The 72,089-nt window shown below is 33.1% G+C and overlaps 5 protein-coding genes across 8 annotated transcripts in view; all 5 read right to left on the bottom strand.

Moving 5' to 3' along the window:
* Positions 1-17,114: 17,114 nt before the first annotated feature.
* LOC132051961 (abscisic acid receptor PYR1-like) lies at positions 17,115-18,133 on the bottom strand. The gene has a single exon (XM_059443256.1). It carries the CDS (start codon positions 18,043-18,045, stop codon positions 17,401-17,403), a length of 645 nt encoding a protein of 214 aa, XP_059299239.1. The 5' UTR covers positions 18,046-18,133; the 3' UTR covers positions 17,115-17,400.
* Positions 18,134-22,414: 4,281 nt separating this feature from the next.
* On the bottom strand, positions 22,415-28,691 carry LOC132051959 (mitochondrial carnitine/acylcarnitine carrier-like protein). Of its 2 annotated transcripts, XM_059443254.1 has the most exons (4): positions 28,414-28,691; positions 28,162-28,253; positions 23,734-24,122; positions 22,415-23,159 (listed from the first exon to the last, which is right to left on the bottom strand). In XM_059443254.1, exons 3-4 carry the CDS (start codon positions 24,120-24,122, stop codon positions 22,658-22,660), a joined length of 891 nt encoding a protein of 296 aa, XP_059299237.1. In that variant the 5' UTR covers positions 28,162-28,253; positions 28,414-28,691; the 3' UTR covers positions 22,415-22,657. The 2 variants fall into 2 exon arrangements, with proteins under 2 accessions (XP_059299237.1, XP_059299236.1); XM_059443253.1 differs by lacking the exons at positions 28,162-28,253; positions 28,414-28,691 and having other exon boundaries at positions 23,734-24,145.
* A 10,920-nt stretch (positions 28,692-39,611) lies between these two features.
* On the bottom strand, positions 39,612-41,043 carry LOC132054500 (transcriptional regulator SUPERMAN-like). Its single transcript, XM_059446497.1, has one exon. It carries the CDS (start codon positions 40,429-40,431, stop codon positions 39,802-39,804), a length of 630 nt encoding a protein of 209 aa, XP_059302480.1. The 5' UTR covers positions 40,432-41,043; the 3' UTR covers positions 39,612-39,801.
* Positions 41,044-49,785: 8,742 nt separating this feature from the next.
* Positions 49,786-60,237, bottom strand: LOC132051958 (AT-hook motif nuclear-localized protein 8-like). Its single transcript, XM_059443252.1, has 5 exons — positions 59,421-60,237; positions 58,308-58,360; positions 52,356-52,487; positions 50,493-50,636; positions 49,786-50,405 (listed from the first exon to the last, which is right to left on the bottom strand). Exons 1-5 carry the CDS (start codon positions 59,902-59,904, stop codon positions 50,127-50,129), a joined length of 1,092 nt encoding a protein of 363 aa, XP_059299235.1. The 5' UTR covers positions 59,905-60,237; the 3' UTR covers positions 49,786-50,126.
* An 8,319-nt stretch (positions 60,238-68,556) lies between these two features.
* The window catches only part of LOC132051956 (AP-2 complex subunit mu), a 9,747-nt gene continuing 6,214 nt past the window's right edge, over positions 68,557-72,089 (bottom strand). For 2 of the 3 annotated variants that reach the window (XM_059443249.1, XM_059443251.1), the window contains exons 9-13: positions 70,711-70,801; positions 70,467-70,609; positions 69,978-70,092; positions 69,066-69,110; positions 68,701-68,987 (exon numbers count right to left, since the gene is read on the bottom strand). In XM_059443249.1, coding sequence (XP_059299232.1) covers positions 68,907-68,987; positions 69,066-69,110; positions 69,978-70,092; positions 70,467-70,609; positions 70,711-70,801 — 475 coding nt within the window. In that variant the 3' untranslated portion in view covers positions 68,701-68,906. Of the gene's footprint in view, positions 68,988-69,065; positions 69,111-69,977; positions 70,093-70,466; positions 70,610-70,710; positions 70,802-72,089 lie in introns of all 3 variants that reach the window. The other variant, XM_059443250.1, reaches the window with a different exon arrangement.

The following is a 72,089-nucleotide window of genomic DNA, read 5'->3' as shown; positions in this document are numbered from 1 at the left end:
AACTTAAACAATAGCAGTGAACTGCCTATTTGCATAAATCTCCCTAAATCCTGCTCTACCCAAGCCCAAAAATTTGTTATTTGGCGCATTCGTGAAATAGCGAATTCTTTGACCAGGCAACTTGTTCTGGCAGTTTTGAGAAACTAACTTAAATTGCGGTCCTTACAAAAGAATAGCTAGCAAATACTTTATATAATTACTAGTATATAATATATATAAATATTTCTGCGACCAAATGCATAACTTCCATGTTTAAAAGTTATCATGATGCCTAATAATTATGATTAACGTCTTGCAACTTTTTTTTTCTTTTGGGTCTGCGGTAGAAGAATTTGATTTCAGATAAGAAAGTGCACATAATTTAAACTTTTATCATGATACCGTTAGTGATTATTGGATTTGCCAGTCATCTGTATTTGCTTTTTTATAATTCCACCACCTAATTATCTGGGATTTGCATTTATTTTCTGGTTTAATGTACTTTTGGTATAATTCAAAGTATTTTTAGGACAAATGAATTTCGTGGAAAATATTTTATTTTGAAAAAACATTTTCATATAATGCTTTTAGAAATAATTTAGAGCCTTCCTTTCAAATTTTGCTTTGTAACATTAACCTCCTTATGATTTACGATATTATAAATATCTTTCTTATTTGTATCCCTGGTAACAATCTTGTAGCCTATTTATCATTAGTGTAAAAGAACTATAAATTGACTAATTTACCCTTTTCAATATTAAACTCTATTAACTTTACCAAATTATCTTATTTTTAGCTAGTTTTTCAAAGATTTTAATACATGAGGTTGCTTGGGATCAGCAACTTCCCACATACAGTCAAACTTCTCTATAACAGCATGGTTGGGTCCGAAATTTTTCAGCTGTTATAGAGAATGGCTGTTATATACCTATAACATCATTGACATTTAAATAATATTTCGTTGTTATAGGCAAAAAAGATGCATAAAATCTAATTTTATTTTTAATTGTCAAATTCTAAGCTTAATCATACTTTGTATGACGAAGGAAAATCGTTTAATGATGAAAATATATATATTCATATGATATTTTTTGTCATAAATAGTGTATTAAATGATCAAATATTTGGTCAAAATTTCTACTCTTATTATTGGTAATAATAGATATTCTATTTTTATAAAGATGGTTAATTATTATATTACCAAAAAAAGAAGAAAACTGTTATATGGGGGGTAATTTTACAAAGAGCGTACTGCTATAAAGTTGGTTGTTCTTTGTTATAGGTGAAATGTTGTTACAGAAAAGTAAAAAATATAACATAAAAAATCGGTTCCAAAAAATCTTAGCCGTTATAGAGAGGTACTGTTATATGCGGGTGCCGTTATATTGTGATCTGACTGTATATGAAATTGGCAACTCTTTTAGTACTTTGTAATTGCATGAATGAGACACTTATCGTTTTGCTGAAAAAAGAAATAATTAAACTAGGAATTTGAAACTAGACAGTGGGAGGGAGTATCATTGAACCATTGATATAGCGTCTATGTCAACTTTGTAAAGAAAGTTCTTTATGCGTTATTCTTTGCGAAAAGAGAATAGGAAAAGGAAACATTCCTAAAAAGCATACTATTGGATATGGATTATACTTTTTAAATTTTTATGGGTCAAATAAGAATTTCTAATTGATAAATAGATAACGATATTAGCTTTTACCCTCTTCAGACATATTTAGTAGCAGGCAAGGGTTCCAAACCTAGGCTTAATGCCCGAACGAGCATGATCAGAAAAGAAGCCTTTGGGCAACTCGATAGAAATCAGAGAAGAACGATAGAGTCATTGTTGTTCTAACTGCTGTCAGAAGACGTGAAGTGAGGGCGTGGTTCAAGTCACATCGTATGCTTTTATGTAAAAATTTACAACATCTTGTGTTTTTATGTATAAAATTATACACATATTTTATCACTTGACTATAATTAAGTGATAACTTTGATCATTAATTCTTAAAGTTAAATTATTTGATTTAGTATAAATATCTTGGGCGAGAAAATATATTTACTATGCAATATTGCAAGGCAACATAAAACTTGGAGAGAGAGAGGGCACCAAACTTTTTCCGTTTTTTCTTTTCTTATGATCACAAGAGATCCAACAATATTTTTAGTTATCCTTTAGCTGACTTGAATCTCCAATCTACTAATGAATTGATGGTAAAAGCACCTTACCACAAGCAGTGGCGGAGCTATGGCTATAAGGGTTCGGCCGAACTCAGTAATTTTTTCTTAAAAAATACATTTGTATAATTTTTTTTATAAAATATAGATAAATATCTTTTAAATTTAGAATCCAGTTATTAATACTTGAACTTGCTGCTCTAAAATTCAAAACTCATAAAGTTGAAATCCCGATTCCGTCCTCTAACCACAAGAGGAAGCCTCATCACCGATACACCCAATTCCATGAAAGGACAACAAATTATAAGCAATAAAACTAAGTGCACCAAAAGGGGCAAAGACTTTCTTTCTTCTAGTAATTTCCGATTCAAAGCGCAAAGTGGTGAATCATCGAAGAACAAATTCATTGTTTAGAATCACTCATTTTATGTTTTATTTTTTCTCCAACCACCAAAATTGAGAAGAAAGAAAAACCACAAGTATATATAGGATCCACTTGTATGTGGAACTCTTTTTCATATGATTCCAAAATGCTGTCAATTTGGCAAGTTGCATAATCAACACTAAGAGGTCGTTTGGTTTGAAGACAAGTTATACTGGAATTAGTTATACTGAGATTAGTTATCCTGAGATTATTTCTTATCCACTGTTTGGTATGTTGTCTTAAAAATAATATGCATTGCTTAGTTTCTAAGAAGAAGTTGTTTGTTTACAAGAATATCCTCCACCCTATTTAGCCTAAAATTGCTCCTTTATCTATTTGAAACACGTCAATTCTCAAATCTTACATCAACAGGTAATAAAATAATTTTCTGAGGCTCTAGTTTACAACTCTTCTAAATATATCTGCCGACTTCTTTCTTCTTCTTTTTTTTCCTTTCCATGAGATATTTTCCCTTAACTTTCTGTCAATTTAATGTCCTTTCTGGTTCTTTTATGATCTTGAAGTTAGCATTCGTTGTTTTGCATTAGAACAAAAACTTGTGTGGCCTCTAAAGCTGAATGTAAGTTAATATCCTTCGAACACAGTTAATATCCTTTGGATATCCTTCGAACACAGTTAATATCCTTTGAACCAATTGGATTTCAGCCACCCATCCACCCCTCCACACCCCCACCCCACCCCAGCCCCCATTTTTTTTTTTTTTTAAGTTTTAAAATTTATTTTTTGGATTATCTACACAACCCATCAGCCCCCCCCCCCACCCCCTCCCAAAAAAGTAATTTTTTTTAAAATGTTTTGAAAAAATTTCTTTTTGATTTTTTACACCCACCCACCCTGCACCCCTTACCCCCTTTCCGAATTTTCTATTTCATATTTAATTTTATCTTTATAAAAAAAATTATAAAAATGAAAAGTTTGCGTAGTTAAATTTGGTATGGGGTGGGTGGGTGGTGGTGAGGGATAGTGGGTGGTGGTGGTGGATAAGAAAAAATTTCACATTTTTTATAGAGGTTAATAAGATATATGAAATAGAAAATTTGAGAGGGGTGGATGGGTTGGATAGAGCGGTGGTGTGGGGTGGGGTTGGAGTGGGTGGTGGTGTGGGGTAGGGGTGGGTGAAGATGAAGTGGTTGGAGGGTGGTGATTGGGTGTGGGGTGGGTGTGGGGGTTGGTGTAGTATGGGGTGGTGGGGCATGGGTGGTATTTTTACGAAAAATGTTTTCTACCAACCAATCGAATACTTAAAAAAATAAGTAAGTAAATTCACTTATTTTCCACTACCCACGTGAATGAGAAAATAAGTATAAATTCACTTATTTTGCAAGAACACATTTTCCTCCATACCGAACACACCCCAAAACGACTTTTTACCACACGTGAAAGAGGGTGTCACTTTCTTCGACTTCTTAGGTCCCGTTTAGAAAAAAAAAATATATCAAAACAACATTTGGCTATATCAATGAACAAGTTTTATTTAAAGATGAGTTTCAAGTTTGAAAAAGTGATTTTGACCTATTTTTTAAGTGGAATCTTTTTCGTCCACAAAATTTCTACATTTTTTCAAGTTCAATACATGCTGAAACACAACCTTCACTTTTAAATGTCCTTTAAAAAAAAAAAGAAGTCACATTTCTATGTTCAAACGCCTACTTAATTCTTTGTCAGGGCTGGTGATTCTCACATGGTCTAGAGACACCATCAATTAAGTTAATTCCCTCATTCCCCATTTTGGGGCCAACATTTGAAGAAAAATTCCCTTATTCCCCATTTTGTGGCCAACATTTGAAGTTTCTTCAATAAATAAACCAATCCATTTCTTTCTTGTAGCTGTAGGCGCTCTCCTACGTAATTAAGATTGTGATTCGAGTAAAGGATTTGACTGCAAAGCCGAATTATCAGAGGCACAGAAAAACTTATACTACTGTTCTATCCCATAACATTACCAAATACCTCACGTAAACGTTACTTTGAAAAGTTGTTGCTTCCTTCATTCAGTTTACGTGATATTCATTCAGTTTACGTGATATTATTTTATATTAGTTCATTTCGAGAAAATAGCATTTTAGAAATAAATTAAAATTAAGATTCTCATTTTCTCATTAGTAAGAATATTAATAAAAAGATTTTATAATCACATAAATGTTTTGACATGTTTGAAATTGGTAAGATAAGGCCTAGCTCTCTTTCCTTGTACTTATTCATGTCGGGGATTTTTTTATTATTAATAAAAGGCCGCTAGACACTCTGTCCAGTGCTATAAATTCACCACAAAAAAAAAAAAAAAAAAAAGAACATGTTTGAGATTGTTATAGAAGTGAAACTTAGACCTAACTCAAAATCGTAAATCAATGTAACTGCAATCCAATACCACTCTTCCCCCTCCACCCACCCCTTACTTGCCTAGTATCAGACATCTGGAGCGTAGATAATGTAAGATGGGACCCAACATCGTGTAAATAATAAATTAGTATGTGTCTAACTCTGATACCATGTAAAAATATGATATTTGAGCCTACCTTAATCGGCAGACCACAAGTCCAATTCCCAACTAATGTGGGACTTTAATCCACTCTAACACCCTCTTCACACGTATGTTCAATTCGAGTGTGGACAAAATATAACATGAGGGTCCAAAAATATTTTAAATTATTTCAAATTAAACTTTTCAACTTCAAATTCTCTTATTTATAATTAAAGTTAGAAAGAATGTATCAAACCAGCGGCACAAATCCGGATTAGTCGGATCCTAATGCGGATACCGGATGACAAAAAAAAAAAAAAAACGTCACATCGATTTATGGTGTTGAACCCCACTAACCAAAAAAGACCCCACGCCATAACATGAACATTTTGAACCGTCCCTGATTGGTGGAGAAGCCAATAATCTGAGTCATTTCTTGATTGGTACATTGAATGAATCTCGAAATACTTGGGTAAAAGTGTCTTATAGCTATGATTTAATTAGCTGTACAGTACCCTTCATAGACAGTCTCATGTGGAATAGTACTTTATTTATTTCAAAATAAATAAAAAAGGGACCCTTCTTTCCATTAAAGCAGAAGAGATAACAGAGAATCATTCCTGAAAATTACTTAGAATGTAGTGTGAAGACAAAAGAACAACACGTCCAGAAATAGGAATCTAAAGAAGAGAATTATAGAAAAGGAAAGGCGACTTTCCAGAAATAGGAACATAACTGCTTCTTTCCTGGATGAAAATTTTATTTGTAAAACAGAACACAATAATCCTATATATTAATGATGTCAAGTCAACACAAGGTCCTTAAAATGACAGTAAAAAAAGGAGCAACGAAAAACTTAGGAACCGTTTGGACACAAGTTTTATTTTTACTTTTTTCGATTTTTTTTTTTTTAAATAGTGTTTGATTAACAGATTGTTACAATTTTTCAATCCAACTTCAAGTTTGAGAAAGTGTTGCAAACCAATTTTCACCAAAAAAAATTACTGCTGGGGAATTTTCAGATTTTCAAATATTGTTCTCAAGTTTTGAATTTTACAAAACAGAACCCATCTTCATATCATCTGCCCATTAGAATAAATATCCAACTAACCATCACCTGTCACTTTCCCCTTTGATAAAAATTCCAAAACGATTTAATTTTATAAGCAGGTTTGATTGTATATATCAGGTAGGATATCAACTTAGGGTAGTTTGATAGATTTAAGAAATTTTGGGGTAACCATGTTTCATGATTTTGGAAAAAAAAGTCCATTCAAATATATGAACTTTATTCCAAATTACTTTGCAAAATATGATATTCAAACTTTAGAAAATTACGTCGAATTTATGTCCAAACGCTCAGAGCCAAAAATCGTTTGGATGAATCCACTACCAAGCAAACTTCTCAACTTGGCCAACCGACACTAGTTCACCGATGGAAATTTTATTTTACGCTTCACACAACTGATATTAATTGTATGAGGCTTTTTTTGGTGGACCTAAATCTAATACTGTTGAATCCACTAATTTGTAAGATAAAAAGAAACCTCACATTATTGTTATCAATTATGTAAGGCACAAAATACAATTTTTCTTACATCAATAGTTTGTGACTTGAAAGATTACCAATTATGGAATAGGATAGGTAAGGGACCATTTTATAATTAGAAACCTCATGTCATAAACTAAAAGTAAAATTCTTTCAAGCTTTAACTCGACCAGGATGTTGACAATGCAAGTGGAATTCGGATTAATTGACCCAATAAAGGGTAATAGGAAAAAAGGCTCCTCCCTGTGTCTATGATCTATCTAATAGTCGTTTGATTTATGAGATAAGGTGGAATATTTCTGAATTAAGTTTGAGATTAAATTTATACTTTAGTTGATTGAAAGTATACTTAACTCCGTAAAAGAAATTTATCTCTCATTCTTGGTGTTACCCAAATAGAATAATTAGTTCAAAAATTATAATCTCAGAACTATAATTCCGAAATAACTTTGTATACGAACCAAACGACCTTGTCTTTTCACATACACGAATAGGCAAAGGACAAAGGAAGGGCTAGGGGTGTACATGGACCGGGTTGGTTCAGATTTTTCAAATAACAAACCAAACCAATTGCATCGGGTTTTTAAATCTATAAACCAAACCAAATCAATAAAAGTCGGGTTTTTCAACCTTGGATTTTTTCGGGTTTCTCGGATTTTTCGTTTTTTTTTTCCCGGTAAAGTCTTCATACAAAATGTATAACTTGTACTTCAAATTTTTCTTTAGTTCTAGTAAGATACGACTATCTAATTAAGATATTTTAAAGAGAATAACACAAAATGTCAAATGAGAGATGACATTGTGCTAAAATATTCAAAAAAAAAAGTAATGAAATCGCATAAAATAAAATGATCATAATCTAAAAGTACTAAGTCATGCTATAATAAATATGGTTAATTTATGAGGCATATAGAAATGATCATAATCTAACAGTACTAAGTCATGCTAAAATAAGTACGGCTAATAAGTATTAATTATGTGACTAAATATTAAAGAAAAAATAAAATTATGTTACTTATTTTAACTGTCTAAACCAATATAAAACTAAAGAATAGATATCCAACATTATTGTCATTCCTAGTGTTAGAATTGATTTTTTTTTTTTTAGCATTAGTATTGATTTGATATTTGCTGGGTTTTATTTGAGTTACTAATATCTATGGACTATAAAACTTATTGAACCATTCAAAATTCTAATTTCACGCTCGAAATAATATGTAAAGATAAAAAACTATGAAAAAGTTTAAAAAATATTTATAAATTACATTATAAATAAATATTTTTATGTAAAAAATATCTTTGAAATTTTATACTTGTACTGTCAAGTTGGTTTGATTCGATTTAACTTTTTTTAGCTAAAACCAAACCAGACCAAGCGTGATCGGGTTTTTCTTTTTAAAAACTAACCAAACCACTAATCGAGTTTTTTTCTCGATTTGATTTGAATTATCAATTTGATGCGATTTGTCGGTTTCCTTTGTACCACCCTAGGAAGGGCATGGGAATTCCCCAATTCTTATTCCCAACACAGACAAACTTCCAAAGGAAACCCCACTCTTCACCCACTTCCTGCCCTTAATTAACTTTTCCCCACATCCGCTTTTGGCATATTATTTAGATATCAAAATTGAAAACTAGCTTGAACTTACTTAATTTGAAACTAGAGGAAGAGGATTAATGTTAATTGAGCTACCATCAAAGGATGTGGTGCAGCGAATTGGGCTGCTTCTTCCTTAATTAGAGGTCTCGGATTCGAATTCTGGATATGAAAAAATCCTTGGTAGGGAGCAATTCCTCTCGAATGGGGCCCTATTCGGCCCGAATCCAAATATAGCCTGGCTCCAATGCGGATACTGGACACCAGGGTAAACCCAAAAACAAAAAGTTAATTGAGCTATTACTCTCACGGTTTCGAGTACAAAAACAGAAAATGAAATAAGGTTCAGTTTAGATAACAAGCCATTGATTGATGAAATAGCTAAGAGATTTACTTCAAACATACGCTAAGGGAGATAATTGATGGAAATGCAAATTGACAAATAACAATATTTGAAAAATAAGTGGACAATTTTCCATATATGCCAGACGAATTGTACTAGTAGGAATATAATTGACAATTAGCTAAAACCATTCTTACGCAATTAAATGTAAATGGTCCCAAATTTCATTTACTGGTAACCCAAGTATTCATTGTCCTCCGTTCTTCGATCAGCCTCATCACTTCTATATTGACAAGGTTCATGAAAGAACACGGAGACAAGTCCATTTATTGAAAATGATTTAAATTATATATATAAATCACAGTACAAAAAAGTTTTTGTTATAAATATTATTATAATATTGTGATGTCTATCTTTAGGAGGAATTTTAGAGTTTGTTAGGGTTTGTGACTTTGACACCAAGTCAATTCTCTCCTATAAATAGAGAGGTTCTTTTCATTGTATTTCATCCCTTCAAGAGTAAATAAGAACTCTCCCTCTTATCTCTTTCTCTACAATTATTCTTGTTCTTTGCTTTATTATTTTATAACACGTTATCAAAGACGAAACTCTAATCAACCGAGATGTTACGATATTGCGAAGCATCCTTAGGTGTTGATAATATGATCGTTTGAATGGGTACTCACAAACTAGAGTCATGGTCTTGAAAGATGAAGCACTGTTTAGATTTGAAATATTGGATATTAATGAACATCACGTGCCCATGCCTAAAACTGAAACGACTTTAACATATACCTAAAGTATCAGAGTTTGAAAGAAAATATGATCCCAGAAGTGATTATATTTTACAAATCTCGTGTTAATTAAATTTGTTAATCACCAAAAGTGATAATATTTGCACAGGCTTATTGTGATTATAATTGAAGACATGTTAGAGAAAAATACTCTACGTTATGTGGATACCTTAATTTGCTCGAAGTAGCAACATCTTAAAAGAGGTATTAAGCTATCATAATTTGATATGCTCGAACACGTAGAGATGATTTTGTTCCATTCTTGAAGAATGAGAACTTTTGATAAATGTTACAAATACATATCCATTCCTTAAAGTGAATGTGACAAAAGTATGTAATAAAGATTATAAATACGGACATGCTCTTGGTTGTGAATATATCAAGCCACACCTCCGGAAGAGGTAGAATAATTGAGAAAAAAATTCTATGATTTACTCGAAGTAGTAAACTCGTAAATCTACTCTTGAAGTAGCAAACTCAAAAATCTGCTCCCGAAGTAGTAGTAAATCTGAAATTTGCTCCTAAAACATTAAATCGAAACTTACTCCCGAAGAAGTAAGACTCAGAAAATAAAGCGGATAAATATTATCCTATTTTTGTACATGTTTTTACTTTGGAAATGAATTGTCAAGTACTAATCTTGGTTGAGTTTAGACATACTTGGACCTAATATCAAACTATGGAAGTCGTAGGACAAAGTACATGCCGTTGAAATATATCGCGGTTGAAAGTGTCCAACCGTTTCAATTCAATATCTTGATATCAATTGCAATTCTCAAAATCCTTTGGTTTCAAACGTCAAATTTATATGTAATTTTGGAAATTGATATAATATCTATATTTGTTAAAAGGAAAAGGCATCCGATTAGCCTTATTTTTATTTGCGATGTGGAACTCATAAATTGCCTTCTTTCACTATATTAAACAGAATATATTTTTGTCCCTTCCCTTTGCTAGTTTGGTCATATTATGAGAACTTATTCCCGTTGATTATTAATTTGGTATTATATGCATGTTTATGGAAAGTAAGTTGTTAGCAATTTGTGGCGGATATAATTAGTTAACTAGAGATTTTAAAGTTGTCAGCATTCGGAAATTACTAACATGTCTTGGTATTACGTAACTTACTACTAAGGTATTGTTCTATATGTATTTTGGTGGTCTAGAAGTATCGGTATAACTTTTGACAAGTAGAAAAAGTTTGGGAAATATATTAAAGCGGACTCAGAGAAATAATGAGCTATTGAAAATTATGTATAAAGCTCATCTAAATGACCAAGTTTTATTCCACGAAGTGAATGAAGAAATACCACAACACACCTCCGAAGAGATAAAATAGCAAAAGATATAGATGTTATTTTGTGGTATGAAGGTCATTGCCGCACGTACTTGTCGTACGTCAAATTATCTTGGATACTTTTATTATATATCATTCCAAGGCAAATGAAAAAGATTTTATAGAATATTTTCTATTATAACCACATTGATAGCATGATTAGTTGTTATTGATTTTCTGAAGGAAATAACAAATTCATGTATTTTTCTTGATCGAGGATGTAATATTTCGTGGTCACCGCTAAGATACAAAATATTCGGACGTTAATAGCAAATTTCCCCCTGAAGGAGATGTTTGAAATATGAAGTTTAGAACTTAATGTTTAATCATTTATAAATTGTATTGTCTTTAGATGTCCATTAATTATCGTTTATTTCATGACACCAAAGAAGTGTCTAACTAAAACTTTTTTATGATACAAGCAAGATCTCGAGCAATATTTGGTAGTTAAAAATTAATGATCAAGGTCCGGAAGAGCCTAATCATTTGTCTACAAGTATCATGACACCGGTAGTGTCCGAACAGTATGTGATCATGGAGAATAAATTAAAGGCTCCTGAAGAGCTTATATATTATTATGTCATTCATCCTAGATTGTAATATTTGAAGGTGTGATGATCGAAACAAAAGTTCTAGTAAACCCGAAGTTTACTAAAGTAAATGACTATCATATTGAAGATTCAAATGATTGGAGGATTAAATATCTTCAAAATCATAGTGTGTAAGACATATGTAAGTAAAAAGTTACCCTCTCTATTCTCCAAATTGTACTACACAAATATAAGCATGATGAAATCTTATGCCATGACAAACCAGAAGTTTATTGCTACAAAACAGAGTTCAAGTCATAGTAAACCAGAAGTTTACTAAAACAAACATGGCATGGTAAACCTAAAGTTTACTAGTATAGATAATTTTATCAGTTGGCATGAGCAATTTGGCCATCCGATTCAAATATGATGTGCAGATTGAGTATTTGACATATATTGAAGAACCAGAAGATTCTTCATGAATTTATTTTTGTAGCTTGTTCTCATGATAAGTGGATTATACTGGCTAATATTGGGATTGAATTTCCTAACTCTGAAAAAAATATAAAAGGTGAATATGGGCCCGTTCACCTGTTATGTGATGTCTTAAATAGATGCATCGATAAGACAGTCACATGTGCGTTTATTGTCAACCTGCAGTTTGACATATGCAAAGTTACTTGCTCAAAAATGATTGAGTTGAGAGCGTAATTTTCAGATTATGTAATCAAGATAATTCATCTTGTGAATGCTAGTTTATATCCAAGTTGGTTTGGCATTGAATGCCTCCGATAAAAAGCTAAATCATTGCTTATGAGAACAATGCTTCATGTGCTAAATTATGATAAATTTTCCCCTCACAATTGGTTCAGGGTTAGGAACCAGATATTTCCATCTAACAGTTTTTTATATGTGGTATACGATTAATTAATCTACCATGATGCATAAAGATGGATTCCCCTAAAGAAAATGGGGTGTATGTTAGTTTTTCTAACATAAGGGGGAGAGAATAAGCAGCTGAGGAATATGTGATAAATTATATATCACTAGTATGATCCTCATTCAAAAGATAATTCTACTCAAATGCTAGAAGCATTTGCTGACCCAAAATTAATTTCTAACTTCAGCTGCAAAATGCTCCTATTAAATTCATGTCCCTGAAGGACAGAGTCTAAAGCATGCATGAAGCGTGGTAGACCAATCGGTTTCAAACACAATAATCATTGAAAAGAAAGAGGAGCAAATGATTAATGATTATTATGAGGGGCAATGTGCTCTTGAAGAGCCTGCGACATAACACTTCATGAAACCTCATGAGAGGTTAGGTACCTAAAAATAATGAAAGTGATGAGATCTCAATAAGTTATGTCACATTGCGAACCGATACAAATAATATATATAGTTGACGATATCTTTGGTACAATATAGCGCAATATTGTAAAAGATTGTGAGGATCTAAATTCTACGTCTATTAAAGCATGCTAACGTAGAAATTATTATCAAGTGAAATGACGCACCTTGGTAAGCGTAAAGTTTATTCGACCTCGCCGTCCTATTGGGACACCGAAGATGTCACATATTTAAATAGAAATAGATGTTGTCATATCCTATATGAATTACTTGACAAAATTATATGAAAATTCCTGAAGAATTTTGAATGCCTGAAGCATATACAAGTTCTAGAAGTTTTGTTCGTTATTATGAATTGAATCAAGCAAGGTGAATGTGATTTAATCACCTTAATGAATGTTTAATGATTAAGGGTCTATTTATCCCTACGTTTTTGTGGGAATCAAAATCTGTCATATTGTTAGTGCAAGTTGATGACTTGAGAATTATTGAAACTCTTGAAGAGTTTTGAAAAGAAATAGATTATCTGCTAAAAGAAGTTGAAATGAGAAACTTGCAAGATTTTTTGGTCCTGAAGTGCCATATCTTTATGCAATTGATGCATTTATATATTTTGCTATGACTTTGAGGGATTACGGTACCATACGATGTTGTTCTATATGACAGTTAAATCATATAAAGATAACATTTATTTATAAAGCAATTCAAGAATGCACTTACAGTGATTTCAACAATATTATATGCTGATGCAACTCTATCCAAAGACTGAAGATGTAGCAACATACACAGCCCAACTAGAGAGTGGATTCATAAAGGGATAAAGCTTATTTCACAAAAGTTGTTCTTCACATACAAGCTCCGTAAGAATGGTGATATCAACGTGCAAGAGATTTGTTCGAGCGATAATATGATCGATTTATTCACCAAGTCTCTACAAACTACAACTTTCAAGAAGATGGTGCACAAGATTGGAATGCGAAGATTCAAGTTTTGGAGTGATGTACCCATCAGGGGGAGTTAATACGCGTTGTACTCTTTTTCCCTTGACCAAGGTTTTGTCCCAATTGGGTTTTCCTGGTAAGGTTTTTAATGAGGCAACCAAAATGTATATTATTAGAAATATGTACTCTTTTTCCTTCACTGGAATTTTTCCCACTGGGTTTTTTCTAGTAAGGTTTTAATGAGGCATATTATCTATCGAAATAGACATCAAGGGGGAGTGTTATAAATATTATTATAATATTGTGATGTCTATCTTTAGGAGGAATTTTAGAGTTTGTTAGGGTTTGTGACTTTGGCACCAAGTCAATTCTCTCCTATAAATAGAGAGGTTCTTTTCATTGTATTTCATCCCTTCAAGAGAAATAAGAACTCTCCCCTCTTATCTCTTTCTCTACAATTATTCTTGTTCTTTGCTTTATTATTTTATAACAGTTTTACACTATTAATATAATTTAATCTGTTATGTCAAGTTATATGTTTTGTTTTGGGAAAAGGGTCAAATTTACCCTCCAACTATGGTTTATAGGTTAAATTTGCCCTCTGTCAAAGTTTGGGATTAAATTTGCCCTCCCCATTAGGATACTTGATAAATTTGCCCTTATATGGATGGAAGTATGACTCGAACTCCACAACGCAAAAAATTAGCCGCGTCAGATCCACGTAGGCTCCAAATCCAATTATTTAACCCGTATCGTGTTTCCTCCCATAAAATCATACAACCCTAGTTCATTTTATTTTAGAAAGAGAGGGAATCACCCCCATTTGGGTCTTCTTAAACCAGATTGGAAAAAGGCAATACAATATTTCACAAAATCAATGCCGGGTGTGTGGATGTCATTTGGACGTCCAAGGTCAGAAGCAATAGTGACGTTGAAGGGTTTATTATGTTTCTTCCACATAAAAATCAAGGTCGCAGACACTCTACCTTCCCTGCATAGGCAATGTGGGATTTCACTGGGTTGTTGTTGTTGTTGTTCCACATAAAAACTAAGTGAAAGAACTTGCTGGGGCTTCCTTGTTGCTCTCTAAAGTAATATGGATTAAGCACATTGTTTAACAAGATCTCGTTCTGTAAAAATGTTAGCTCAATTAAACTTTGGGACTCGTTGGCCCCTGAGCAATCAAATTGGTGCAATTAGCCTTTCGGTTTTCCTCTAAGTTTATACACTTGTGAATTGCGAAACAGTAGCTACTGCTTTTTCCAGAAGTATTTCCAATAGTTGCGTTGTATAGATTGATTTGGTTGAAGGTGGAACCTTCAGATGGTTAAAACTTAAGTAAATAGTCAAATACATGTCCTTGGCAACTGAATTCGTCTGGGATTAAAGTGTTTTACGTATGTAGGTTCTGCGCAGCATGATTGTTTTTATAAATACTTAGCTTATTAATGTAGAGATCCCTGTTTCAAGGGAAAATATTGTATTGCTTTTTTACAATCTAGTTTAAGACGACCCAAATGGGGTGATTCCCTCTTTTTCTAAAATAAAATGAATTAGGGTTGTATGATTTTATGGGATGGGGAAACGGATTACGAGTTAAATAATTGGGTTTAGAAGCCTACGTAGATCTGACGTGACTAATTTTTTTGTGTTGTGGAGTCCAAGTCACACTTCCATCCATATGAGGGCAAATTTATCAAGTATCCTAACGGGGAGGCAAATTTGATCCCAAACTTTGACGGAGGGCAAATTTAAACTATAAACCATACTTGGAGAGTAAATTTGACCCTTTTTTGATTTTGTTTTCGAGGTGGCTAATTCAACTTAGAACAACTTTTGAATGAGTTCATATGGAAAAATTCTTTGTGGGTTGAATTTACTCATTATAGCACTTCAATTTGTAATGCCTCCACCCAATTTATGTAATGATATTTGACTGGACACGAAATTTAAAAAGAGAATTTTTTTATTGAAATTTGTGACCTAAATAAACCACAGAGAAATGTGTGACTATAAAATATTTGTTAATGGCAAAATTAAAAGTTTAAGTTAAATTATAACATAATATAGAAATGTATCATTTATTTTTTTGACAAACCGAAAAGGAAAAAGTTATCACATATATTGAAATGGTGGGAGTAAATTTTTCAAAGCAAAACTTGGATTTTTGTCTATGGACTCTTGAAGACGATACAAAATGTTGAGAAAGATATCGAATAGAATCCTTGCAAATGGCGTTGTATTCACACATTCTTCTTGCAATAAAAAGCCAAGTGACTAATTAGCTGATTTATATTAATATGGAAACTTAATTGAAGCAAACTTTCAATTTTCACTTGAAAATGACCCCAATAATTGAATGAATCCCCATGTATAAAAAAACAGGGGATTTCGGTCACATCAACGAAAATAATTTCAGACAACCCTCAAGAAAGGGGAAATGAAAAAGAAAAATGAACACACAAAAAATATCTGTAAAATTTTGCAAATGGCATTTATATTCATCCTTTTTCTGTCAGTAAAAGCCAAGATATTACTCCATTTATTCCTTTTCACTTATCATGTGTATCACCCGCACCTCTTAAGAAAAATATTAATTAAAAATTAATATAATTATAGACTATTTTTTTCACTACATTGATCTCACTCAATAAATAGTAAAGTAAGAGAAAAACTGAAAAAGAAAGGAAGAGTCAGTTCTCTCCAATTATTATAAAACGACAAAATTTTTGAAGCAACTACCTATAAGTTAGTAAATGTGATAAATACAATGTATCAGAATTCATAACAGAGAGTACCCGCTTCAGTCTATTCTACTTATGATTTTTTTTTTTTTTTTGGCACACCCTTGAGGAAAGAATTAACTTGAGGGAGACTTGACCAAATTATCCTTGGTTATTACTCTTTCCGTCCCATATTAGTCGGCTACATTATAAAAAATATCCGTCCCAAAATATTTGTTCATTTACAAAACCAAAATAAAATTAATTAAAGTTTTTCTATTTTGACCTTAACATTAATTTTTTTTAAAAGTAACCAATATTAATTAGAGTATAATTTATTGAAGAGAGATAAGAGTAATATTGTAAAAGTACATTTTTATTTATGATTTCTTAAAGCGCGTGTAAAGAGAAAAGTAGACAAATAATATGGGACGGAGGGAGTACTCCTCTTAATTTAATAGAGTACTACTCCCCGTCCCATAATAAGTGTCACCTTAGCCAAAAACACGCATATTAAGAAATTAATAATGCTATTGAAAGTTTACCAAATTACCCCTATATAATAAAAATAATTTTTTTTCTTGATTAGAGCATGCACAAGTAGTGAACCTTTTGACATTGGGAGTCCAACAATATCACGTTACCATGTAGCTTTTCCATTCATAATTTAGATGATACTTTAACTTATCTTTTTATCTAAGGGTTAAATTAAAAAAAAAACTAGTCAATTTATGTCTTGATTTCGTAAGGCGACACTTATTATATTTTTTTTATTTATTTATTAAGATAATATTTATTATGGGACGGAGGGAATAACAAGTTACACCTTGAGTTATTAAAAGGACAACTATTTTGAATAATCTAATTTTAGTAAGGACATCAAGTAGAATTGGACGAAGGAGTAATAATCTGAGGTGGATTAAAATGGAAACTTACTAAGAAAACTTAACACTTTGCATTTCAACTCAAACGACTCTTCCATAATTGAAAAAAGTCACTAAAACAGTTCTTTTTGTTCTTTCCACAAAATAAAAGTTACAGACTACAACATCTTCATCTTAACATTTATTGATTTACCAAAATGCTCTTGTTTCCATGAACCCTTTATAGAAACAAAACACCCTTCAATGATTCAAACCCAAAAAAAAAAAAAAAAAAAAAAAAAAAAAAAAAAAACCAATTTTACGAAATATCACCATTACCTCCACGAGCCATAGCTTCAGTAACCGAAGCTAACTGTTGAAGATTCAATTTCACAACAGTATCAGCAAAAAGACGTGTATCTTCTTCAGTATTCCCTTCAGGCACATCAACAACGTACGATTCCAAAACAACTGTCCAAATTTCATCATCCTTTTCAAATCCATGTACACTAGTAACCGACTTATAATTCCTTAACCTATGTTCACCACCAATAATAGTAAAACCCGTAACATATTTCTCATCATCTAATATATCAAGTCTTTCAGTACTTGTATCAGCTGGTAAACCTGAGATAACGTTAACATCGCGCGTGGCACCCACGACCATAGTGAAGTTTTGGGATACAGTACAGCTTTTGATGAAGTGTTTGTATGTTTGGGGTTTTGAGAAATTACGGACTATGGACCAAACGATGTGTGAGGGCGCGTGGATGCGTTGTGCGAGTAGGGAAGAACATTGGGATGTGTTGAATTGGTAAGAGTGGAATTCGGTTATGGTTTGTTTGAGGTTGTCGGATTCTAACGGTGTTAAACCGGGTGGTAGTGGTAACTGATGGGTCGGATTTGGTGACCCGTTTGGTTGTTGTTGATGAACGTGGGTTGTTGAGCTATCAGATTGCTCCATTAAACAAGAAGTGTGTGTGAGAGAGAAAGAGAAACAGGGTGGCTTTTATTTTCCGGGTTGTTTATGTTGGTGAGGCATTTAAGGTAAAGGGAAAGGCGAGCAAGTTGGGAAAAAAAGTTGAACGTAGTTAAGTTTTATTCTTATTTTAATAATATAAATAAGTGAATAATGGAAAAGATGCATGATTTTTTTTTTTTTAAAGAGATATACAGCAATGATTGAAGTGTGTAATAGGATATTAGTATTACTATAAGTTTTTTTTTTTTTTTTTTTTTAAGCCTTCTCCAAAGCTCTCCTTTCTTTCTTTTGATGACTCGAACCCACAAGTCCATAATCTTTGAATTGGAGGTGGAGGATCCTGGCAATCCCGTCTTGTCTTGAAGTGTGTGATAATTTAATAGAACACACATTAATTCACTTAATTATAGGATTATATATCGATACGCTCTTTCACACGACGGTTTGATTTTTTTTTTTTTTCAAGATACAAGAAATTGAAAATTCTTTTTGGCAGTGAAACTTGAATTCAAGATATTTATAGACTGTTATAGTATATAAAATTGTGTGATCATTTCATTTAAAATTAATTTTATATTTCCTCTAATTTGCTATAAAGGGCATAATAAAAGCACTAGCAGTTGGTTGAGGCATGCGATTTTCATAATGGAGATCTCATGTTTGAAAGCCCCTGTCTACGACACAGAAAATTTGCTTTCTAGGCCAAGCTCGTCGTACGAGGCTTGTCTAGTGCAGGTTATCTCTCTTGTGTGGTTTATGGGCTATTATACAGAAGCGAACTTTATCTGTGCGCACACAAAAGATAGCGTCTGCTGGTTCTCTTATTATTAAAAAAAAAAAAAAAAACTAAACCAAAGAACTTTCATATATCAAAAGGCATCAACTTTTTAAAATCTGAGAAGACAAGAAATAATATTACAGTGTAAAAAACAGTAAGAGAGTTAAAAAAGAAAAATTTCAATAGAAAAGATGAAACATTAGAGAGTGTTCGGAATCCAGGTCAAGGTAGGGATTTTAGTAATTTAATTGATTGGTTATTTGAACTTTCAATTTGTTGATGAGGATTTGAATCCTCACGTTATAGTTTCCTTCCTCATTTTTCCTTCCTCAATCCCTATGTAATTAAAAAAATCCAGGTCATGTATGTGAGAGGACAGGACAGGTTGGTGGCTGCCCCGCTAAGTGAGTGGTGATTGGTGGACAGGTCTGCCAAGCTTAAGCTGCAATATCAAGACAAGTTATTTCTGTTTTTATTTGCACAAGTCAATAGTCCTTTAATTATCTTTATTTTTCTCTCTCTCAATGATTATCAACCCTTGTTTTTTCTTTGATCGTAGTACGGCTAAATTAAGATTTATACTCCACTAAAAAACTAAGAGAATTCAATATTTACTGCACATATATAAAATATAATTTTAACTTTATATATAGTTTAATTTTTCATTGAAGAGGGCCTGGATGAACCCCTCTCCACCCACTTAGCTATGCCCTTGTATGCTAATGCAAGTTATCAAGCCACCTGAGTTGAGCGATCCAGCTCGAGCTTTGATCTAATCAAATCACGCTTTAGCATTGAGTTCGATCAAATCCTGATTTCTTCTATAATAAGTCGTTAAGTCGAGTTGAAATGCCAGTAAATTAAGCTAAAATTTTAGTCAATTTGACTTTTTGTCCCGACCGAATGCTTAGTATACTTAATATCTCTTACTACCTCCGCCTCAATTTATGTGATACACTTTTCTTTTGAGTCTGTAAAAAAAAAATGATACATTTCTATATTTATAAATAATTTAACTTCAAACTTTCCCTTTTACCTTTAATGAAATAATTTACGGCAACACAAATATCTAGGACTTGGTTTAGACCATAAGTTTTAAAAGTCTTACTTTCTTTTTTAAACTTAGTGTCTAGTCAAACTATATCGCATAAATTGAGATGGAGGGAGTATATACATGCATGTATATGTCATGGAGGGCATTTGGTTTCCACGTCGAAAACAGATAAAAAATGCTTGGGACTTTTCCACATATTAATGAAAATTTTTTGTTGGTAATTTCTTAATCTATTGTAATTTACTTTACAACTTATAAGAAAAATGTCATTTTGCGAGGGACTTAATATTCCCTTGCTAAAAGGTGTAATAGTGATGAATTCAGGGAAGAACCGTTATCTACCTCACAGTAAAAAAATTCTCTAACCTTATCTAGTGAGGCGTTAGTGAGGAACTATCCCTCGTTAAATATAGTGAGGGATATAATCATCGGTAATCTCTCATTAAATCATAAGCAAGAAATAAAAATCCTCGAAAATTATAGCACTTATTTTTGCAAGAAACTTGCGGAGAAACAGCCCTGGCCAATTGAATAAAGTAAAAATAAACAAAATAAGTGAGAAGTGTAAAAAGACTAGAGTTGAACGGAAGTTTTTTCGTTAATTCTCTTTAAGACTTTCCACCCAAATAAAAAAATCAAACTTTCTCTTCCAAAATCGAGTATATGTTGCATAATTAAGATGCACGTGAGTAGCCTGTTTGGCCAAGGTTCTGAAAAAATACTTTTTTTGGAAAGTGCTTTTCAAAAAATTATTAATAAGCACTTTGTATTTTGCTAATCAATTTAAAAAGCACTTTTGAGTAGCAATTAGCGTTTGACCGAGCTTTTAAAAAATGTTTTTAAGTGTATCTTTTTCAAAAGTGCTCCTGGGAAAAAGTATTTTTTTTATTACTTAAAAAGCTTTTTTCTTCTATAAAAATCTTATTTTCTTCTAAAAAACACCAAACACCTTTTTTAAAACAAGCACTTTTTGAAAAAAAAATTCTTTTAGAGAAAACTAAGCTTGGTCAAACAGGCTATGAGTCTAATTAGATGGCTTAAGCCGCGATACATATTGTTAATCATCTATAATTAGCTGAGATATTTATCTCCTTCCCACTAAAAAATTAGGCAGCCTCAATTTGATGCAGAATAAACTATGAGTATATGGAGGTACATGCATTGAAGTAAGACCTTGGACCTCTTTATTTAATTGTTTCTAATATGACCTTTAAACTGTTAGGTTTAAACTTTTATTTTCTATTCAAGGTCATGACCAAAACAATCTGGAAGCATCAGTTACTTAATAAATTAATGCACAAGATAAGAGACCTAAAAATCTGTTTCTTGCTATTCAACTGCAACGAATAAGACTAGATAAAGGGGCTCTATTTGTTTATTCAAGGTATTTTAGACTCTATACATTTCATGAAAGCCTTGGAAGAATCAGCCACTTATTTTATTAATTTGTTTATTTATCTTCGTCACTGCACAAGATAAGACTAGCTACTTCACTAATAATTCACAAGATAAGACACATATATAAAATTGTCTTCTGATGAATCTCATTCTTGAGGATAATGTTGGGACTTAACGTATATGACTAACATAGCTGTACAGGTCTATGTTGCTTGGATTTTTCGAAATTGTTGTCACATTAGTGTCGAATTCTCCAAAAATAGCGTATTTTTGGAGGATTTTACATATATCCTGCGGCATTTTTGAAAAATCCGAGCAACATAAATATACGTTTTCTGGTGCATGACGATGTAGGATTCTTTCTCCATTTCAATAACGTATAGGTTCTTGATCGAGGGTGTACCCAGTGAAATAGGCTACGCGTCAATTCAATTAAACCCAGTAACTTTTGCTTTGACCGGTATATATGTCTAAAACTCACAAAATAAGTACAAATAATAGATTACGAGCTTAGTGAATTTGATAGGATGTGGTAGAATTCCGAACCTGAACCCATAAAGTTCAAATCTTGCATCCCCTTTGTCTTGATCAGTTATATTATGTTATCAGACTTCCAAGAAATATACCTTATGAGATCCAAATTGAATCAAGAGACTGAAAATGTAACAGACACCAGCAACAGTTTTCATGTGTTTTTTTTTTCTTCAGCAGCAAGGATAAAAGAAAACCTTATCTATAACAGGCTTGACTGCAAAACTTCCATTTGACAACAAATTAATTCTGTTTCCTTGGTTAATAATGCTACATTTGTCATTGAAGTTAAGACTTTGAACTTCAGTTGTTTGCTAGCCTGACCTTCAAAATATTAGGTTTGAAATTTTGAGTTCTACACGTCATAATAGGCTTCTAGGCTGACCTATTATCACTATGACTACACCTTCTTTTTATTGAAGCCAAGACGAATAGGAGCAACAATATTCAAGAACACTCACGAGCAATTGACTATTTTTGACCAAATGTCACGTTTCAATTATTTTGAATTGAAAGATACAGCATTGTGAATGAAATTTACAATCTCCTTGATTTTAGTCCATCTGACATTGTCAAAAACGAATCAACACTGAAGATGAAGGCAGAGCAGATTTAAAACAATTGGCAAATATTGTGGCAATAAAATTCCTATTGTATATTTGTATGATAACAGAGGTTGGCTCACACAATTTTCTCTCTTCTTAATCCTAAAAAAAGGGTACTATAAAATTTTTGAAGCCCGGTTGTCCTGCTGAAATATTAATTAGAAGTTCGGAACTACAGATCATTCCAATGGGAAAAATTTTAATTAGTTCGCCAAAACCTTCGAGCAATTAACCCAAACTAGACCTAATCATCTCGTATGCCAAGAAGCAAGCAGCATTTGCTGGGACGCTACGCGCTATAGCAGGTCCAAACCCCTTGTAAAAGCCTTTGACACCTTCCGCTGCCAAAATCTTTTTAAAAGCATCAAAAGAGCCAGAGTATTTCGGGTTTCTATAATCATCAACCTGAATTACACTCTTAACAACATCTGTTGGATACACTGCAAACCAGGCTGAACCACCAGCCAACCCTCCAGCTACTATAAGAGAACCCCGTCCTAGCCCAGAAGTATCCATGCCTCCTGCAAAGTACTGCTTTAACGCTTCGTATATGCCAAACATAACAGCATTTGCCGGTACTTCTCGCGCCAGGGTGGGGCCCAAACCCTTGAAGAGACCCCTCACACCGCCTTCGGAACGAAGAACATGTCTAGCAACATCCATTGGCCCTGCATACTTTATGGCCACAGAAGCTGATCCCACACTTGCCAGTGCGCTATGCGCTTGCAGTCTGCACTCAGAATTAGATAATCCAACAGTTAATTTACTAAAATACATGGAAGGATAAAAATTGTTTTTACAAGTTGTGTCAGGACAGTATACCATCAAAAGCACACAGTCAAAGAGTCTAACTTGCCTCTTAATAATAAAGGGGCTGATAAATTTACAAAAACTTGAAAAGATTCAATCTCCAAGCGGTACTAAAGATTAGGCAGAGGAAGAACTAGAACTAGAATTGTCTGCCTCTCTGCTTGTACAAAGCAGCAAGTTCATAACATAAGGATAATGGGCTCGTCTATTATAAGCTCTTAGTTTACAGAGCTATCTCAAATATCTCAAGTAAGGAGACATATGCTAATCCCTCTGCACCAAAATATTTTTGCCATATTCAAGTGTATTATTTTACCATCTTGACATCAGGTCAATTATAACTTATAGAACATATAGTCTCTAAATAACCCTATTTTATTTTAGAAATAATTTAATCTAGTTCAATTTAACTCAGAATATCTGTCAAATTAACTTAAACACATTAGGATAAAGGGAGTATTATATTTCTGAATTTGATGCATCAACAAGCATACCTGCATTTTATGAGTTCAGTCGGACAGGCAAGAAATGATGCAGCAGTTCCAGCAACAGCCCCACAAAGGATTTGCTGCTTGACAGTAAGAGGAGCTCCAGGTTCAGACCTTAACAACGTCTCCGTTTGACCTCTAACTGTGAAAAGTAAAGCGTTGAAGGCTGCTACAGTGGCAAGTGGAGCTCCCATGCCTTTGTATAAACCTCTTGGACCTTCAGAAGCCACTGTTTTCCTTACAGCATCTATTGCACCAGCATATTTAGGAGGTTGCCCTGCAAATGGAGTAGGCTGGCTTTGGAGCTTGACTTTGATTGTATCAAAAGGATGGCCAACTATCAATTGTGCTGCTCCTCCAACAGTACCAGCGGTTAAATCCTTCGCTATATCCATCTGCAACATTATGAAATAAGAAACGAGAATGAAGGAAAAACCCGTATCTCCAAGTGCAGCGTTATTGTGTGGTAAACAACCCAAGCTGAGACAGATGCCATATAACTTTCTCAAATTGATAAGGAAGGTAAAAGTACTTATCTGAGGAAGATTAATATCAATTGTATAGAAATCCTCAATTTTACTATCTGATATAAGTAGTTTGTGATTGTTTTGCTAATAACAATTACATATATTGTTATTGACACCGGGTGGTGGTTTTACAAAATGTCAAATTCGTTAGAACAAATAAAGATCCAGGTTAGTTTTGTATTCTAGTTAATGTTAGATTGCTTAACAGACACATCTCGAAATACTATTTTGTTATAATAGACACATTATAATGTGATATACCAGTACCGTAATGTTTTGCAAGTCCTTTATCAACTTCTTCGTTAGTTTCCGTACACCATATCATAATATGCTGAAGCAGGTTTTTTCCTAATGAAATTCTTGTCTAATTTGCTCCTGTTAACGGTATCACTAAGGGTTAAACCTGACACTTTTGGAAATAGTGAACTCTAGTGGTATCAAAGACAATATTAAGGAGCCGTTTGAGCATGGTTTGAAACCATGTTTGGACATGTAATTTGGATTTCTTAAGTTGTATTTTTTCTTATAGACATAAAAATTCCACAAGTTGTGAAAACTATCAAAATATTCTCCATTCTTATACAATCTTACAAATGAGCAAGTCATAGTTAATAGCAAAATTAATACGCTACTAGAAGACCTTTCTAAAAAATACAACATCAATTGATCAAACTTTAGTTCAATAAAAAAGAAAATTTAACATGAATAGTATTATATCTACTCTTTAATATAATCCTCTCACATGGTAGACATAAACAAAGTTTGGTAAATGGTTGGTAGGAGTAATTGTTAAAAATATCTACCAACTTACGAGTCTTTTTTTACAAAATATAAACTTATGGGTCAAATTTTATATTTAAATTTTTTGAAACCATGGTTTGAAACCCCAAATCATGCCTTTGAATGATTTGGGATTTCAAACCATGTTTTGAAACCATGAGATGAAATGCATGTCCAAACGCTGATTTCATCTCATGATTTCAAACCATGATTTCAGATCACATGTCCAACGCCTACTAAATAGTAGAGTACTTATTACTTCTTAGAACCTTAGAGGTTATGAGCAATGATAAGAAGTGAGTAATTTAGAATGAAACAGGTTCTGCAGGATGTAAACATCAGTTTAAACAGGTTAAAGATTTAATTTAGGAAGAACCGCTCTGTTTTCTTCTGATACGCATTTTTGAGCATATTCCAAAGATTTGTGCATCATGATTCATCAAGAACTTGAAAGTGAGAGGAATACTTCTAAACTTGAGTTTTATGAGGAGTGACATGATGAGGAAAAATTGTAAACGTAAATTATTTATTTGGTTCTGCTGTTGATTTTCGGTTGCATTATTTTTCTACTATATTAGAAAAGTGGGTTGGATCGTCGTCCACCCACTCTTCTAATATAGTTAAAATTTTAAAAAAAAATTAAGGTGAGACCCAGTCTTCTACAATAATAGAAATTAAAAAAAAAAAAATTAAAGTGGGATCCATGCGAACAATTAGGAGGCAATTGCAAAAACAAAAAAAAAAACAAAAAACAAAAAAATTAAGGTGAGGTTCATTGTAAGAAGAGAGACAATTGTCAAAAAAATTAAGGTGGGGTCCATTGAAGAAGTAGGAGTCAATTGAAAAAAAAAAAAAAAAAGGACATTTAAATAATGATAATAAGTTCTTAAAATAGAAAGCGTACGCTAGAGAAAAAAATTTAAAGAAGAGAAATTCATGAAAAAAGAAATAACGATTTAAATTGAACATAAAAACCGCCAAAGAAGTCACAAAACCAAAAGATTTAAAACTTATACTTTTGGGTATAAGTTTAGACACATACGTCTCACACAAATAATGAGGAATAACATTGAATACAAATATAAACGGTCAAGAACGTATACACATATTTTCTTAAGATGATGAAGTTTGTCTATACTTAAAAATTTAAGAATGAGAACAGATGCTTTAACATACGAAAGCGCTTTTCGGTGTTGTTGAGTAGAGAAAAGAGATGATGGCATGAAACTCGGTAGGAGAAAGTGTATTTCAAATCTTTCAATTGGAGAACCAAACCAGGAAAGTCATATATGAGAGAAGCGGACTAAGTAAAATAATTTATTAATATTTTCAATTAATTGAATTATAATACTTTCTATAATAAAAATTCCATAATTATATTACTAAAAGGTACTCTCTATCCTAAATGTGTGAAATGTGTGATGGCACGAAGTTTAAAAAAGAAAGGAAAGATCTTGAAAAGCTTGTGGTCTAAAACAAGTTTAGATATTTTTGTGGATTTAAATCATTTCATTAAAGGTAAAAGGGGAAGTTTCAAGTTAAATGATTTCTAAACATAAAAACATATCATTTTTTTTAAGACAGATTAAAAAGAAAAGTGTGGTACTATTTTTTGTGGGCTTTTATCATCTAGTCTTTCAATAAGGCCCCGTTTGGACATGGTTTGAAACACAAACCCATGTTTCAAACCATGGTTTGAAACCATGTTTGGACATACAATTTGAACATTTTAAGTTGTATTTTTTCTTATAGACATAAAAACCCCACAAATTGTGAAAACTATCAAAACATTCTCAATTCTTATATAATCTTACCAAATGAGCAAATCATAGTTTATAACAAAATTAGTACACTACTAGAAGGCTTTTCTAAAAAATGCAACATCAATTAATCAAACTTTAGTTCAATAAAAATGAAAATTTAGCATGAATAGTAATGTAACTGCTCTTTAATATAATCTTCCCACATAAATTAAAGGTTGGTAGACATAAATAAAATTTGATGGAAGTTAATGAAATTGGTAAATGATTGATGGGGGTAATTGTTAAAAATATCTACCAACTTATGAGTCTTTTTTTACAAAATATAAATTTATGGGTTAAATTTTATATTTAAAAAGTTGAAACCATGGTTTCAAATTCCAAATCATGCCTTTTTGGATGATTTGGGGTTTGAAACCATAATTCCAAACGTATGTCTAAACACTGGTTTGAAACCATGGGATGGCCAAACGCCTACTAAAAAAAAAGGCTGCTTACTTACAATAGCTTTTAGCTAACCATAGGCTTTAGAATCTAATACCTTGCTACATTTTTATTTAAAGAACTTCATTACATTAGAACTTAGAAACTTCTATAGAATATACTTTATTTTTAATTTCTCCTACAAATAATAATAGCTTGATTTTATTGCCAAAAGTACAGAAAATATTATTATTATTATTATAACCATTGTCAATATTATTATTATCACTTAAATTCTAACACATTATTTAGATTCGGACTAGCATTTTTTTCGCACACAAACAAAAACTATTCCCTTTTTTGTCTTCTAGTTATGGAGGGGGTCCTACGTGTTACATAACATTAGACTATTAGCCGTCCAATGCATTATTTGGTTAGTAAGAATGGGCCAAACTAATTTCTTATCATTTTAAAAAAGTATACTGATTTAGACAAAATCTTTGTATACAAGTAATGCAATCCGTTATTTAATTCGTATTGCTAAAACGGACAAATTTAAGGAAATTATCTAAAAGGAAAAAAAAACTTGGAAGAATTATAAAATGCACACAGTTCTCTCCTACTACAGCAGTATGTAACATTAACTACAATACAATTTTTTAAGGATAAATTTAGAATTTAATTTTCTTTTTTTAGGTTAGGTGGAATTTTATAATGTTTTGCTTGAAGCCTAGTAAAATTGGAAGTCCTCAATGGCGGAAATAAAATCTACAGAGTGAGTTTTAAGATGCTAGTGAAAGAAAGGTAGTTCTTTTGAATAAATGATCAAATTAATATGCACCTGTTTCAACACATGTCATGTTTCACCAAAATAAGAATTTCAGAAACAGCAATACAAAATCATATAAACTAGCTCAGAAACAAAGGCAGTAAAACTAATTTACCTGACTGATTCTTGTTAGTGTAGACGAAAATCCGACTTCAAGCCAACCAAATAAAATTCCAATTGTTAATTCTCAAGACCTTGGGCTGCAATCTGAAATTCCCAGACAGCCAACGTAACAATGACTTATTCAGATTAAGGAAAATAGTAGTTAAATGGAACGATAAACAAGAACAAAAAGGACAGATAAATGAAGAAATTGATGGTTTGAAAGAATCCAAAAGATAGTCAATATAATGCTATATAGTCGTACCTGTGAGAAGACAGACATGGGAGAGATTGAAGCAGATCTTGAGAGAATTTTAGAGTTCATCAGACATAATTAATAGGCTCACTGCTTTCAATATATAGCAGAGACGATATATAGTTTGAATTCAATGAATTTGAGTCTCAAAGTTAATAGTACTACCAACTTTCTTGATTGGCTTACGGATTTCAAAAATAAATGAAATAAATATATTACTTCGGCTAGACAAGGAAATAGTACTGGAATTGCTGAGCCATCAAAGCCCAACCCATTTTACATAATGGGTTGCCTTTTCTGAATACTCCATAAATTTCATATTTTGCTTTTTCCATGAGAGTCCTAGCTAGCGTGCATGACTTGACTTTCATGGGCTGCTTCACTATTTACTGGATCATTCGCACAAATGTCCCTATTTCGGGGTGATCTTTAATTTTGGCCCCTCAAATTTGTGGTCTTTAATTTTTGGCCTTCAGCTTTTTTTGCGCTACATAATTTAGATTTAGCAACGCATAGTTTACGTTTAATTTCGACATATTTGTTCTGGAAGCGAAAGCACTGCTGAAACTGCGTGAAACCCTCACAACGGTTTATGTACAAAGAACGGGCAAACCCTTATGAGTTGTATCCGAAGATATGGGAGGGAGATTTTTTTTATCTTTTGAGATCCACCCTAAAATATGGGGTAAAAAAGCCAAAACAAGTGATTTTAACCCTTATTTAAAAAAACACTGATTCTTGAACCGTTTCACGTTCATGTATCATAACATTCACACAAATTATGCGGGATAAGGCAAAATTTTCAACACTCAACATAAGTACAAAAATGTCGCATAACTGAATTCCTACAGAATTTATGCCCAGCGAGGCAAAAGTTCAGTTTCCGAAGATAAAAATGTTACAGAAATTATGTCTTGCGAAGCAGGCGTGACTATGTTCATTAAATAAGTAGTAGGGGAAAAAGTTAAAGACCAATGCGTTTGAAGGGAAATCCGCGCAAAAAAATCTATTTACTTGATGATAGGTGCAAATGTACTCGTTGAATGTATAATATGAGGTACGAGTTTGGTTGAATTTAAAAGGTTTGTCTCAAATGTTGTGTATATATATATATATATATATTGAAAAATTTACTTCACTAAAATATACAAATATTAAATTATGAATGCGATAATATAAATAATCAATGATATCTATAATTCTTAAATTTTCAAATTCTCAATCTGCTTGATGGCGTATGATCAAGTACGAAACTTACGATAGAAAAATAAACCTTTTTTTTACATAATATTAAAAGGATGCTTAATTATAGTGTTACACGTACCGTCACATTTCTATTATTATATTAGTGGACACATGTTATTGTGAATAAAAAGGAGTTTAAGAAAAATTAATTTGTAAAAGTATCATTTAAAACAAAAAAAGACTTGAAAACAGTGTCGTAAAAATTTAAAAATACTTATTTTGGGAAAAGGCCTAAATTCAACTCATCTTTAAGTAACTTTTAGTTGATGACGCACCGTTAGAAGTTTGATGAAAAGACCCTTAAACACTCTAGCCTTTTGTTTTTAATTCAGCAAAAGAAATGTTTGTTTGATACTTCTAATTCTACTTGGCATTTCGGTCATAGGACGTCAACGTTCCTACTTGCATTTTAATTCAAAGTGGGTTCGAAATTCTAATTCTTTAAAGTTATTAGGTTCTTAATTAATAATTTGTACATATTTGATAAAAAAATTTGATACAAATATATAATTCGAATAAAAGCTATTGGGTTCGGCCGAACTCACAGCGAAAGTGCTGGCTCCCCCCTATTTCGGTCATTTCAGTCAAAATGAAGCAATCTGGTTGGTTGAAAAGGTATTTTACTGTCGCTGCAATATATGTATTTGAGTGAGTTGACCAAATTGTCCCTGGCTTATCTCATCATACATCACCACTACCCCTTATTATGTCATCATGCATCGCTTTCACGTGACAGCCTTTTAAACCACTGTTTTTAACCTTCCTCTTTCATAGCCACGTGGCTATCTAGCCTTGTCGTAGTTCTCTTGAAAAAGTTATGCTTAAAAAAAGAAATTAAATTTTCTTTTATATATTAGCATATATAATGCCTGTGGTCTTTGGCGAAATTAATTCCATTGATACCTATGGTAAATGTTGGATTCATTAGCTAAATTAATTTAGTTTTGTACATGTAACTTGTAGTATTAAAATTAATTTCTTATTTATTTCTATAATATTGAAGTTTGAATTGTAATGTAACTTTTTAAAATTTATATGACAAATTAGATTATAGAATTACGACACAATGAACATTCGTAATTTTTGGTATTCTTTCCATCCCAGTTTGTGTGGTGTCATTTTTTTACTAGACACGTGATTTAAGAAAGAAAAATACTTGAAACTTGTGGTTTAAAACATATTATACATATTTGTGTGACTATAAAAATCTCATTAAGGATGAAAGATTTTGAAATTAACATTGTTTCTACATATCAAAAGTAAAATTATTTTTTGGGACAATAAAAGTATTTCTTGTCATGGAATATAAGTACTTTGAGTTCATCAATATTTTATTTATTTTATCTAAAATTTTGTTTAATTTATCGTGTAGCTCTACTTCGGACTTAAAATTTAAGAGATATCAAATTCGTCACTTACAATTTTTAATGAAACTACAAGTTTAAAGTGAGAAAATAATTCTTCTACTATATTTATGTTATGCTGTCAAGTAGGATGGTATCCGAAAACAAAATAGAGAAGTTAAAAAGAAAAGGAAAAAAGCAAAGGTAAATCGCCAAAAATAAGAGTAGAACGTATTCAAAGAGTAAAAAAAGGAGCAACAATAATTAAAGCTAGATGAGTGAAGAACATCCAGGGAAAAAAGGACAAAATAAAAGAATAAGGTTCATAATTCGGAGTTTAAAATAAGAAAATAATAATAATATGAAATTGAAAATTTTAGAAATTTACGTAGAAGCGGAGATGCTTTCAATGTGTTACTTTTATTGATCTAAGAACAAAACTATTTAAGTTCCTACTGAATACATGCAACATAAAGTGTGAATTGAAATAAGAAGATTATATTAAAACTGAAATTGTTGGGACAAAATCTCATCTAGCCGTTCACATAAGTTGCGCATATCACGTGAACGTGTCATTCAAAATTTCTCTTTATAAATAATTGCAAAGCCTGGAAAACTATGTCAAGAGGGAAAAAAGTGAATTAATGCCAGTTGCCAAACTTTGACCCAATGAACCAAGTAACGTTACACCATTTCTACGACGAACCAGAAGTGTTTACATGTGAATCAAAATGGTTTATTTGAAACAACCGTGAGGTCAACCAATTGGTGCACTACGAGTTTGTTTTGGTTAGCTGATTATAAATAGCTGATAAGTATTTTCATATATTAAAATTAATTTAGTTGCGTATTTGAATAAAAGTGCTAAACTAATAATAAAGAGTTGATATACTTAGTAAAAAATCGTTGATAAGTCACTTTTTTTTTTTTGGGGTAAAATGACTAGAATACCATAAATTGTTTACAAACATATTTAAAAGCATCTTTGTATGGAAAAGGATGAATGATGGATATAGAAAGGAGAGTAAATTAGGAATTTTATTTTGAAAAAGTATTTGACAATTAAAAAACATTAAGGATAAAAAATAAATATTTTGGTCAGATTAAAAGTGCCCATAAGTTGAAAAACCATAAATTGAGGTGACCAGCTTACGACTTTTGACTGATTTTGGCTTATAATCACTTTGAGTTTTTACTAAACGCAATAAGCCAAATAGTTCTTCTAAATCAATTTGACCAGCTTATAAGCTTAGTCAAACACCTTCGGATGTCATTTTATATTCCTATTAACCTTTTGAGTCTGCTTCAAATTTCTTTAATTAGTTGTGTACAAGGGCGATGTCAATTTCATTTTCATTATTTTATATTAACAAATGCATTGCCAAAATGTTTACATTTCCATAGCAAAATGTTTACATTTCCATAGGTTTTTACATTTATTAAAAAGATATTTAATAATTTTAAATCTTAATCATAAGAGTATTTGCCTATACTATGCTTATTTATCTTTAAGCGTCTTACTTAATTTACACTCAACTAGTTAAAAAGAGTAGATTTAAAAAAATAACAAATATTTTGAAACAATTAATATCCAATTCTGTTATAGAGCCACAGATTATAAACAGGGAAAGCTACCCATCCATAATATACCAAGCCCTTTGGCGTATGATGTATTGAGCACTGGCTAATCTTGATCTTCCATTAAACTATATTTGGTTTAAATTGCAAATGAAATAACCAACTCCAACAGTATCAGATTACCAACCTTAATACTGTAAATAGGCAAGTCCCAGGCCCAAATCAGCCCTAAGTCGCCATTCTGTTTTAAATATTTAATTGGTTTTAACTTCCAATTGACTATCTTCTCTTCGTAAATCCAGTTAGTGAAAATCAATTGGATCATTGTTGGCGATTTATTTGAATACAAACAATTTTAGAGGCATTATTGTTCCTTACTCTATTACTTAGGTAGCGTTTGGTAACAAAAAGGTTTCGTTTTTGGTTTATTTGTTATTTTGTTTTGCTCCCTCTTCTTTTCTTTATGGTTTTAACTAGTCTTTACAATGGGCTGGGCCTGAAATAGATTTGAATCGATCAAGAGAGCATGTGGCCTTCTTTTGGGTGGTCTTTAAATTTTGGCCCTCAAATTGCTAGTATTTAAGTTTTGTCCTTCGCCTAAAACCCATGGGTTCCGGATTCGAATCCCCGCTCAGTGAAAATATTAAAAAAATTAGCAAGGCAGAGTTTGAATTTCACTCTACCCCCTGCAGCAGACTTTGCGTTGAGGCATATATTTTATTATTTTTACTTTTTAAGACAAACTTTTAACATGCTTGTTAGTACTTTACGCATACTTTTATGGGCTTAACTAAACAGGTTCTATAAGACATACGAAAAATATGCCCCATAAGGCGGCAAAGTCTATGTCTTAAGGAAAACATAGTCTTACGGGCATACTTTTGGTTATCCCTTAACTAAAAGTCCGCCCTACGAGACATAACTAAACTATGCCTTAAGGAAAAGTTCGTCTTGCGTATGCGTACTTTTAGTTATGCCGAATCCGGCATAACTTTAGTTTTTTCCATGAACAGATGCCGAATCCAAGATACATGGCCCTCTACAAATTTTTACTCATAAATTATTTTTTTATTTTACGCACCATGGGTCAACAACCATAACACTAGGTCATGATGAGCAGGAACATGCAAAAATGTCAGAGAAAAGTTAGGAGAACAAATAAGTTTTGGACAGGTCCAAAGCCGGTCAAGTTATTAATTATAATGTCAATAAATAGATTTAGGAGAACAAATAAGTTTTGGACAGGTCCAAAGCCAGTCAAGTTATTAATTATAATGTCAATAAATAGATTTGAATTGTACGTAGCAGACAACGAACATCATCTACATTTAACATATCAAGTTCCGCTTGTAATCAATTATATTCAGTACCTTCAATTCAATTTACAAAGCTTTCATTCATTTGTGAGGTTTTCCTGCAATATTCCTTTACCACTTTCTTTAACAGTTAGTTTATTTATAAGCTTCCATTTAGCTCATTCCAGTCTTCCAAGATTTTGTTTGGCAACACTTAGTGATCTTTCATCAACTAGGTCGTCATTTGTAAGCAATCTTAGGCCTGGTAATTTGAATCATGCATTTGATCAAGGGAGAATAAACTTAGGTGGTTCGAGCATCTTATCTGATTACAAAAAATACATGCACGTATACATATACTTAAATATATTACATATGTATGTGTATGTATATGTATTATAAGTACGGGTTCGGCAGAACTTTAGCTCAAATTATCTTGTATTTGTAAGAAAATTCATTTAATATGTATAAATAATCAGACAAAAAAGGATTATGGTCATAAACTAAAAATCTTAGACTTTAGACGCACACACACTGATAGGAAAAAAACAAGAAGTTACTTCAAAGCGACATAGGTTAGGTTCCTAACTAAATTGGCTAAAAACTAGTTGCGTATTGATGTATGTAATTTAATAATTTGTCCTGTAGGAAAATGATACAAATTCTTATGGCCATTTTCTATATGCACAGTGTGAAAGAATTGTTTCTGTTGCAACAGTCGTCGTTTTCTTGCTTGAAAATTACAGGAGATCAAGAACAACCATTGCTAGCAGATCGATGAGGATAAGAGATGATTGAACATTTTGCAATGATTACTTCGAGCCCATCCTCTTGAACAAGACTTTACCTAGCTCTAACACACACTCTTCCAGGCGGTATAATTTTTTTTTTTTTTTTTTAAATCAAACGAATGCAAGATATATGTTTTGTACATAAATTTTTTTCACTTAACTATGATTTAATCATATTTTTTATTTTATGTGTTTTAGTTTAATTATTTGATTGGTTATGAATTTAAGAATGTAAAGAATAAGATTTTAAAATTTTGTGGTCTTAAATTGAGGGCATGTATACAAATTAATAAGAGTGTATGAATTTTATGTCTTCAACGTGTCATATCATTCCTATCAAATATTGTCTGCATTAAGAATAATAAAATGGAATATTAAAATAAATTTTATTAAATATAGAAAAACATATTCTTTTTAAAAATAGACATTAAATTACTGTTATCTTCCCATTTCCTTAATCGGATTTAATAAAGAGTTAAAACACACCTCAAGTATCACTTCTTCTTTTTTTTTTTTTTTTTTTTTTTTTTTTTTTTTCTACCTGAATTATCAGTGTGAGAGTTTTCTACCTAAACTATCACAAACTAGTTAGCAAAACATACCTCAACTATCAATTGTTCACTTTTCCTACCTGATAGTTGAGGTAAAACTATCAGTTTTGTATTTGAAGTTTGAAGATAACACACCTCTGTCCTCTGTTATATTTGGCCCTTTTCCGCATAAAATATAACAGAGCGAGTAATTAGTTCTGTCATTTAGCACACCTCACTAGACTAACTTTTTTACTTACAAAGATACTGGTGCACTCTTTAATTTTACTTTTCCAAATCTTGGTTGATTCTTGTCAGTGGATAAAACCAAAAGCAATCCATGTATGCATGTTGTATTTTGGAGCTATTTTCCTTGTGGGTTCTTTTTTGGGTTTGGGCAATGTTTTCTAAGCTTTTAAGTTTTTTCCATCTGTCCAAAGCCTTAAAGATGAAGAGGAAAAGTACGTACAATAATACATGGTGCGGTCTGGACACTGAATTCATTGTTCTGATATTATGCAATAAGCTGAGAAGTGGGGAAACAATAAAGGGGGACCAAATTAAAGCACATTTTCTGTCCTGCAAAAGTACTTAAACTCATGCAGGCACTATCGTAATCAATACTAGTAAGCTTTGTTATTTTGTGTATGGTTCTGCTTGATTAGCTTATCCATCACTTATCTCAAGGGGAAAATAAGAATAAGATTGACAATTATGCCATAGCTAGCATAAAACACATCAAGATCGAGCAATAATGTGCTTCACATGGGTCAAGAGCTAATTTTTACTTATGAGGAAATTATATAAGTTCTCCGTCAACATTCTAATAAATAGAAGTTTCTTCATACTATTGATTTGTTTAATTTGTTTCCATGTTGAGACTAAAAGCAATATAATGTTACTGCACAAAAATTGGAATTAGCTATGTATGAACTTCACAGTTAATCTGCCACTAAATAGCTCGTGATTAAGAGGATTAATTGATAATCAGTCGCTCCTCCGTCCCCATATGGTTAATTGTTGATTTTGAAACTTAGCTGGATTTTGTGTATTGCGCAACAGCGCAAGGCTTCTGTTCAATTGTCTAGTTTACGGGAGTTCCATTAATATAGAGGTGCATGGGACCCTTATATTGATGAAATTTAATTGTTTCGATTGTATTAGACAGAGATGAAGAGATATAATAATGTTGGGCCATAGATTATATTACTATTTAGTGATATAGTTGATGCAATCCATGCATTATGCTAAAATTGTCTCTTGTTGGGTTTCAAATTTGATAAAAGTCAGCCTTAAATCGGAAGGTTCCGTTTCTTTGCCTTGTTGGGAATTCTTCAATTTTGTATACAAAATAAATATTTGATTTGATAAAGTAATTCAGTTGGACATAGAGTTCATATATACTTCATTTGTTAGGCATTTCTTGTTATCTTAAATTATATTTTTTTCACAGCCTTTCTGTGAGGTTATGATATTATAATGGGAAAATTTCAGAAATATACAAGTTGGTCACTTACATTGTAAAAAAAAAAATAGCCCAAAACTTACATTACAAAAAATAGCCCAAAATATACAAACATATACAGACACTTATACCAACATATACAAACAGAGAGAGAGAGAGAGAGAGAGAGAGAGAGAGAGAGAGAGAGAGAGAGAGAGAGAGAAGTTTGGGTCATTTTTTGTAAGAATTAAAAAAAGGGGGTCAATTTTGATAGCATTGTTGCCCCAATTAACATACAGTGTAATTTTCTCTATTATAATTTCTTAATAACAATTACATTTGTGTTGGGAGTTTTTAAGTACTATGCTAATTCAATTGTGTTTCTATTTGACACTAATCAACATTTTGTTTAAGTTGATTATTCAGATGTATTACTGAAAATGATATTTTTACTTTCTTTTGTGTCATGTACATGCTTGGGAATAGCCACAACATTAAAAGAAATTGAGATATTTAGTCGCATAAGGTTAAGTGATATATATCTCACTAAAATGATAACTAAAATGATAACCTTGCTGGCCGCCCACGTGAAGGTAATTAATTTGGTGAGATTAATCGTTAGTAAACTTTTCGGTTTGAGATTATTTTATGCCACTAGCATGGATTATTTTTTGTGTTATTTTTGTTTACCAGTCTTATGAGTTAAGTATATATTATGTGCATGACTTGCACCCTCTGTCCACAGAAAGGTCTAGAATTTACTTCAAATTGGTATTTAAGTATTCAATTTTGATGATTTGTAAATTCAATGATTATGTGTATGTGTATCCTTGGTATGCAGTTTTTACAGCTTTTCCAATTGCTATTAGTAATGTGAATGCTTGAATTCAAATGCTTTTCGACAATAACTATGCTTAATGGAAGGTAATATTTATTATGAGCAATTGGAGCGATCAAATTGCTTAATACTCATAAAAACCTACATAAGCCAAAGCATTAGAGTTCAATCCCTATTGCAATAATATCAAAGCTTACATGAAGACTATCGATGATCAATTCGTAAGCTGTAACAAAGCGTTGGCTAGCACCGTACTCTTGTGAAGATACTCTTAAGTATGACTTTCAATAAAAAATAGTACGATGCATGAGCACATTCTAGAGAAGAGTGGTGAGTTAATGGAAACATATGAAAAACCTTTATATGATGTAATTCGCCTCTCAACGAAGATACAAAAAGATAATCGTCATTATGTTTTGAAAAATATTTTTTGGAGAATATTTTTAGATCAGAAACATTTTTTCTAAAACAGAATTGAAAGATGTTTTATGTATTTGTTAATAGAGTAGAAATTATTATTTTTGAAAAATTTGTTTAATATTAAAAAATAGCGTTAGCAAATTAGATAGTGTTTTGATGGAATTTTTCAATATCAGAGAATGATTGTAGTATCTAAATGTTTATTGGAGCTAATGATAAGTAGTTTAGAGTTGAGATAGTTGTAAAAAAAAAAAGTTACTTCCTTGCAAAAGTAAGGAAAGTCATTTTCTCTCATTTGATGGAAATGTTTTCCTTAAGAATATTATTTTCTCTCTCTCGATTTATTTGGCACCTTTTGAATTTTGAGAGTCAAATTTTCTTATTTTGATCGTGAAATTAGCAATAGAATCTTCAAAATTTTTGAAATAAGATTTTCATATTTAGAAGCTATGTTTAAAGTACTCTAAGTATTAATAATTGATTATTTAATTATTTTAAAAGACATATGAAAAGATTGTGATAAAAAAAACTCGTTTGATTCTCGAAATTAGAAAAGTGCCAGATAAATTGAAACACAGAAAATATCAAATGCTCACCTCAATGGTCTATTCAAGTCAACATCATGTAATGGAGGCTAAGATTTATGTCCCCTTTAGTAATTGCTATTTTAAAAAAAAATATAAGATAGGTTGGCAAATAGCCTAACCCCACCATCATGGTGCAACCTTTTGACAAAAAAAGAAAAAATCAAACACTAAAAAATGACTTGTTTAACGAGAAACATATTTCGAAAACTATTTTCCATAATATTAAACACTCTTAGGCCTCATTTTTTTCATTAAGATTAAGACGTCTGAATCTAAATGCATATTTGAATGATTAAGATGTTGTCTCTAGATCTGAGCACTGAATAATTAAGACTGTTTTTTTTTCAACATCTGAATATGCATAATGTATTTATTTAAATATAATAAATATACAATTCAAATAAAAAAGTAACTAAATATTAGTATAAATTTAATAAAATAAAAATATTATTTGATAAAAAAGTGAAACATTTATGTTTGCTAGTAATGATGGAGTTGTTTGTAGTGGTGGGTGGGGGTGGAGGGGGTTGGGGTGGTGTTGGTGCTGAATGGGGGTAGGGTGGGCGTGGGGGTGAGGGTGTGGGTGAGAGGGGTAGTGGTAGGTAGGGTTAGGGGTTGGTAGTGGAGGGTTGGGGTGGTTGGTGGGAGGGGTGGAGCTGGTGGTAAAACTTATCCATAAAAAATACTCCGTACATCTTAATGATATTAAAACTTTGTTCAAGATCTTATTGATTAAGTCTTATTCAGATCAAATAAGTGCTTAGATTTTAATGTAAATAAATGCACTTAATGGCTAAGGTTTGAACCATTCAGATTCAGACCTCCATTAAGTGTAAACAAATGAGGCCTTAAACATGATAATTTTCCAAAAGAAAAGACAAGGATCGAACATAAGGAAAAATTTAACAAAAGAAAAGGAAAAGAAACAAAAGAGAGAGAACACAGAAAAACTTTCGTTCATGAATAGAGTTGGAATATCTCAAGGATTCTTTAACTACCAACTTTATTGTTTTTGCTAAATCAGTTATATGAATTAATGTGGTACTAACTGTATAAGAGTCCAAACATGACCGATTTCGTAATAATCCCAAAAATATATGCGCCGCAACTAGAAAATGACACTGCACTGCACAGCACAGCACAAAAGCTCTTTTAGATTTTAGCTCAGATTCCAACCCTAAAACCTTCCTATCATCATCATTATTATTTGTCCAAGACCGCAATTAACACAAAACGAATAAATCAATCCATGAAATTTAGAAAAATTACGAAAAGAAGTTCTCACAGAATTCTAGAAAACTAATTACTGTATAATTTCTTGGCCTGTCATGTTGATGATGATGATGATGATCTCCATCCTAGCCTAAGCTCGAGGTCAATCTCATCTTCAATAATGGCTGAATCCCTCTTGCTGCTACCATTGGTATCTCGATTAATATTGTCATTACTAGTACTATTAGATGCTGATGGTTCACTTGTATCAAATGATGGGCTGATTCTTTGAGGCTGGTTAACATGTACATTTGAAGCTAGAGGTGCACAAGAAGACATCAAATTATTCGTCAAATAGGGTGACATAGAGAGAAGAGTAGAGGGATCTACACTTGATTTTATTGTTGTCGGATTGAAGATGCCATTAGGGTTATTAGGCATGGAATAAAGAAGGCAAAGTCCACCATTTGGGATGAATTCTTGATTTTGAATTAGGAGGTTAGAATTGGCATTGGGGAAAGTATGGGAGGTATTTGGAGTAAGTGATGGTGTTTGATTGAGCCTGACTCGGTCACGACGGTGGACATTCATGTGGCCACCTAGGGCTTGGGCTGACCGGAACTCTCTCCGACAAAAGGTGCAAGTATAGGACCTTGGTGGCCAGGTCGCACCCATGGAATTGCTAGTATCTTCCTCAAAAGCCCTAATTTCCCACGAATCGTCGTCATCCTTAGGATTCCACATTCAATATCCTCGGTGGAGCTAGGGTTAATTAAATGGTGGCAGTACCAATAATTGTGCTAATTTTGTTGTTGTTGTTGTTGTTGCAGCAGCTGCTGTAGGTGTTGCTTTTGGGATTGAGCCAGTTTTTGAAGCTGAGTTGAGGAGAAAAGCTCAAGCTCAACAACCATTATGCTACGAATATGTAAGATATATAGGTGATAGAGATATGATGAGGAGCGAGAATAAATGAACAGGGTTAACAAGAGGATGGGCTGAATGTGAGGATATAGAGACAAAAACCCTAGCTATACTGAAGATATATACAAGGTTCTCAAATTAGTATACAGTTGGAGTTAGTACTCAAAACAAAGATTGAGAATCTAGATTTGTCTAGTAGATTTGTAACTCTAGTATTTGTAGAAACAAGAATTAGTACTTAAGCTTTAACGCCCAACTTTTCTTTTTTTTAGGAATTCATGTAGATATCTGACTGGCATTCTAGTCTCTTCCTCTTGATGGGGAGTGATCACTGTCACAAGAAGAAAATTTTTTTGGTACAAAATCTAAAACTTGTAATATTTGTTAATTTTGCATCATAACAAAATACAGGGTCTTGGCAGATATCATTAATTCCCTTGTGTCCTAGTATATGCTATTCGAAGTCTATCTAGCAAAAGTAGTTCTCAATTTATTTCCCTTTACATACTAAAGAAAATGGGAATCTGCACAAGTGGTCTAGGACGGTTATTCACGAGTGCTTAATGAATTGATACTTGAAGGAATGCTGGATTAGCCAAAATAATTATACTATTTGAACTTGTTGGTATTTTACTGAAGCTTCCATTAGCCTTAGTTTTGGCACATACCTTTTGTCACGAACATGTAGGACACTCTGTGATGTGATATGACCAGCTGGTCTTGATAATTATTTGCACAAAGAACATTGGAATTGCCTATATTGTTCGAGAAATTAAACTTACCCTCGTCTTATTTTGTGTGCTGCCATTTCACTGGCATGCTTATACTGTCATATCTCTGATCTCTCCTTATCTTTATACTCCAATGTGAAGCAAAATCATATGTTTGAGGAGTTAGATATAATGCCTAACATGCAAGAACGAGAAGCATCAAATTACATTATATAAGTTAGTCTTTATTTCAATGTATTGATGCATTACTTGGCATACAGTACTACGATAAAGCCATGGCAAATAGTTTTTGAAATTGTACTCTAAACTATTTTCGCTCACACACAACCTTGATTTATGTAGAGCTTCAATGATGCACATCATTTGGAGAGGTCTTTTACTAATTTAGTTTTATCTAACAGATAATAAATACGTTTATTAATTATATTATTAACACATATAGACCATGCTTTTACGTACTATATATCTTGTCTCTCGAATTAAGTTGCAAAACTGAATAAAAGTACTCTTATGTGATTCATTATTCTTTTCCATACTTGTCACTTTTATTGAAAATGCACTTATAAAATATAAGACTGTTTTCAATCAAATCTGCCGTGTCTGAAACGTTTTCATGTTTGAATGTTGACAGCTTTCTACTATAATACTTCCTCCGGATGAAAAAGAGTGTCCACTTAGTCCTTTTTTTTGGGTAAAAAAGAGTGTCCACTTATCAAATCAAGAAAGAATTAACCTTATTTTTTCATATTTGCCCCTATTAAGTGCTATGTAATCAAATCTCAATACCTATTTAATTAAGCAATTTAATCAACTTACCTATTTTTTTCTAGGAGTTAATATATTCTTAAGGGGTGTTAGTATATTCTTAAGGGGTGTGCAAATGGCTAAATGGACACTCTTTTTTATCCGGAGGGAGAATATTATTGACATTTTTTGTTATTTTATCCGCTATTTGTTTAATTTGTTGTTCTTGTCTACTAATGGTGACTTCCTTGTATAAAATTAGAGTGCAATCTTTGTAATTTACTCTAGCACTAAATTAAAGACTTTTTAAGGAGTAGTTATTATTAAATGGCAAGAGCTCCTATCTTAATTTGTCTCTACTGAATGTTAAAATGTGTGACCAGATCATCTAAAAGTTTCTGATTTTTTATTTGAATCAAAGATCTTTGTATGCATTTTTGTTAATAATGAGATGTGCCATCTTCTTCTCTAAAAGTTAAATTTACCAGAATGACATATGTTTATCTACTTAATTATATCTTTAGCAAAAAATAGCAACAAATTTTATTAATTGTTGTAAAATTATCAAGAAAGCACATAGATGTTTACATCTTCGGTTGGCCTAGGAGGAATGATAATCTTGTTTGATTACTAATTAATTACTCTCAAACAACAATCACTATAATATAATCATTATCAGATTCAATCTCTTACAAACTTCAAGTCTAAACTCTAAATAATTTAAACGTCATAATCAACAAGGATTACCAACAACCACTACAATCCAATCCTCATTGGATTCAATCTCTTACAACTTCAAGATTAAATAGTCTGAATGTTGTAAACTTCATAATCAACCATGATTACCAATTGTTGCAACAACCACTAAAATCTAATCCTTATCAGATTTAGTCTCTCCCTCATCATCAGATTGAGGCATGTGTTATCTTCATAAACTTCTGCATTCTAGCAAACTTAGCTTCGAACGTTTTCCAGTCAGCTCTGCAATTTGTCTTCGCATCGCTTCCATTTCTTCCATTTTTTGCTAAGTAGAATCATTACACTACTAAAAAGACAGTGAATTTCGATTAAAGATTTCGACCACATGAGAAAAGCCCAATTTTAGACCCCAAGCGCAGGTCGCTAAAAGCTTGCTCGATATTTATTTTCGACCTCATGTGGTTGAAATTTTTTCTAGCCCACGAGGTCGAAAATAAATTTTCTACCTAAATTAGGAAAATATAGTTTTCGACCTCACAAGGTCGAAAACATTATTTTTATTTAAATATTATTAAAAAATTTCGACCTCATGAAGTCAAAACATTATTTTTGTATAATATTATTTAACGTTTTCGACGTCATGAGGTCGAAACTCTGAAAGAATATATATATATATATATATATATATATATATATATATATATATATATATATATATTTATTTAAGATTTCGACCTACTGAGGTCGATATTGAGCAATATTGTTTCCAAATTTCGACCACATGAGATCGAACTGGGCAGCATTTTGAATTTCGATCTCACGCGGGCAAAATCTGGCAACATTGTTGCTAAATTGTGACCTCCTGAGATCGAAATTGTATCAATATCTGCGTTGATTTTCGACCTCATGAGGTCAAAGATCTGAAATATTTTTTCCAACATTTGGCTGCTTTACCACCTGCAAAACAACCAAATCAACATCCTACAACCATCCAACACATCTAATTCATCAACAATGCAACATAACAACCATAAACTACAACATTCTACAATCAAACTCAACCTCAAAATACTTCAAAATATCCTTAAAACTACATTCTAGGGGTGTCAATGGTTTAAAAAAAACCGACTTAACCAACCGAACCGTACCGTAATGAACCGATTTTTAGATTTATTTTAATAAAACCGACGGTTTTTATAGAAATTTATAACCATACCGAATAATTAGGTTGGTTTTTAATCTTATAAAAATAAATGGATAAACTACCGAACCGTATCAACTAAGTTTATATGTGTAAAATATATTTTATATATATTAGATTTAAATATAATAAAATATTAAAACTTTTGCCTTGGGTTTGAGATGATGAAAACGACTACAAGCCAACAACATAATTAACACGTAAAATTCCAGCTCTGAAATCTATTATACAACTCCTCTTGAAATTAAATTAGTTCTAGCGTCTCGAGTAGTAAGCTACAAGGTATTCCAACGATCTTGGATAAAAAGCTGTAAAGTATTAGATGTTTTTCCTGTCATATGATAATAAATTTCTTATTGGATAGTAGACTCAATTCTTGAGTCTCTAGTTGATTGATTTTTGCCCCTTTGTGCGGTATAAATTGTGCTTTTTATCTTTGCTTAACATTGTTTTATACTACGGTAAATTTGTGAAATCAATCTTTATTATTGTCGTCTTTCATATTTTCTTAATTCATCACCTTTTAAAAAGTAAAATGTCTAGAGAGGTTTCTCCAAAGTCTTATAGAAGTATGCATGATATCATGTCTTTAACTTTTACTATTGACTATGACATGATGTTGTTTTAAAAGAACAAAAACGACAATTAAACCGAACCATACAGATACCAAAAAGAAATTGAGATGATGGAACGGTTTCGAAAAGTCTAATTTTGGTTCCACAAGATCTAATAACCGAAAAATTGATATGAAATAAAATTTATAAAATAACCGCCCGAACCGTACCATTGACACCCCTACTACATTCAAACACTTAAATATCATATATCATATACATATCCAACAAAACATAATAAAATTAGAATCCTAATCTACTTGTGAAAGTCGAGGGGAGCTGTGACCTACGAGCATCCTCGGGACACAGGGGAATCGAAAACACACCCGAATTGAGTAAGCTATCTATTTGGGCCTGCATACCCAACATCCTGGCCTCCAAGGCATTAAGTGTGCTTGTTCGTTCAGCAACTTGCTGCTTCATAGCTTGGTACTTCTTAGGATCTAATGCCCCCTCATCAGTAGGACCTATGCCTTGAAAGGCCGACGGGAATTGACGAAAGGCTCGATTAGCCATCCCATAAACTGTCCCGTACCTTATAGGGGAGCAACCTTCTCCATCCAGTGCTACTTTACTATCTCTGCGGTCATCGACATGCCGGTTGGCTGAGTGGCACGAAACTCCCCCAAGTGTTGTTGAAATTCGTTCTGAAATTGAAGGATACAATGTTAGTAGCTAAATTTAGTACAAAAAAATAGTTATTATTGTTAATTAGTGACTTACATAGGTTCGCTCAACCTTTGGCTCAACTCATTGGTCTGTACCATCAGCGTTCTTCGATCTTCCTCGTGTGAGAAATCTTGAATTCCTCGTGTGAGTAATCTTGAAGATCTCATCTTGAGGTACTACCTGACCCCTCTGGAGCTCCTGCAAACAAATCAAGATTAACAACTAATAAATTCATATTCAAATGCCAAAAATACAAAACACATCCTATCTGACTTTATTCACACCTATAAATGACAAAAATCAACTACGCAAAAATATTAGGAGGTGTTACATTAAGAATCTGTTAAGTATAAATTAACACAAAAATGACATACAAATTAGAGGCTCTCTTTTCAATCATTAAGAATCTGTTAAGTAACTCCAAGGACAATCTCTAATGTTAGGCAGAGAACACTTCATTAATATCCTAGGGATTGGCATTGCAGGGGATATAAATATATATTTTACTCTTAGGAAGACTAATAACATTATCTATAAGGCATTTCAACTTGCATTTTTAGATTAACGAAACAGAGTTTGATATACCGGTTGACCTTTTCTTTGATACTTCTAGCTTCATGTGATTAATATCATACTATACAGCAGGATGCTTTTTATTTCTAGGTAATCATGGTGTTTTACGTTTTTGGCTTTTTGCTAATTTGGTAGAACTCAACACAGTTGACTTAAGTTGCATATAAGGTTTGAACTACCTGAAGTTGCAACATTTGGAAATCGCATACCTATGGATATCTTGAATAAAGTCACTAATACAAGAAGAACCAACACATATACTAGGAACTCCCACAAATTAATTCTTCTTCACATCCATTTAAAGAAAAGATGGTCTCAGAGTTTGAAAATTGGTCCTACTTTGCTAGATACCAAAACTCAGAATATTATTCAACTAGAGAGACTTACTTTTGGCTCTTTCCATTTGCTAACATCACATTCTATTTAATCATCAAAGCACGTAATGATGTAAACCAGTACAATGAGGTTCTAAAATAACAGCACAGAGCCAATATCAAACTCTTCAATTATGAGTCACCAGAAATTATGTCTATTGGCTCAATGGGTTCATTGAACTACTCCCAAGTTCTGTTTTTACCTCATTTTACAGTATATAAAATTTTAAGTGATTAGTGTTCTTCACCTCTAAATACATCAAAAGCAAATTCCATATTCTAGTAGCTCGCTGAGAAATTTGAGGCAGACTACTCAAAAATCAGCCAAACAATCTGAATTCCAGACAGTTTACAGGCACAGATTAGCATTAGAATGTCCAAAAACTATCAATCCTAGATTCTTGTTATTCTCTTTGCGAGAGGATAATGTTTCTGTTAACTAGCAACCGATCAAGTGGCAAAAAGAATAATTATGTACTGGGAAAATACTATCCCAAATGACCTCTACAAATGCAAACTGATCCACATCTAAGCTAGTAGGTCATTTATAGAAAATCGGACACCATTTCCCCTATAACTATCATTTCCTCCAATACCAAACAACAACAACAGCCAGACAATACCATACAACAGGGTTCAGCTAGACTCATCAACAATCAACATATAATATCATCAACAATACTTTTCATCAACACGACGAGCGGCAAGCTCGGTTTGGAACCCATTTAACCCCTTCTTTATCTTAATTTGCCTTAGCTTCAATATAACAACATAACCAAAGCTATGGAAGGATTAAATTTCATAATAGACAGCCAAAGCTAATTTACCAATGTACCCATATTAATTGGTACATATTTTTATTGGATTTAAAAAAATGATTTGAAGTGAGTGTTTTAATACTATGATAAAACAGAAAAAAATAAACTGTATTTTGTTGATATGCTAAAAGTGATAAATAAAAGTGAAAATCTATTTTTAATCTTTGGACAAGTAAAAGTGAACGGAGGGAGTAGATTATTAAAACCTGAATTCTTATACAGAGAAACCGCAGTCAAAAATTGATCTAACACAACAAACACCAGCAATCAGCAACATCAAGTTTTATCACATCCTTAAATTCAAACCAGAAGCTCAGACATATGAGATCCATTAAACTAAGGGATTATGAAACATGATTGAGGCGGAGTGGTGAGTTCCTATGGGAAGGACATAAAGAGAATATAAACTTGTGGAGGAGTTAGGGTATATATATATATATATATATATATAATACTCATATTAATTGGTGTATAGTCTCATAGGACTTGAAAAATTATTTGGAAATGAATAATTAGTGTTAAGGGTAAAAAAATAAGTTTATCTTTTCTTGATGTGCTAAAATGAACAAGTAAAAGTGAAAATTTATTTTTAGCATGATGGAGAAGTAAAAGTGAACGGAGGGAGTATAAGAATTTGCTTCAAATGTAGTTAATGTACAACACCTTGAAATTTTCCACATTCCTTAATAGCTCTTTAAGTTTTACTAATGTTATCAAAATATCATAATTATAAATAATTTTTTATAATAAATATTATTCTTTTTTTTAGTCAAAAAGAGTGTTATTTTTTTTTTTTATCAGTTTGAGAATGGATTAATGTACGGTCAATGCTAATCACAACATCTTTAATATTTTCTTTTTAGTGGGTTTGCTCATGTGTCATCATTTTGGGTTTACTGTTCTAAAGATAAAAGGACTTCATAAATATCTTGTATTTATGGAGATCATTTCTGGAGTACCTGCCAATGTCAGCAGTTGGTCAAAACTCAAATGGCCTTTATATAAATGCTAATTCAAGTACATCATATGAAACATTACCTTGCTTGATAACTTCTCTAGTTGAAAAAGGTAACAAAAGTTTGCAAGTAGGGTGTTCACGGTTTGGTTAAAAACTGATCCGAACTGCAAAATCAACCAAACCGATTAAACTGATAGTTGTTTGGTTTTGATTTTAAATTTTATAAAATCGATTATATTTGGTTTGATTTGATTTTATTAAAAACAAACCGAACCGATATACACAACTGTATAATTATATATATACACAATATATAATTTTTATAAATAGTTTTTAACACTTTGTGTACTTTTTCATCAAAAAATTCTTTATCTCTATTAGGCCAATGAAATTTACACCTTAAATTCATTTCTTAATAGAAATCCATGAATCCAAACTCATTTATTCAAAAAAAAAAACTACTATGAGATTTACTTAAAAAATAGTTGTATTTCTTATAAACTTTACTCACTTGATTAAAGTTTATAGATCTTAAGACATTTTCTCCATATCCAAGAAAATTATAGCTCTCACAATAAAAAGGTAATAACATATTATAAATAAGTTGGAAAAGTCTTTTCCTAATCATAAAAAAAAAATATGAAAGAGAGAAATATCATTAGGTTTCTTAAAAATCGAAAAACCGAACCAAACCAAACCGATGGTTATGTATTATATTTGGTTTGGTTTTGGTTTTAATAATTAAAAAACTGACTAAATTGATTTGGTTTTAATTAAAAACCGACCCATGAACACCCCTATTTGCAACTCTTAAAATTAAATTATAATGTGGATAGATATTTGCAGACAGAATTAAGAAATAAGAAACAGAAAAGGGTCGTATATACCCCTCTACTTTGGTTTGTTTTATTGTTGAACTTTGTTCCCCGTTATACTTTTTGGTCATTTGAGCCCCTACCGTCCATCAAAGTTCCACATATACCCATACTTTGACGGAGCCTCCACAGGGCGTCATCAGAGGGAGAGAACCAACCCACCACTTTAAAAAACCCATCCCCGACCCAAAACCCATTCCACCCCATTCCTTCTCTTTGTTCCCACACCCATGGATCCAATACCAAGAATGACTTCAAATTTAAGAATATTCCATTTGTTCCTTTCAAGCACTGAGTATATATATTCCAACAACACATTGATAGGCCTTTGCAAAAGCATGGAGGAAGACTTGAGCACAACGAAACATATTGTGGTTCCTGTTACGGTATAATACTCCAAATAACCCTCATTGTAAAACCCAGAATCCATTACTTAGTCGATTTCGAATTTGCCCTAATTCTTGCTTACCCATTGAGGAATACAAGCTTAACATGGCTGATTTTGAACACGATTTTTCAGAGGAATGGTGAAATGGGTTGGTGCTAAAGTGTTCTTCGATGAATATGAGGAGCTAGAGTTTTGAGATTGTGAGGGATATCTTTGCGGTCAAGGAGAGGAACGGCGATGGAAGTCCACCGGAGCGGCCGTGGTTCTAGTCGTCAATTAGATTTTCCCATTTTTGTGCCGACGAGTTCTTTTATACAGTTCTTCAAATCAGTTGCTAGCACAATTCCAACACAAAAAAGCAGCTCCAAACAATTTCCAACACTTTTCGCCATTTTTGTTGATGGAGAGGGTTGATTTTTTCCCTCAGACAACGCCACTTGGCGTCTTCGTCAAAGTAAGGGTATATGTAGAACTTTGATGGACGGTAGGGGCTCAAATGACCAAAAAGTATAACGGGGGACAAAGTTCAACAATAAAACAAAGTAGAGGGGTATATACAACCCTTTTCCGAATAAGAAAATCCACTCGGTTGAAAGACTTTCACTCTAAAAATAGTTAAAACAAAGCTACAGATAAAGTCTGTTCCGGCAATCTCAAGATAAATACTCTAACCCCAGGTCATCACCTAACATATACCAACAACATGAATGGCTTTCTCTAAATCAGCCATGTTTTTTACCACAGCTAGCACAAACAACTACATTCCAGACTCCTAAACTCGCGCCTAAAATCTGCTCGCTACCATTTAGAATCAACTGACAACTTTGCCGCAGGGAATTAAGAAGTCAAATATCCTTGTGCAACGTTATGTCAGTTAAGGAACCATCTTAACGTTGTTGTTCGGCCAGCCCATGTTTGCATACATTGGCATACCATGCAATGGTTGACCTGCATTACCATAAGGTCTTTGTTCATGGCTGAGAGGACTACCCCCATTTTCATCACCGGAGTCACTTGAGGCATCCTGGGAAGGAGGACTCGCCCCTCCCAAGGCTGGACCACCAAAATTCAACATATTGGAAGGTGGTGGTGTTAAAGACGGTGTCTTAGACTTTGGCTTTTTCCCTTCTGCAATGAAGCTACCAACAATCACCTGGTAATGAACTGAAGAAAGTTATCAATTAAACAATATACCATCCGATGAGAGTGCAGGAACAAAGGTAGTTAGTTAGAACAACACCTGTACTGGTGTTGCAGCCATGAGTGTTCCTGCAACTCCACCGCCCAAAACTCTACCATCTGATCCAGCCAGTGACACACTTAGACTACTTGTTCTGGTACTGTGCAAGAATGAACCTGATAAAGAGATGATTTCAAATCGGCCCTGCATATGAAGAATACCACCATACACAATGATTGACCAAACAAGTTGGAATATGGTAAGCAAAAAATACTGTAGGTCATGTTTAGACAACTCTGCATGTGCATACAGAAGTAGTAGACAAGTTGACCATTCTAGCAATACAGTGGATAAAAAATACATGTGCAATGCACACTTAAGAAAAGATAGAGACCCCCACAGCTAGTACAGACTCCAATTCACTAATAGGTTAACAGGATATCATTTCACAGCAATTCATTACTACATTAGGCTTCCCTTGAAGCTACACTCAATAATATATGGTACCAACAACCAACTGTAGATCACTAGGGTCCAACTGATGAAAGCCCATTTCCGATGACAAAAACAAGTCAAATCTAAATTGTAATAGAAAACCTTGTTCAAGACTTATCCAGATTTCATCCTTCTACCCTCTCAACAGCCAATAGCCTTTTGACTAACCAAGCTCATGAAAATACCGAACAACAGCAGACTCCAAAAGAAACAGTATCTTGCTCAAGCACAAAGGAACCAATCACCTGTGGTTTACAAACACAAGTATGATTTTGGAGAAAGTCAGAAAACTTGCACATCAATGTGATGATCCCATGTTGTTTGATCATAAAATGTGGATGAATTTGAGTCAATAACACTCACCCAAATTATATCACTCCTCGTTTTATAATGCCTAACACTGTAAGCCTGTCCAGTAAATAACCCAGTCCATGAAGGTGACCAGGCTTGATATGCTTTAATCCTGATAAAACACACTAAATGCTTATCATTTCTGGGTCTAGCTAAGGTTAGGTTCGAAAACAGTGTTACATGTTAATGCAAATGTTAAATGGTTAATGCATGAACAGAGTTTTACACTTGGAAAACAGACACCTCAACTAAAGATGTTTCCACCCCTTCCTCAACTAATTTTCTCCCTCTTTCTCCTTTTTTTTTTTTTAATATTAAAATAAGAGTATCCACTTCCTACCTAAAAAGTAGTCAATCCATGATACTTTTTGGGATGAATATTAGAGGCAGAGTTCCCATCGATCTGGTAATGAAATTGAGAAGCAAAGAAGAGTATGAATGCAAAGGCAAAAAATAGTTTGAAGGAATTAGAGAAGACAACCCTTGTGCTATAGTATCTATTCTCGTCATCAAGGAAAAACATGTTAAAGCCATGTTGGCGACCAAAGAGGTGCCCAGTTGCTCTTGGTTGCAACTTGAGGTGAAGATAGGGCCTTTTTTTCTCATTTGTTAACTCAAATTAGGACCTGTTATTATTAATTATAAAGCCACCTTTTGTGAAGAACAATACGAACTTTACAGACTGTTTACTACAAACAAAGAGAGATTTTTTGAACAATCACTATAGCCAGGCATACCCCAAAAATGGTTTGACATTATAATAGTTTCTGGAATGCAAAAAAGGCATTCAAGCCAGCATATGAATGAGTTTAACAGGAAACATCTGAAAATATCATCACTTGATCAAAAGACTAACCCATGACTAAAACTATATATTCTATGTCCAAATCAATATTTGGGAATCCAAGGGGACGTCAGAGTGGATATTTTCATATGAGCATCAAGAAAGCATTGGATGACTCAGCCATAAACCTTCCAGCCACATAGGACTTAGGCACAAATAAATTAATAAAGCAATTACCAACATTAAAAGCATAATGATATAGCAGGCATCTTAAAGCTCAAAAGCATACAAACCTCATAAGCCACAGAGCCACCGCCCATTGCTGGTTGGCGAAGGGTGACATTACAAATGGCTCCATGTGCAGATAGAATGCAAACAGTACGGGGTCCTTGCTCTGAGAAAGCCATTAGCTTTGATGCTATGTCCTTCAGCCAAGAAAACAGATTTGCGTCATAGTAAAAAGTCAACCTAATACTTAAGACAGTTAAAAGGCAGAGGAAACAAAGGTATCACACTGTACTAACGTTGTGATTTGTGAGACTACCTACCATAAATGATGGAATAAAAAGCACATTCTTGAAGCAGTAGCACCTTTAGGAGAAAGAAATACGTGGTACAAGGTTAAATAGAATAGTATTATATATAACCTACCTTTTATCAATAGTATTCAGTTTTCTAACCAAGATGCATTACATTTGCATGAACCTTGATAGTTACATGAAAAGGATATTGCGCGAGCCTAAATAATGAAGAAAACTCCGTAAAAAGGAGACCCTCTACACATTTTATTTACAATTTCCAGATATAAATAATTGACATTTTCTATAAAATATGAAGGTCTAGAAAACAGCGGGAGGAATGAAGGACATGGAAGAAAATAAGAAAGATCTGAAAAGGACAGGTAAAGGAAAAGAACAAACAATCAAAATTTCAAACTGCAATCTCAATGTTTGTTTTGCATCCTTTGGCAAAATTATCTATGGGATGTGAGACTGCAACTCAATGGGAATAGAAAAAAGGGATTCACTCCAACAGCATATTGTTGCTTCTAAGTAGTAGCTAAATTCACAATTATGAATGTAAACTGAACCAAAACATGCCAATAGATCTGCCCAACCTCCTTCCACTAGAATACAATAAGTTATCCGCATAATATCATCCAATGGCTATAAAAACTCCAGATCTACTTCACGTCAATAGTATATTTCTACTTTGCCCACTAGAAAAAATGCTATGTTTGCTTTTGAGTTGGGTCATGCCAAAGACCACTTTTGAACTTTTGAACAGCTGGAAAGGAATTGGAAAAAGAAGATCTAAGGAGAACTGGTGGGAGAATATACCAGCATGCATCTGGTGGACACTATGGAAAGAAAGGAATGCAAGATGTTTTCATGATAATGGCAGCAACACTCAAAAGATCAAGATGAAGTGCCTTAGTTTACTTTATTTTTGGTGTAAACAGGATATGGTGGGGGAAGTAGAATCTTTAGTTGATTTTATAGGACATCTGTAAGCTCTAGTTTTTTTTGTTGTTTCAGGGTGGTTTCAGCCTACCAAGGGATGTAAGATTATACCTCATCACCATATGATGAGTTTTTTGTTTGAATACAAAGTTACCTTTTACTCAAAAAAAAAAAATGCTATGTTTGCTAGAGTAAGGAAAAGGAAAAGGAAGAAGATAAATTGCAAATCACATAAGAGTCCTAATAACTCAGAAACAAAATATTAGTACCTCTGTTTCAATTTATGTGTCCTAGTTACTACTTGGAGAGTCGAAGGTTATTTTCTTTGACCATGATTTTTTCAAATACTCTCTAAATATTTTAAATTGTTAATTATTGTGACTTATAGTACTTTTTATGTAGTTTCTAAATACGCAAATTCTATTTCAAAAATAAATAAATTAAGATTCGATGTCCAAATTAACAACGAACATTAGTTAGTTTGACTATCGTAATCTGAATCAAACCACATAAAATAAAACGGAGCGAGTAGTTATTTCCTCCTATCTACTTTGCCGAAGAAGCAACTAAAAAACTATCTAACTAATCAACCAAAGCCACTTGGCTTATAATACATCTCATGACTCCGAAAGACTATCACATGTTAACAGCTTAGGATCCCACAGTATAGGGATAGGGTCTAGTGAATTTCCAAATTTACCTTTGCCTGAATAGAGTCTTTGGTCAAGATATTTTTATTGATAAATAATGACTAACCATCTGATCAACTTCCCCCACTTCTCTATTTTCAAAGACAATTGCCATAACAAACTGAAATTCAGCAATCAACTGAGTAACAAATGTTGAAACTAACACAACATGAATGATCTTGAACTAATCTTCATATGGGTAAAGGGCAACTTTTGACCAGTTTTTCTACCTTCTGTGCTCAGCTGGCGGGGACAAAACCAGATAATAGCCTTACAATCTTGGCTAACAGTGGCGCCTCATGGCTATGGAAAACATCACATGTTAACAGCATAGATCCCATAGTATAGGATAGGATATAAATGCACTCCGGCAACACAAACTAGAGAATTTGCAATTTAACTACCTTTGCCCGAATAGATGTCTTTGGTAAAGATATTTACAAATAGTGACTACCCATCCCATCAATCTCTCCCACTTCTCTTTTTTTCCAAGACAACTGCCATTACAAACTTGATATCCGGCAACCAATTGAGTAGCAAATGCTGAAGCTACTGGCTCATACTTGTTCCACCATGCCTCCATTCCTCCATTTCTATCTTTTGGAAGCAGTAAAAAACTGCTTTCCATTTGTGAACTAATCTCTTTAGCCCGCATTTTCCTAGCTATTTAACCCCTTCACATTTTAAGATACAAATTTCATTTTCATTTTTCACCTTCTTACAATAATGTACCCCCTGCTACTGTCTCCTTCAACTCCATGTTGATATTGAACTCTTAACTTCTTGAGTTCTTTTTTCCCATTCCGAGCTAATTTGGTTGGTTGTTAAAATTGTATCCTGCCACCTTACCTGTCTTCACTTGTCAACTTTTATCAAGAACCTCAACGCCTTCAAACCCTCAAAGTCCACACCCAATTGATTTTTGAGCTTTAAAAGTGCCCCTCTTCACTCATTCAGAAGCTTCTGTCACTGTCAGCAGCTCCTATAACGTTGGCAAGAGGTAGAGCTTATGTGCATGAATTCTCATAGACCTCATTCATAGTTCGTCCTTGGACCTTCTCAATAATTGTCCACCAGGCACATAGTCCCATCTCTGTCCGGCTTAACAAGTTGGGCGCAATTTGTTTGTCATTTGGGCCAGTTATCTTTAGCCCATTCTTGTTTGTGATATTGTTTGAGTTGTCTCTTTCTTACATCCGTCTGATTTGTTGAATTTTCTGAACCAATCGCATCATGTGATGTGTGTCCCACCAACTCGTCTTTCTAACCACTTTCGAACAATTTCCAACTATTTCTAACCAATAAATAGAGGGTCTTTTTTGCGTAATTGATGGATAATAGGTTGCTTTGACTTTCCAGATTCCAGCCACTGTTGTAGTGGTCTCGGGCCATATTGGTATTATGAAGATTTTCTCCCCTTAATCGACCTTGACTACTATAGTTATGGTTTCAATCAGCCCTTTGAAACAGAACCAAGCCCATCTAAAATGGGTTTTGTTGCATTTATCTTCATTTATCTCCAAGCATCCACCACAAGCCGCATTGAGTCCTCTATGATTTCCTTCATCCACAAATGCAGCCGAATCCCAGTAATTCTACCGAAATTCTCTTTGGATTGAAATGATGCGTAGGAAACATCACCCTATTTCCGGTATCCACCATAAAGGTGTATTTTCATGTTCCTCCACAACAGTTCCCTTACTTTAATCCTTTCTGCCTCCTACCTTGACTGAATTTTGAAGAGAAACTGGAGCTCATTAATCTCATATACATTAATTTTAGCCAATACCCTCCCCACATTGTTTGTTTCCACTACCAAATCTCAGAACATTTTGGAATGTCATCTTGATGTCCTGATAAGACTTCTTCGCAAACCGTTTATTCAGAACGCTGTCCTCGGCTGTACGAGCTCCGCTCAGTGTTGATCCTGCTTTGCCTTCTATAAAATCTTGCTGTGAGCTCTGGTCACTGTTCTTTTCAAGCTGCCTGTATATAGCTTATGCATTGAGCAGTTCTGGTTGGGTTTGTTCTGGCAACTTGCTTTTAAGATGAATCTTTGAACTACTCACAGCTATATCTTTCCAGCTTGCAATAGGAAAATTTTCTGGAGTGATGATTGTCATTCTCCAATCTCCTTTCTGGGATGGCGACATCATCCTATCTCCCTGCACTGCTCTAGTTCTCACGTATCTTCATCGTGCATTAAGTTTTGTGTCAATTTTTACATGTAAAAGCTGACCTCTTGTTTCTATTCTCTAAATATGTTTCAAGCTCCTTCTGCTGCCAGTTGAAAGATTTGATAAGTACTTACTAGCATTTTGTTTTACTTTCCATCCAGAGCCCAAAATCTAGTTTCAAATCCATCACTTTCCGGAGAAGGGAGAGCTGCTCCCTCTTCGTTTATCTTAAATAAATTTCTACAAAAAAGTTACAAGTTTTGAACAATGGTGAAGAAGTAACCTTCTCTTCTTCTTTTTCTTTCAAGATAACCGAGAAAATGAAAAATTAACCTTCATTAATCATGAATAATATGTCAGAAGTTTTCCTTTTAGACTTGATCAATAGTTTGCCGAGAATAATGTGGCTCCGTCAAGTTTAGAGAAATTAAAAAATAAAAATTGGAAGCTTTAAAAAGAATAGCATGTTTCAATAGTGCAATGTACTCAAGCTGACATCAAATAAGGGTTTTTAAGAAGTTTGCAAGAGGTTGAACATGGTGACTGCAAACAAATGCTGAAAAGCATAATCAATAAGCAAAATAGAACACATTCAGTTACCACTTAATTAGTCCAAACAAGTGTCTTATGGTTCTTTTACTTATAGCTCTTATTAAAAAATAAAAAAGGTTGCATGCTTTGGATGGGTTTCTATTCATGAGGCTTGTTTGACACAGAGATACTAGTAGTCAGGACTAGGGGTGTACATGGACCGGGTTGGCTAGGGTTTTTCAAATACCAAACCAAACCAATTGTGTCGGGTTTTTCAAACTCGAGTTTTCTCAGGTTTTTCGGTTTTCTTGGTTTTTTTTCGGGTTTTTTCCGGAAAAGTCTTCGTACAAAATATATAACTTTTACTTCAAATATTTCTTTAGTCCTAGTAAGATACAACTATATATTAAGGTGTATCTTAAGAAAATAAGATAAAATGTGAGATGAGTGATGACATTGTAATAAAATATTCAATAAAAAAGATAATGAAATTGCATAAAATAAATATTGCAAATTAATAAGCCATAGTGAAAATGATCATAATCTAAAAATACAAACTCATGCTAAAATAAGTACGGCTAATAAGTATTAATTACATGAAAAAGAAAAAAATAAAATAAGTGATGTATTTTCACTATCTAAACCATTCAAAACTAAAGAATAGATATCCAACATTATTGTCATTGCTAGTGTTAGAATTGAATTTCTTTTGTTAGCATTAGTATTGATTTGGTTTTGGTTTGGACTTTAGTTGAGTTACTAACATTAATGGGCTATAAAACTTATTGGATCATTCAAAATTCTAAGTTTAAAATTGAAATAATATGTTAAAAGTCCGAAAACTATGAAAGTTTTAAGCAATATTTATAAATTACATTACAAAAAAACTTACAGTACCAGTTTCTCAAAACATTACGTTACAAATAAATATTTTTATGTATAAAATATTTTTAAAAAGTGTATACATGTAATGTCTGTTTGGTTCGGTTCGGTTTGACTTTTTTTTTAGTTAAAAACCAAACCAAACCAAACCAATTTTGATCGGTTTTTTTTTTTTTTTTCAATACCAAACCAAGTCAAACCAAACCACTAGTCGGTTTTTTTTCTTGGTTTAACTCGGATTATCGGTTTGGTGCGGTTTGTTGGTTTTCTTTGTACACCCCTAGTCAGGAGTAGGGAACTGATCCCAGTAACATAAGAAATCTGAAATCAAGTATCTGATGCAAAAGACAACTTACAACAAACATAAAATAATATATCCGTAGTTAAACTTATCTCGATAGCACACTAGCTTAGTTGACACAAGTTATGTAAGAGAAACCTAAGATTAAGGCGAAAATAAGAATGGTACTCCAAAATAATTCAAAAGGAAAAAAATAATTTACCTCACCAACGTTCACAACAATTACATGCGGTGTAAAGCCAACTCCGCCTGCACCTGTCAACCATCAAGAAACCCCAACAATCACTGTACCATATAGGAAAATGGTAGCTTAATTCCATAGGAAGCTAGTTTTCAAACTAAAGACGAGATATATTTAAGGAGTAAACTGACTTCTGTCACTTGTTAACCAAAGTTAATTTTTTAAGAATATCCTAGTCTTACTTTAATATCACCTCCTCCAACCAACATTTAGATTGTTCTAACCTGTAAAACTAGAACTAGAAAATATCACTGAACTTCTGCCCTAATACTTTGCACACTTATCATAGATCACCTAATTTTATATTCAATTGAACATAGAAAATGATTTAGAAATGATTTCCCAATGTTAAACTTTTGCCTCCATTAACTATGTCTGCTATTGTGTGAAGCTTTTTCTCTAAAAAAGGGTTTTCTTTGATGAAATTATTTTCCACTGCTATTACCTTGAATTGTATAAAATGCTTTCTCCAAGAAAAAAATTTCCCAAAAAAATGTCATCTTCCTTACAAATATTTCAGCTCTCACTACATATCACTTGCTTCAATAAACACATAAACATTGTTGTCCTCATTCAATCCTCAAAATATTCACCAAAATCACTATCTTCAAAACACTATTATACACCTTGTACAACTATCATATGTCATCTCCTTTTATACGCAACCAAACTCTGAAAATTAACAATTTTTCAAGAAAATACATTTTTATAAGCAAACAGTCTTAAAATATATCTCACAGTTATTAAGGGACCGTTTGGCCATGGATAATTTTCACTTTTTTCCAGAATAATGTTTGGACATAGAATTGCTACAATTTTCTGGACTTCAACTTGTTCGAAAAAACTACAAATATCTGTCTTCACATTTCTCACTCCAAATCACTCACAAAAATTCAACATTTTTCCAAGTTGTATTCATATCCAAACACAAATCCAATTTCCAAACACCATTTTCAACTTTTTAAGAGACATGCTTTTTGAAACAGACTAAAAAGAAAAGCAAGACAAACAAATTGAAACAGAGGGATTACATTTATATAAGCAAACAAACAGTCTTAACCAAAAAAGATATACCTAGAGCGTCAAGCTGTATCTTTCCAGGGGTAGGCGGTCTTCCTCTAAGCTTCTTAGACGAATTATTATTATCCGAACAAGGCGTGACTGGAGTATCAGTATTATGGGCCGAAGAAGAAGAAGTAATTGGAGTAAGTGGTGTAGGTGATAGTCCCAAAGCAATGTTACCATCAGGTGAGTACTTTCTGGGCCTGCCTCTTTTCTTCCTAGCTGCCTCAATGCTGAACCCGGTAGTAGCCCTAGCTGATGACCCTGACCCATCTGAATAATCAAAACCAAATCCAGGGTTTTGTTGTTGTACTTGTTGCTGTTGCATCATGACAGATTTGTTAAGGTTGTCGGGTAGAGTGTACGAATTGTGTTGTTGTTGAGTCATTATGCCGTGGCCATGTAGGGGTTGTTGGTGTTGGTGGTGATGGTGGTGGTGGTGGGGTAGGGAGTGAATTTGGGGTTGGGGTTGATGGTGGGATTCTTGGGAATTCATGGGACTAAGGAAAGATACTTTTGTTTGGTTGGAATTATTATTACTATTATTGTTATGGTGATGTGTTAAAAAGAAAAAGAAAGTGAGAAAATTGGAAATGCAGGTTGGATTTTTGTTCTCTTTCGGGTTTTTGTGGGGGGAAAGGTGGGTACTGTTGTACACTGAAAACCTACTACTTTGGGAGAGTGTGTGTAGTTGGAGTGTGAAACTGAAAAAGACAAGCCAAACAAGGAACGAAAATGAAAGGGAAAAGAAAAGGGCACCGAAAGATGATGAAGAAAGCAGAGGAGGGAGAAACAGTTTCTCTCTCTTCTTACACTTTCTTTGGTTTGGTGTATTTGCCCCCCAAACTACCAAACTTCGATAAACTTGCTTTAGAAAAAGTTACTCTCTCCATCTCATTTTAATGTCAAAGGTTCATATTACCAAGGTTAAAACACCTAAAGTTTTATAGTATAAATTAAGATAGAAAAGGTAAAAATAATTTTTATATATTTAAAAATTATGTGAAAAATATTATTGAAAAAACCTAATCACCATTAAAAAGATTGATAGACAAGAAAAGATTGTTTGATTATTGAAATAATAATAATGTTACATGAAATGAAACAAAAGAAGTTGCATTTAAAGGCTAGCTTATTTAGGGAGCTCATTGTCTTCCACAGTTGAGGCGAGGAATTTAGAGTAGTCCATTTCCTTCCTCTACCTCTCTCACCCAAGGTAATTGGAAAAAATTAAGAAAAAAAATAGACAAAGCTAAGTACTTATTAAACTTAAAAAATAAAAAAAAATTGTTTAACTAAACATCCAAAAAGAACTTCTAAAAATTTTGCAAAAACTTAAAAAAACAAATTTTCAACTATAAACAATCCCAAAGATGATTTCTAGTGTATCTTGAGGGCTTAGACTTTTTTCTCTGAGTTTTTTTTCCGATTGAGGTTTATTAGTCAATGAGCAAGTTGGTAAGATGACAAACGAAATAGGAAAATGAGGTAGGTTAGTCTAAATTTAGAATACGAGAACTTTTAAGATCGATTAGCCAATATAGAGGAAACACACTAATTTGACATTCCAATTCTCTATGAAAGATTTTATTCGGAACAAATTGGTATAAGTGTCTATTTGACTATTTCATCAATCTATATCTATATCTATATATAATATAAAAGTAGGCATAAACAAAATGACGTGACACCTCTCTGTGATCTAGAATAGCATTTATCCTTTTTCTCCTTTTTTTTTTTTGACAATTTTACCTTCATTTCTCTACATAATTTACTAAATAATTGAATTTCAAAGGCCTTAAATAAGACTTTGCCGTTTAACCCTCTGTGATCCCACGTACAACTAATAATCCCATTTCCCAAGTAACCCTCTGTTGATCCGCGTAACAGCAATATTTATTCATAATCAACCTAAAGCCGTTTTTCCTTGATAATTAATTAGTCACTGATAATTTCATTAAAGTTCATTCCTCTGCCTTTTGATATTCTATTTCGTGCCCTATATATATCTTCTTATTCTTCTTCTCTTTTTGGGTATGTTATTCCTCTTGTACTGTTCCGTTTTGACTGTGCATTAAGACTATTTTAAGAAAATATTTTGTGTATGATCTTATTTGTCGTAATTCTCATTCAATAAATTAAATTTTAGTATTTCTTTACAATTCTTATTCGTAGCCTATTGATTTTTGTGATGTATCTTTTTCTTGCAGGGATAAAGAAGAAGAAGAAGAAGAAGACACGACCAAACGGTGGACAAATGAAAAAGAAGACTAGAAAATGACTTTGGAGAGATTTGACAATACGAACAAGTAGTGTTCTTCAAACTTGACTTTGTAATAAAAGTTATTTGATGATCTCTTTTGGATCACAAGTAAGTTATGTAATTTTCTTATAATTTGAATAGTTAGATGGCTTAATTTTATCCATACTAATTGTTTATTTGCTTCTTCTTTTTTTAATATAAAAAAAAAATTGGCTTGATCTCTTATTTGTTCATTGTTTTCCCTACATAACTAATTTCTATTTCTTTCTTTGAAAAAAAAAATTGGGGTTTGAAGGGAAAATGGGAGAGGGGACTACAAACCTTCACCAAGAAGTTGAAAGTCGTATAATCAATCAACTGAGTTACTAAGATCCCACAGAAATTAGTTGGTTATTTCTTTGATCGCCATTATTTTTGCATGCGAAAAGGTTTGGTTTTAGTACTAACATATCTGTAAAATTAAATTCTATTTTTGAATATACAGCTGAAGTTGAATTGAATTTTTTTTTTTTTTGTATGGCTATTATAGCTATAAAATGAAATCTAATAAAATGAAATCTTCAAAATTTTAGTTTTAATTTTACCTTTTTTTAATACTCGTTAAAACTTATACAAAAGTTACATAAGTTTCATTAACGTATATTAAGTTACATGATACATAGAAGTGTATGCTACAAATAACAGTGTATGAATTAGCTAATAGACTGACACTAAAAGGGTGTTGGCGGTTTTTCTCATAAAAGGGGATAATATTAAAATTCATTATTGGGAACTAACAGTCATTTCAAATTCACTAATATATCAATAGTTTTGTCACGCCCCGACCCATGGCCTGGGCGTAACACGACACTTGATGCCTGACTGCATGTGATTGAGCGAACCACATGGTGCTGACTCAACATGGGCATGAACTGATGCAGAACAAACTATGAACATGCATAATTTAAGTAAAGCGTGATAAATCGTAAGTCTGAAAATATCATAATATCATAATGCGGAATAGTCTGAATAAATATATAATAATGAGCCAAAATGGCTAGACGACTCTGAATATCTGACATAACATAACTGACTAGTATATGAAACCTCTGATATGAATCTGACTACTAAACTGTTTACCGGGACAAGACCCCCGGCATACCTTAACTACAAGATTGAAATAAACACAAGTAAAGCTAAAACCCCGAATAGAATGGGGCTCACCAAAAGCTAATACGTGCTGAGTCCTAACGTGCTGATCCGTCGTCCTGTAAATCTACATCGTGAAATGCGCAGACCCCAGGCAAATAAAGGGGACGTCAGTACACTTGAATTGTACTAGTATGTAAAGTAACCGAATGAAGTAAAGCATGGCACATGAAGTAATAGAACTGAAACTGTAAACTAAACGTGAACATGAATATCATCTGACATGAATATGTATGTATAACATGAGTAAAATATTTTAAATCAGTAAAGATATCTGTGGGAGAGCATTAGTATAACCAAAATGTAACCACCACGTAAGAACATGACGGCTGGTCTCTGCCCAACTAGCTAAGCCATCCTGTACCTTGCCGGGTTACAAGACATGAAGATGAACATGAATGGACCCAATAACCACAATGGGTAAACATGAAGGTATCGTCCTAACTAGGCGGAGCGATCCTTATCCTACGTTAGTATACGTAGTTTCAGGCTATCTGAGCCTTCTCGGTAATCTGTGCAACTCCCAAGGTATGAACATGGATATTGTTGGCTTAGTAGCCCATGAATTATATAACTTGCTTGTAAACATGATTCTTGCTTGTATTATAACATAAGGATAATATATAATATAACTTGTATGAAAACATGGACACATGTAGGATTTTCATGAAAATACTAGCAAGCTATGCCTGTGCGATGCACGGGGCCCAACATGATTAATTTGGTTATTCAATTTAGTTAGTCTTTATGGTTTGTATATTTTGCAAAGGATATCGCGATTCTCCTTAGTGAGTCTCCATATTTTTTTCTTTTCGTCTTATTTTTCCCCTTAATTTCTCAATTGTTGTTAAAATTTATCTTATTTTGGTTATGTCCGCCTCTTTTTATATTTAGTAAGTTGACAATTCAAATATCCTACATGTCAAGTTTATAATCACAAGATTCAAAGGATATTTTATTATAGTATACACATTTTTAATTTAGAACTACAAGATAGTCTATCTTTATTTCTTAAACTCCGTACGTAGACACTTAAATTGAGACAGAGGGAGTATATGCCAAATGAAGGAAATGAAAGGACAATTGCGACACTGCAGACACGTGGGGACTTAAAAAGTAAACACACAAGAGGTAGTATTAATGTTAAACTTCTGAAATGTATACATGTTAGTCCTGGCTTAGAGTACAATTTCAGTTGCTTTTTGTACAACTTATTGTTGTTGTGTTCGTCCACTTGGGCGTTTGTTGTTAAAAAATAAAAAAATATTGTCTTATTTTGGTTATGTCCGTCTCTTTTTATATTTAGTAAGTTGACAACTCAAATATACTACATGTCAAGTTTATAATCAGAAGATTCAAAGGATATTTTATTATATTATACGCATTTTTAATTTAGAACCACAAGATTTGAAAGTCTATCTTTATTTCTTAAACTCCATGTCTAGTCAAACGTAGACACTTAAATTGAAATAGAGGGAGTACATGCCAAATGAAGAAAATGAAAGGACAATTAAGACACTGCGGACCTGTGGGGACTTAAAAGGTAAACACACAAGAGGTAGAATTAATGTTCAACTTCTGAAATGTACACATGTTAGTTCCTGCTTATAGTACAATTTCAGTTGCTTTTTGTACAACTTATTGTTGTCGTGTTCGTCCACCTTGGGCGTTTATATATAAGAAAAAGAAAAATATAGAGTAGAAAAATAGACATATATTTTTAGTAATGTGGCCAAGTAATATGGGACGAAGGGAGTACTTCATTTATTAATTCTTAAAGAACGTGAAAAGTCAAGTATAGTAATGTGGCCAAGTAATATGAGACGAAGGAAGTACTTCATTTATTAATTCTTAAAGAATGTGAAAAGTCAAGTAATGTGGCCAAGTAATATGGAATGGAGGGAGTACTTCATTTATTAATTCTTAAATAACGTGAAAAGTCAAAAGTGAACAAGTAAAAGTGCACGGAAGAAATAAATGTGTCGGAAAATTAAAATTGAAGTGCATGCATGTATACATGAGAAGAGAATAAATATTCAGCAAGAACGTGAAAAGTCAAAGGTGAACAAGTAAAAGTGCACGGAGAAAATAAATATGTGTCGGAGAATTAAAATTGAAGTGCATATGTGTATACATGAGAAGAGAATAAATATTCAGTACTATGACATATATCCACGTAGGATTTATTAATTCTTAAAGAACGTGAAAAGTTAAAAGTGAACAAGTAAAACTGCACAGAGGAAATAAATTTGTGTAGGAGAATTAAAATTGAACTACATACGTCTATACATAAGAAGAGAAAATATTCAGCAAGAACGTGAAAAGTCAAAAGTGAACAAGTAAAAGTGCACGGAAGAAATAAATGTTTCGAAGAATTAAAATTGAAGTGCATATGTCTATACATGAGAATGAAATAAATATTAAGTACTATGACATATGTCCACGTGAGATAAAAAAATAGTTGGGTAAAATGTACAAATTATATAACTTATGGTACAAGCATTCATTGTGTGTATAATTTGTAAAGCTTTTGGTACAAGTATTTGATGCTTTGTTGGTCCTCCTTAGAGGCTTATATATAATAGAAAAGCATAATAGTTCATATCTTGCATGTAAGAACCCATGGAATGCAACAGATTTTCAATAACCAAAAGAGAATATTAAGAACATAATAACGAAGTAATCATACAAACATGGTACATAAGCTTAGGGTTATCAGAAACATGGCTAATACCCTAGTTTTGGTGAACTCTTGTATAATCATGAAGGAACGTGGCGTGGGGAAGAACAATGATGTTCTCACACTAGATAGAAATTCTACATACCTTGTAAACGCTCCAAAACTTGTAATAGAATTCCAAAAGCTTGTACTTTGAACCTTGAGATGGGTTTTCTTGAAAATCCTAGGTTAAGAATAGTGGAACTCACTTAGGAATTGATGATACTATGATGGAATCGCCTAAAAATACGTGGAAAGGACTTACCTTGATGTAAGAGATGGTTGGGAAGAGAAAACCTCCGTGCTAGGACTTGGGAATTGTGAAAACTGATTTTCTAGAATGAAGTATCGTATTTATACAATTTGTTGTTCGACGGTCTAAGTCTGGGTAAGCACGGACCATCAACGTGTGGACGGTCCGTCGATTGGATCATCGTTGTGCAAAACAGAGGGAATCAGAGAGGTGTATTTTGTAAAGCAAAAGTACAGTGGAAAGGACGGTGCATTATTGACGGTCCGTCGATTCGACTGTATTGTCAGTAGTCTGAGAAAGATTCTGAGTTTGCAAAACGAGGTTCTAGGGACGGTGCATGTTGACAGGCCATCAATCACTCGATGGTCCATCCCTCTAGCCATTGAATGACACCTGCAGAACTGAGTTTGGTTTTTCGACTTAAACTCCCCTTTTTGGCTTCCGAATCCCTGATCCATAGACGCGACTTAGTTTAAAAGGTACGAGCTGGTTTTACAAGTTTGCTTCATTAGTAAAGTCCAACAAATGGTTGTTGCCATTTTGTATTTTTTTTTTTTTTTTTAATTTCAAAAGTTTCTACTAAAGAAAAAGTTGAATTAAAGAGCCCAAGTTTAAAGCATAACTAAAAGGGGAAAGATCACGGAAGCCCCCTCAAACAAAAAAAATTACCCGCCCATACCCCCATTACTTTTGTACCCCCAGAAAAAATTAAAAATATTTACCCGAGATGCCCCCCAGTTATGATACCAAAATGATATATAAATATACTGAGATGGTATCATGGAAGATGCTTCAGTCCTTCTCTTAGCCCTCCATGATACCATCATGGTATATAAATATATTGAGACGGTATTATGAATGATCATGTTTGTATACCGTGATGGTATCATGAAAAACTGCTTTAGTCCTTCAAGGAAACACTCCTCTATGATATCATCGTCTTATATACATATACCGTAATGGTATCATGAAGGACTGTTTCAGTCCTTCAATGAGACACTCCTCAGGACTATCATGGAGGACTGTTTCAGTCCTTTTCTTAGTCGATGGTATATAAATATATTGAGACGGTATTATGAATGATCATGTTTGTATACCGTGATGGTATCATGAAGAACTGCTTTAGTCCTTCAAGGAAACACTCCTCTATGATACTATCGTCTTATATACATATACCATGATGGTATCACGAAGAACGCTTGCTTACCTTCAATGAGACACTCTCGGTGACTATCATGGAGGATTTATTTGATCCTTCTTAGTCCTCCATGATACCATCGTGATATATAAATATACTGTGATGGTATCACGAAGAGGAAGGGGTTTAGCCGAGGGGTATGCCGAGTAAATACTTTAAGCTTGTGGGGTAGAAGCGAAAATAGTTTGGGAGAGGGCATGAGTGGATAAATATTTTGTATTTTGAGGGCAATTAGTGATGTTTTCCCTAACTAAAATGCTTCAGCCCATATGTTAACAAATAACCGAGGTAAATCTACCTTTTCGATATTCTATATATTAATATTAGCACCCTTATAAGTTTAAATAGCTAATTAAGACATTTTTTTGTTTTATATCTTAAGCCTGTATTACATCTTTAACAGAGGATTAAACAAAATCAGACTATCTCTTAGGTTTGCATTACAAGTTTTCTTTACTTTTTTTCACTCCCATTCAAGTTGACATTAAATGATTTCAAATTCGATTGTAATGTCTCTTAATATTGTTTTAGTTAAAAGATTATGTATAGAATATAGAAAAAAAATCCTGAAAAATAGTAGAATCATGAAAAGATGTTTAATTAATAATTTTTTTAATATAAAGATTACAGCATTAATATTTATTCATATTTATATTTTCTTTATGACCGCACGTAGCGCGGGTAACTACACTAGTTTTCAATAATCAAAGTCATGTTAGAGACTTTCGTAATTCACTCTTTCCCTTCTTTTTCTCTGTTTTATTTTTTGAGTGAATAGCACATTACTTTGTCAATATACCGTAAAATTACTGAAACATATATGATAGGCAACTAATATTTATTTGAAGCAACAACAAGAACGTGTTGAAATTAATCTCAGTCGATAATGTAAATAATAAAACAGTTACCTTCATCCGCTTTAAAAAACTTGTATTTTTATCTGGTTAAAAGAATATTTTTGTTGTATACTACAGTAAACACACCATAATTACATGAATCTGCATGAGCACTTCCAAGATATTTTCTATTCCTGTTTTCTTGTAATTAATTTTTGCAAAATAAGACACTACAGTCTACAAATGATCGCCAAATCTTTCTTATTTCAGAGTAAAACAAAAACATATTTTGAACATTGTTTACCTGATAACCACTTTAAATCATAAGACATAATAAATATGTCCGAAGTATTACCATCGTTTGACATAAGCTACCAAAAGATGTGAGTTTCAAGCGCCGGTTGCGCAATTCAGTTCCGTTTTCTGCACTTGCTTTCTACAAGTAAATTTACTCTCTTCCCGCATCTTTATTGACACGAAAAACCCAAAAAAAAAAAAAAAAAAAAAAAAAGGTGTAAAAGAAATATTGGCAAATACCAGGGTAAGAAACATCAGATTCTAATCAATTCAGGCAATTCATATTTTCCATGCAACAGGCAGAAAATGTTTATATTACCATGCTGTACGGCCAAATTTGGCTGTTCCACTAAATACCTATTCCTCTCACCAGCACAACCATGTAAACCAAAGATTAATCAGATGAAAAGAAACCACCTAGTATTTTTTTTTAATTCTTTATGGATTTGTACCCTGTTCTCGCATGGTTTTCATCACTTCACTGGGGGAAGAAGGAAAAAAGATCTTAGGGCAGAATATGTCAAATATACAAATAGAATGGAAACGAAAGCCTCTTCTAGTCCTCGTAAAAGAACTGACCTGTACAACAGAACAATAAATTTTAAACAATAAACATACTATAGACAAACCACGTTTAAAAGCCCTCACAATACAAGATTCATAAGTTGCATTTCCAGAATAACAAAATGGCACCCCTATCTTCCATAACTCTGATCCTATAAACTAGATCAGCTTACCTATACTTCAGCACCTAATCTCATAAGAGCCAGCTTTTGTGATATAGCGAACCCATTCAACTGTGTTGTAGCCACTCTTTTCCCATACCTGCAAACAGTTGCTATGTGAAGCAGCGACTCAACCCAAAAAACAGTCCAAAGTTAATTACAAGTTTAGCAAGCATACCTTGAGAAAACGAACTCGAAGTCCAGATGCTGTAAACATGGGAACCTGTAATGCCAAGAAGTGGGTCATTCATCTACAATCAATAGTTTAGCCATGACAGAAACAACAAAAACAACAAAATTTCAGAGGTTACTTGTCCTAATCATTGCCATAACTGACTATAATCAGATCCTGTACATGAAACCTACATCTTCTCATTGCTATGCTGATTTAAAGTCAGAAAGAAACACCCATTGCCATCACATGAGTGCCCATTAAGCTCCCCTAATAATGAGTGAAATGCACTAAGACTCATATTTGTAATAATTTACTAATCCCTTGATTGGAAGATAGAAAAAAAAGGAAAAAGTAGATAAAATTTTCTCTTGCTTGAGCAAAGAGAAAACAGAAAGAAAAATAATAGGACAAAGTCAATTTTCTCTAATTCCAACTTCGTCAATGACATGAAAGACTTATACTTTTTTCTTCACTCCCACTTTCTTGTCAATCCAAACAAAGAATGAGAATGAAATTGTCTTCACCATTTCCTTCCTTTATTCTCCCTTACCTTCTTACCAAGCGAAGGTAAGCTCCCCCCATCAACCAGTAACCTTGGCTGGTATAACATTTCAACAAGGCTAGATATCAAACTCCTCCAACTTGTGTCACAAAAGAGCAGTAGAAGCAAATAGTGGTGATGATAATGTACAACATTCAGTAGCAGTTTTCCACTCTTAGTTGTCCTTTTGGAAATGTTTTCTAAGCATTAGGTTTGACCACATCTAATTCCAAAATTCTTTTACTTTCAGGTCCCTCTCTCCGCTAGAACCATTGAAGCTACGAATACATGCCATCATCAACCAAGTGAACACAGTTATCAACCCCCCCACCCCCACCCAAAAAAAAAAAAAAAAAAAAAAATCATCCACGCACCTGGAATTCCATCTGAATTGGTGGCCTAGTCCAGGACTTCTTCTCTGCTATTGTCGAAATCAACTCCACTTCAGCACTCAACGTTGACTCAGTTTGCCCAGGAAATTTTTTTATCCTGCAACAAGAAGCCCATATTGAAGATCCAATCCACTAGAAACTAATTTACTGCAGAAGAAGGTAGAAAACATAGCTGGCATACTATTAAAGAATATAGAGCACAGTCAATACACATCAAATAGTGTCCACAACAATATCATGGATCAGTGGGAAAATGGAAGAGAACATTTTTGTGCACTCTACACCTCTGCCATTGCACACCTCTTCAAGAACAACGTCCAATAGAGCGATGCCAAATCCATATTTTTAGACTAGGTCGAAGTCAAAGTCAACCCCAAGCCCCGTGGTCAAACCACGAAATAAATTATGTTCCCAAGTTATCCATAACTCTATAGGATTATGGCAAACAAGATAAAGCCATTTCATACTCACTTCCACACCAAAGAGTCAATGGATGGATTGTACTTTGCTCTCCCTGATGTCACCTGGAAGCTTGCTTTTGCAGTTTGCTTTGGCACTGGAATTTTAATGACAACTCCAAGAGCAAACATTTTCGCACCAAACACACTCTTAACCTGAAAAGGATACAAATCATATTAGAAAGTTATAAAGCATATCAACGTGGAGCAACATTTCGAATTGAATTTCACTCTATATTGAAAGAAGAGCGACAAACCTTAACATTCACTTCCATTCGTGTACGACCTAATTCCTTGATTGTTGGCAATACACGGAAAGGAAGATTTACTCCTTCAGTAATGCGGTACCTGAGGAAAAAAAAAGTTTGCAATTACAAACTTAGGCACTGTTATGAAAAGGGTATGCCTGAATATGTGTATAAAATTCAGGCACTCCTTCAGTAATGAACTGTTCTTTTTCCTAAACCAAGTGGCCAATATTTGAGTGAAAAAGCTTCAGCACATCCGAGCGATCAAACATATGCATAACATATATATAGTCCGCAAACATTACGACTTGCTCCATTACACTACAGATGACACTGGTAAATTTAGATTTCTCAAGAAAATTAAGGAATTAATCCCTTCAATTCTTTCAAGCTGAGTAAGTTTTTAAATTACTCAAAGTGAAAGGTAAGTAGAATAGTTATAAAACCGGAATAGTTATAAAACCACCAATGTTCTATGGTAGTGAATGCTGGGCCGCTAAAGTCCTAACATATCCACAAGACGACTGTTGCTTAGATGTGGATATTAAGATGGTTGTGCGATCACACAAGATTAAATAAGATGAAAATGATCACATCCGCCAGAAGGTCTAACTAGCACGCATTGATAGGTACGATAGAGAAGGTCGTTTGAGATTGTTTGGCCATGTCCATGTCAACCGACTGATGTACTGGTCCGTAGGTGTGGAACTATGGTGATTGAAGGTGTTGGGGACAAAATAGACCTAAAGCACATGGAAGAAAGTTGTCTCGAAAGACCTACAATTTCTTGGGATCAATGCAGACCTAGCTAATGATAGGGCAGAATGGTTCATCAAAGATCCATATAGGTGATACTAGCGGTGAATAAGATTTAGTCATCTTAGAGAACTTCTAATATTATTATTATTACTATTACTATTATCTACATATATTTAACTTACTTTTCTTTTTTTTTTTTTTTTTTTTTTTTTTTTGGTAAAGACTTTTAATTTTTTTTTTTTTATCGGGTAATGAGGATGACATGAGTTGAGCTTAAATGGAGAAATGATGATTATATAGCCGACCCCAACTTGTTTGGGATTGAGGCGTAGTTGTTGTTGTAGTATAGTAGTTTATCTTTCATATAATTCTGGTAATGGTTAAAGAAGATACCAAACTAACTGTTCAAATTTTTGTGTGAAGTACTTCACGGAAGAAGATCACGGCGTAGTTTAGATTTAAAATTGTTGAAACTTGTGAATCGTGCACAAATAGATCATCTTATAGAAGTGAATGATAAGTTTGAGATGTCTAGAGGCGGGAAATGGAATGCGCCGATGGAAAGAGGGACCAGAAAATTTATATCTTGGAAGTATGATCAGAATACTATGTGATTCCACCTGATTGTA

Source organism: Lycium ferocissimum, chromosome 4 (assembly GCF_029784015.1).
Source record: "Lycium ferocissimum isolate CSIRO_LF1 chromosome 4, AGI_CSIRO_Lferr_CH_V1, whole genome shotgun sequence".
Classification (NCBI taxonomy): domain Eukaryota; kingdom Viridiplantae; phylum Streptophyta; class Magnoliopsida; order Solanales; family Solanaceae; genus Lycium; species Lycium ferocissimum.
Note: the sequence above shows the minus strand (reverse complement) of the source record. Positions and strands in the feature narration are given on the sequence as shown.

Bases quoted from the DNA above. Each gene is read 5' to 3' on its own strand.
- LOC132051958 (XM_059443252.1), bottom strand. From the start codon at position 59,904: ATGAATTCCCAAGAATCCCACCATCAACCCCAACCCCAAATTCACTCC. The intron at 52,488-58,307 runs GTAAATTATTTT...TCTTGGCTGAAG, and splicing joins TTGTTGTGAACGTTGGTGAG to GACATAGCATCAAAGCTAAT. The intron at 50,637-52,355 runs GTTTGTATGCTT...CTTCATATGCAG, and splicing joins GTGGCTCTGTGGCTTATGAG to GGCCGATTTGAAATCATCTC.
- LOC132051959 (XM_059443253.1), bottom strand. From the start codon at position 24,131: ATGTTGCAGATGGATATAGCGAAGGATTTAACCGCTGGTACTGTTGGA. The intron at 23,160-23,733 runs GTATGCTTGTTG...TTCTGAGTGCAG, and splicing joins ACTGAACTCATAAAATGCAG to ACTGCAAGCGCATAGCGCAC.
- LOC132054500 (XM_059446497.1), bottom strand. From the start codon at position 40,431: ATGTGGAATCCTAAGGATGACGACGATTCGTGGGAAATTAGGGCTTTT.
- LOC132051961 (XM_059443256.1), bottom strand. From the start codon at position 18,045: ATGGAGCAATCTGATAGCTCAACAACCCACGTTCATCAACAACAACCA.